Below are 72,089 nucleotides of genomic sequence, written 5' to 3'. Positions count from 1 at the left end.
CTTTATGAAAACATTTGATCTTTTGAAAATTAAATCTAGTTTTTACCCTAGATAAGTTTTTCGGAATAACCCTTTACCGGTGTTTGCAAAATATTTTTGTGGGTTTGGTGGGTTTCAGATTTGAAAATTTTAGCTCAAAACTTGCGGTTTTGTGTCACCCACTTGCTAACCTTGTATTTGGGAAGCAACACGTCCAGTTTACTTGCTCCGTATATTACCTTTCGGTAAATTACCGTCCGGTTGTAAAGGAAAGCGTTGAACAAGCAACTGTTAAGGCAATGTCCCCTGACATGCTTTTAATTATGGTCTATAACGTGTCGGACGCAATTACTATCCTTGGTAGGAGCAATAGTAAAGCTCACCCTTATGATTTTTCGGTCTGGCACAAGGTCCTGTCTTTGACCACTATGCAACCACCGTTCTTACGGTTGACACCCGATTTAGTTCAGGTGACCTAATGAATTCCAGGTGAATTCCTAGGATTTTACGTTCAAAGGTAATGAACGCATTGAAAATAGGGTTTTCAGAAAACAAATAGGTTTGTAATTTTTGATCAAAATATTTTCTCGTTCAAGCTCGAGTTTAGATATCATTGAATTCCATGAGTTTGAATTCTCAATCTTTAAGGTCAATCTCTAGGATTGAGTAATATCAGGCTTAAAAGCTGATTTTTAATCTTTAAGAAGATTATCCTTTCTGGGGATCTGATTCATTAGTCTTATCCAGCTAATTTGCATGGTGCCCCCCAATTTTACGAGATAAATCCTTCTCATGGTTAGGATAAATCTGACCACTTGGCGACCCTGTTTAATGCTGAGGTCCGTGGATTTCCTGCTGATTTTAGTGATGACTTTTCTAGATTTTTCGTCAACCTACAGCTGGTCTGGACGACAACTTCATGACCTAAATCAAGAAGCGCGTGTCTTTTTCGGAAGACTTTACTTCCTTTTAATGATGGAATTGATTCATCGTGTAGATCCATCTCTTCTTTTCTTTCATCGGGTAAAACAGTTTAGTTTAGTCCAAAGCAAAAGTATTTTCAGTTATTTGTTACAGATATATGTGACATATGTTTAAAATAACTTGGTAAATTTTCCCACACGTGGCTTTTATTTTCCTTTTTATCGTCCTCTATTCCATTTTAAATGAATTTTAACATTTTGGTTTGTTTCTCAATTTATGTCCTTTCCGAGGTAACAATAATTTCGGTGTTAACACCTAGTTTTATCGTTCATAAATATGTATAAACATGATTTTGAGTTCATTTAATTGAAAATTTTTTTTAAAAATTTTACTAGAATTGGGTAGTCAGTATATAAGACTAGGGCTGTTCTTTATTATCAGAGAGCACTAGATTCTAATACAACTACTGCTTTACTAGTATTTTTAATGGTAACCAAGTGTATAAAGTAAAAAATTTTAAAATCCGAAAGAATTTAACCCCTTCCCACACTTAAGATCTTGCAATGCCCTCATTTGCAAGAAATTAGTAATAATTTAAATTATTGAGGGCGATTTGTGGAAAATGATTAAATTTTTACCAAAGTTTCCAAATATATTGGCGTTTGTTTGCTGAATGATAAATGGTGCACATCATTTGTTCATTCCGTCTTGTTGTTATTTCACATATATTTTGCATCTTGTCGTCAAAATTAGTTGCTTTTGCTGAACTTAATGTCAGTCTTTGAAAATGCGTTGTTTTACCCTGTTGTGTACATAAGATAAACTGCAAACATATATACATATTTTTGAAGTTTGGTATATTACCCCACATTCAAAAATTATTAAAATCTAGGAATAAAAGTTAGAAAATTATAAAAACTATTACAATATTAACATAAGTATTAAATGTATCAATATTACAAATTACAAAATAAATAAAATAAAAAAAAAAACTAAGTGGACTAGGGATGATACTGGTACCAATAGGGGTTCCAGGCATAACCATAGGTGCTATAGAATGCTTCGGCAGGGTTATACGTAGGATACGGTGGTTGCATCTCTATAGACCAGGGAGGGAAGATGGGTTTTGGTGTAGGAATATAGTTTCGACCTATATGTTGGCAATGAGCTATGATTTGGTTCTGATGAACTAGCCAATCTTCAAATGCTCTCTGTCTAGCATTTTCGTACTCCTGTGAAGCTATAAACCTTTGCATTTCTTGCATCTCATTTCCCCCTCCTACATTACCTTGCTGTTGGTTTCTCTCAACCTGTGGATGTCTACCATGGTATGGTACTGCGGCGTTATTTCGCCTCTTCAAAACTTTCGCACCATGGTATACATTTAAACCTATAGTATCGCGGGGTTCTGGTTCTTCTACTAATAATCCCCCCCGACTTATATCCACACCGAGATATTCAGCAATCAAAGTAATAAAAATACCACCTCCAATTATGCTATGCGGTCTCATCCCCCGAACCATAGCTGATAAATAATAACCCACACAATACGGTATACTTACAGCGCTTTGTGGGTCTCGAATACACATATGGTAAAACAAATCCTGTTCATTTACTTTTTCCTTGTTCTTACCCCTTTGTGTAATCGAATTAGCTAAAAACCTATGAATTAATCTTAATTCAGCTCTATCTATATCCAAATAAGAGTAATTTCCCCCTTTGAAACGGTGATGGCTTGTCATTTGACTCCACACACCGTGTGTATCAAAATTTTCATCTATCTTTCTACCATTTAGTATCAACCCTCTACAATCGGCAGATGCTAATTCCTCAGGCGTATATATACGTAAAGCCTGAGCCATGTCTAGTAAAGACATGTGGCGCATCGAACCGCCTAACAAAAATCTAATAAAAGAACGATCGGTTAAACTAGCTACCCGATCATTCAACTCTATACTACACAACAATTCTTCACACCATACTTTATATACAGGTCTACGCATGGTGAATAAACGTACCCAGTCATTAAAAGTAGAATTACCATACCTCTGTACAAGTAATTCCCTAATTGGCCCGGCCAATTCTACAGCTTCTAAGGGTCCCCATTCTATGACCCTTGGTACCTCAACAACCTTAGAATGAAGAGTATGCAAACCCCTTTGGTATTTTGGATAATCTATCCAAAGTCTGTTAAATCTCAGGTTCGGGTGTAACTCTTTCAAGTGCATATCAGAAAAGGTCATGACTGGATGAGGTATATCCTGCTTGTAGTAGTTATCCACCTCCTGTTGTTCCGCATTCTCAGCAGGAGCATTGCGAGCTTGGGATGAAGATTCACACCTTTCAGTCTGCAAAACACATCAAACACAATTTTTGTGCATCCAAATATGCATTAGTGTCAGCAAAATCAACAATCAAAATAATTACAATGACATGATCAATTTATATCAAACTTAAGCTTATTTTCATATTTTCATCAAATCTACACTTTTTCAAATAAGCATATACGAAAATGTTCGCCAAGTTCATAAGCATTCAACTCAAATAACATGTCAAAATAATCATTACTAGCAATTAAACAAGTTTCAAATGGCATTATCTTTCAAAAATCAAGTTCATGAATTTTAGACTTGAAAAAGTCCACTTTAATTCTCAAAATCATGTTTAGGCTCAAAGTTTGGATCATTTAACTACCTAGACATGTTACACTACTTAATTTAGCAACAATTTATGACAAAAATCGCCCATAACCTGTTTATATCAAAAAGCCCCAAATTTGCTCAAGAACACAAACCCTAGATTACTCAAAATTTGAAGTTTAAGGCTTCTAATCATGTTAAATAGCATCAATCTAGGGTATACAAGCATAATACATAAACAATTTAAGCCTAATTACACTAAAAAGCATCAAAATCAAATTGGGGAAAAAAATTGCTCAAGAACACTAATTTCGGATTAAATGGTGTTTAGGTGTAGAAATTTACCGTTTTTCTTGAGTAATTCCTAGATAGCATCCTTCTCAACATGATTTTAGTAAAAGATTTGGTGATTAACGGTTAAAAATTGTGATTTTGGGGGTGTTTTTGGGTGTTTTTTCGGAGTATTTCGCAGGTATTTCGCTGTGTTTTCTGTTGTGGGGAGTGAACTGATCAGTTTCAGCTCTTTATTTTTTTTCTTCTGATTTTCGGTCCTCCCGCGACTCGCGGTGTTTGGACACTTCAAACTCCGCGAGTCGCGGAGTTTGCTAATTTTTTTTTTTTTTTTTTTTTTTGATGTTTTTGGCATACTTTAATTCAATAAGATTAAAAATAATGATAATAAAAGTTCTCGTCCCTCCTTTGGGTAAAGTAATTTCGGTTCAAAGACCTAGTCTTCAACTTACGACGAATTTTAAAAATCATATTTTTAACTTAATGAGATAAAGTAAATTTTTTTTAAATTCACACAACTTAAATATAAAATTCAAAATTAATATTAAAAATTCACACCAAACTTAAAATTTGAAATGCATAAAATTAAAATTTCATATTTTAAAAATTCACACCAAACTTAATTTAAAAATTCATATTATAAATTCACACCAAACTTATATTATGGTTCAAATATTTACAATTTTAAATATATTGTTTTTATAAAGTTTACAATATTAATTTAAGATTTAAATATTAATTTTAAAAACATGGTAAAAATAAAATTAAAAATCTTTTTGGCTTTTTATCCCACTTTAATCAATCAAATATTATCAAAAATATGCGCCCCTCTTTTCGGTAAAGTAATTTCGGTTCGAAGACCTAATTTAACTCATGACGAATTTTTGAAATATTTTGGGTTGATTGTTTAAAGATATTTATACCTTAAGAATAAACGTTAAATTTCGCAGTGATGTAATAAATTTTTGAATGATATCAATAATTTCGGTCGCCAAACCTAATTTTATTCAATACCAATTTAATACTTTTTAGCGAACAAATTAGCGTTTATTATCAAAAGGTTAAAAATAAAAAAAATAAAATAAAAACTGTACAGACATACCTGTGAAATAGATTTCTTAGTTATATGATCTATTCCATTCATAAGATAGTCGGTTTAATTGGTTTTCCATAGCTACATAGGCGTAACCTCGAGCATTCAGTGTCTTTTCTTCTAAACATATGAATGGTCCGTCTCTGCATAAAGTAACAAATTCGGTATTTGAATAGGTTTGATTATTTGAACATTTACCTCCATGTGACCATTTTCCGCATTTGTGACATCTTTCTAGGTGTCGTGCTCTTCTTTTCGCTGCGGATTTTGATTTTCCTTTACCAAATTGTAACTTATTATCTTCGTATCTGGATTCTTTTCTAACTCCGTCCATTCTTTCTCTGATTACTGATACTAATTCACTCGGGAGTATGTCATTATTACGTTTAGTGATCAAAGCGTGTAGCATTAGACCATGGTTTAGTTCACAGGCAGTCTTCATTTCCTAAAAAAATAAAAATTTAGAATGGGGGGAGAAGACTAGTTCTTTAGGGTCTGCTAGGGAAAGACCATTCGGGTTCCATTTTCGAGAACTACACGAAAACAGATAATCTAACTCTAACAGAAATACATATTATCCTTTAAAGACTTGATTCTCCCCACACTTAGTTAGCTGTGGTGTCGAAATTGTGATTAACTTTGTTGTCAACTTCCATCGGACCATGTATGTAATGTTTAACTCTGTGACCATTAACTTTAAATTCAATCCCTTTTGAATTTATTAATTCTATCGTTCCGTATGGAAAAACTCTTTTGACTATGAATGGTCCAGACCATCTTGATTTCAATTTTCCAGGAAATAGCTTGAATCGTGAATTGAAAAGAAGAACTATGTCTCCTTTTTTAAATTCTTTTGAACTTCTGATTCTTTTATCATGCCATTTCTTCGTTCTTTCCTTATAGATTAATGAATTTTCGTATGCTTCATGTCTTAATTCTTCTAATTCGTTTAGTTGACTTAATCGTAGACGTCCAGCTTCATGTAAATCAAGATTACATGTCTTCAAAGCCCAAAATGCTTTGTGTTCAATTTCTACTGGAAGATGACATGCTTTTCCATAAACAAGTCTAAAAGGTGTGGTTCCAATTGGAGTTTTGTAGGCTGTTCTAAAAGCCCAGAGTGCATCCTCCAATTTAATGGACCATTCCTTCGGATTTGATCCTACGGTTTTCTCTAGAATACGTTTTAAAGCTCTGTTAGTATTTTCAACTTGTCCACTTGTTTGTGGATGATATGCGGTGGAGATTTTATGAGTTACTCCATATCTTTTAAGAACTTTCTCAAGTTGATTATTACAGAAATGAGTACCCCGATCACTTATTAAAGCTTTTGGTGTTCCAAACCTTGCAAAAAGACGTTTTAAAAAGTTGACTACAACTCGTGCATCGTTAGTTGGGAGAGCTTGTGCTTCCGCCCATTTAGATACATAATCAATGGATACGAGTATATATAGATTATTATGAGATTTTGGAAATGGACCCATAAAGTCAATACCCCAAATGTCAAATACTTCACATACTTGGATGACATTTTGTGGCATTTCATCACGTTGACTTATTTTTCCGGCTCTTTGACATGCATCACAGGATTTGCAAAGAAGGTGTGCGTCTTTGTAAATTGTAGGCCAATAGAATCCAGCTTCATAAACTTTTCTTGCTGTTAGTTGAGGCCCATAATGCCCTCCTGTTGGTCCTGTGTGACAATGGTTTAATATTTTACTAGCTTCATCTCCAAATACACATCGGCGTATTATTCCATCGGGACAACTTTTAAACAGATATGGATCTTCCCAGAAATAGTGTTTTATATCACTGAAGAATTTCTTTCGTCTTTGGTACGATAATCCTTTTTCAAGGAATCCACATACTAAATAGTTTGCATAGTCTGCAAACCATGGAATTTCTTTATAATCTATCTTCAATAGATATTCATCAGGAAAGTTGTCTTGTATGGCCGATTCATTTAGAACTTCTAATTCGGGATTTTCAAGACGAGAAAGATGATCAGCGGCGAGATTTTCTGCTCCTCTTTTATCTCGGATTTCAATATCAAACTCTTGTAAGAGTAAGATCCAACGGATTAATCTTGGTTTAGCATCTTGTTTTGAAAATAGGTATCTAAGAGTAGAATGGTCGGTATAGACCACCGTTTTTGCTAGAACGAGATATGATCGAAATTTGTCAAAAGCAAAGACAATAGCAAGGAGTTCTTTTTCAGTAGTTGTATAGTTCGTTTGTGCTCCTTGTAACGTCTTACTAGCATAATATATAGGCTGAAATCGTTTTTCAATCCTTTGTCCTAAAACGGCTCCCATTGCAAAATCACTTGCATCGCACATTAGTTCAAATGGTAGATTCCAATTTGGTGTTATCATGATCGGCGCATTAGTTAGTTTTTCTTTAAGAATATTAAAAGATTTGATACACTCATCTGAAAAGATGAATGGAGCATCTTTTTCTAGGAGTTTATTCATAGGAGTGGCAATTTTAGAAAAATCTTTTATGAAACGTCGGTAAAAACCGGCATGCCCTAGAAAACTCCTAACTCCTCTAACATTGGTGGGATGTGGAAGTTTAGAAATTACATCTACTTTAGCTCTATCCACTTCAATTCCTTCTTTTGAAATTTTATGACTAAGAACGATGCCTTCTTTAACCATGAAATGGCATTTCTCCCAATTAAGTACTAGATTTGATTTTTCGCATCTAATTAGCATTCGTTCAAGATTAACTAGACATGATTCAAATGTATCACCGAAGACTGAAAAGTCATCCATGAAAACTTCCATGCATTCTTCTATCATGTCATGAAAAATCGCCATCATACACCTTTGAAAGGTTGCAGGGGCGTTGCAAAGTCCAAATGGCATGCGTTTGTAAGCAAAAGTACCATAAGGGCACGTGAATGTGGTTTTCTCTTGATCTTCGGGTGCTATTGGAATTCGAAAATATCCGGAAAATCCATCTAGAAAACAATAGTAACTATTTCCGGCTAATCTTTCCAACATTTGATCAATGAAAGGTAAGGGAAAGTGATCTTTTCTGGTGGCGTCATTTAATTTTCTATAATCAATACATACACGCCATCCTGTTACAGTCCTAGTAGGAATAAGCTCATTTTTCTCATTTGTAATGACAGTCATGCCACCCTTCTTAGGCACGCATTGAACTGGGCTTACCCATGGACTATCAGGAATTGGATAAATTAAACCTGCATCTAGCAGTTTAATAATCTATTTTTTTACTACATCTTGCATATTAGGATTTAGTCTTCATTGGCGTTGCACATACGTTTTATGACCTTCTTCCATAAGGATTTTATGTGTGCAATACGAAGGACTTATTCCTTTAATATCATGAATCTTCCATGCAATGGCTGGTTTATGAGCTTTCAACACAGAAATGAGTTGTGATTTCTCATTTTCAGTAAGAGAAGACGATATTATTACAGGTAATTCAGATTCACCATGTAAATAAGCGTATTCCAAATGGTTTGGAAGTGGCTTTAACTCTAATTTCGGAGGTTCTTCTATCGATGATTTATATCGATATCTGTCTTCTTGTTTTAGCATTTGAATTTCTTCTGTTGTTGGTTCATATCCATTAGCTATAAGTGTAGCTAACATTTCAGCTTCATCAATTGGTTCATTACCTTCTCCTAAAGAACATTCTCCTGTTCCTTGTAATTCTAGAAATTCTTCTAATAATTCTGCATGTGCATCTATAGTTTGAATATAATAACATGTATCATCTGCAAATTGTGGTTGTTGCATTGCTCTATCAACTGAAAAGGTAACACTCTCATCCTCTATACTTAGGGTCAGTTTCTTACCGAACACGTCTATCATTGCTTTAGCCGTGTTTAAGAATGGTCTTCCTAATATGAGAGGAACTTGAGAATCTTCTTCCATGTCCAGAACAACAAAATCTACTGGAAATACTAAAGTACCAACTTTAACTAGCATGTTCTCCATTATCCCTCTAGGATATTTTATTGATCTATCGGCTAGTTGTATGCTTATTCTGGTTGGTTTTAATTCTCCAAGGTCTAGTTTAGCGTATAGTGAATACGGCATTAGATTTATACTAGCACCTAAATCTGCTAATGCTTCTATTGAACTAAGACTACCCAGAAAACATGGAATTGTGAAACTTCCTAGATCAGATAATTTTTCTGGTATCTTATTCAACAGCACTGCTGAACAATTAGCATTCATAGTAACAGCCGAGAGTTCTTCCATTTTCTTTCTATTTGAAATTAGATCTTTCAAGAATTTAGCATATCTAGGCATTCCTGAAATTACATCAATGAAAGGAAGATTTACATTTATCTGTTTAAACATATCCAAGAATTTGGATTGCTCGGCTTCAAGTTTCTCTTTCTTCATTTTACTCGGATAAGGAAGTGGTGGTTGGTATGGTTTAACATAAGGTTTATCCTTAGCTGTGTTATCTTCATTAACCTTTTTAACTACCGGTTCTTTTTCCTTATCTTGATCAGGTTGTGGTTCTTGTGGAGTAGGAATAGCTTCATCAGAAGTTACAGGTATTTCCGGTGGTTTAAGTGTTGTACCACTTCTTGTGGTAATAGCTTTAGCTGTTTCATTCCGGGGGTTAGCATTTGTATCACTAGGTAGACTTCCCGGTTTTCTTTCACCTATTAACCTTGCTAGGTTACTTACTTCTTGTTCCAGATTTTGAATAGAAGCTTGTTGATTTCTAAATGCTTGAGCATTTTGTTCATTGGTTTGTTTCTGAGATGTGAAAAACTGCGTTTGAGTTTCAACTAGCTTCGTCATCATATCTTCTAAATTCGGCTTTTTATCATCGGTTTGTTGTGGTGGTTTGGTTTGAAAATTAGGTCTTTGCTGATTGTAAGTATTATTGGATACTTGTTGATTGCTAGGACCTTGTTGGTTGTTGTATGGAATATTTCTGTTATAACTCTGGTTTTGATTGTAAATCGGTCTTGGCGGTTGATAATTATTCTGATAATTATTTCCAGGCCTTTGGTTTATGTATGAAATATTCTCTCTTTGTTCCATTGTTAATTCAATATTGAGACAATCTTTTGTCAAATGTGGTCCTCCACACTGCTCACAACTAATTCGTATTGAGTGAATATCTTTAGTCATCTTTTCCATTCGTCTCTCCACAGCATCTATCTTTGCGGAAATGGAATCTAAGTCATGGCTAGAATCGGCTCTAGCTGCTTTAGATGATCTAACGATATCTTTTTCTTGGTGCCACTCATGTGAGTGGGAAGCAGTGTTATCAATAATTTTGTAAGCATCAGTTTTGGTTTTCTTCATAATAGAACCACCAGCTGCTATATCTATGTCTTTTCTTGTAGTGATGTCGCATCCTTGGTAGAATATTTGTACTATTTGACAGGTATCTAAACCATGTTGCGGACATCCTCTTAACAACTTTCCATATCTTGTCCACGCCTCATATAGAGTTTCATTTGGTTTCTGTGTGAACGTAACAATTTCTGCTTGAAGTCTTACGGCTTTAGATGCCGGAAAGAATTGTTTAAGAAATTTGTCAACTAAAACGTCCCAGGTATCGATCGCCCCTTCAGGTAACGATTCCAACCAATCTTTGGCTTCTCCCTTTAAAGTCCAGGGAAATAACATGAGATATATCTGTTCATCCTCCACTTCTCGGATTTTAAATAGTGTGCAGATCCTATTAAAGGTACGTAGATGTTCATTTGGATCTTCCTTCGGTGCACCACTAAATTGGCATTGATTAGTCACCATGTGTAGAATTTGTCCTTTGATTTCATAATCTGGCGCATTAATGTCTGGATGAGTAATTGCGTGACCTTGGCCAGTGCGTTTAGCTCTCATTCGGTCTTCCATACTTAAAGGTTCCAGATTCTCCATAATTGAATTTGTTGAATCGGAATCACTAGAGGATTCTGATTTAATGGTTCGTTCCTCAACAATCTCTGTTTGAATGATTGGTGGTTCCGGGGGAAAGTTTAGTGGTTCAGGATCTACGAATCGTTCCTGAATATTCTCCGGATTCTCAATTGTGAGGTCGGGTTCAAAAAATGGATTATTGGAAATTTGAACTGAAGTACTTGGTCGACTGGATGACGTTTCTAAAGAAAAATCAACGGTGGTAATATTTGCTAAATGTCTTGATCTAGTTACAGGTGGTGAACGTACAAAAGGTGGTGAACGTCTTGCTCGGTGCATTCACTGAATATCCTATTAGTTTTTAAAAGGAAAGAAAAATTATAATAAGTTATCCAATCAATAGACTTTTTTGATTTTGCCCACGTTTCGAATAGCCAAAAGATGCAGCAGAGGGGCAGGATTCGTTTGGTCTCAATATAATTGAGGACTGTTTGGCTCCAATAACCCGGTCCACGTACAAATCCAACTATTACTACGAACCAGAAAATTTTGATGTCTATCAATTTAACCACTTAAAATAAATTTTCGTAATTTTAAGAAATTTAGATAAGAAGTAGAATAAAAATCTATGTCCTAAAACTAGAATAGCGAGAAATATGAAAGAAAAAGAGCTCGTCGAAAAAAAACTAGAAAAAGAAAAATAAGAAAGAAAGATAAAAGGTGACGGAAAAATAAAAGAAACTTATAAAACTTAAAAACACTTGACTAACCTAACCTTATTACTACAACTAACTTAAAATTATAATCGCAAATTGAGATTACTAATTGGAATGATAATTGATACATAGGTAAAAGTCGTCTAAAAATATTAAAGCTTATAAGTAAAACTATATCCCAAATGGAAATAACTTAAAAAGAAACTAAAACTTAAAAAGGCGTCACAAAATTCTAAAGCACCTAAATCTTATTCTAAAGAAAAAGCACTTAAGGAATTCTACGGCAAAGCCTAAAAATCTAGAAGTAAAAATAACTATGGCAAAAACTAAGTTTAAAACTAAATATGCTCTAAAGATACAAATATTACGCTAAAACGATTGAAAAGGAACAAAATATAAAAATATACAAAAAGTTGTAAAAAGTACAATTTTTATAAAAATATTATTTTTTATATTATTTATTTATTAAAACTACTAATTTTACAAATTAATTAAACTAATTAATACTAAATAATACAAATTAATTAAAACTTAAATTAAAACTAATAATAATAATAATAATAATAATTAGGGTTAATAATAATAATAATAATTAATTACCCGTAATTAATTTCAGTTTAGGGTTTCTGTCGGTGTCAGAGAAACTCCGCGAGTTGCGGTATTCAAGGCATCAAACCCCGCGAGTCGCGGGGTTCCAGTTTTCAACTGACAGGTTATTTAAATTCAACGCATTTTTCTTTATTTTTTTTATGTTTTCTAATTTTCTGTTTTTAAATAAATAAAAGATATTTAAATAAAACTTTATATCTTTATAAACTAAAATAAAAATAAAGAAACTTATAAAACTTTTAACAAACTCTTAAAAATATATAAATTTTTGTTTTTCTTTTTATATTTTCGAATATTTAAAACGTATTTTTATAAAAACGAATTTTAATAAAAGTAAAATAAAATTTTTTTTTTATTTTATATATTAGCGTTGCGCTTCCGGCGTTTAAGAGAGTTCCCCGGCAGCGGCGCCAAAAATACTTGATGTTAAAGCGAGGTGTATATAAAATAGCTTATATTTTTACAGGAAAATACTATTAAATACGATACATTTTTACACAAGATATTTATTTATTTAGAGAATGGATATACTTAAACCTTGCTACAACACTTATAGGCAGTGTACCTAATCGTAAAGTAGTGTAGTTTTTAGTAAGTCCGGTTCGTTCCACAGGGAAATCTTTAAACAAAGCTTAACGCTATATTAGTTTACTTTTATAGAAATACAAATATATATATAAGTAATATTATTATTATAAAGGGGGGTTTTTACCGTTTAATGACCGGTTTGTCGATTTTAAAACTTTAATCGCAGTTAAAACCTAATGTAAAATATTAAATAAATAAAAGACTTAATTTAAAGCGTAAAATAAATAACGATAATGAAATTGCAATAAATAAAAGTGCGATAAAATAAAATTGCGATAATTAAAAAGTACGATAATTAAAAGTGCGATTAAATAACAATAAATAAAAGTGCGATAATTAGAAGTGCAATTAAATATAAAATAAAGGAAATTAAATATGAAATAAAAGAATTATGCTTATTTAAACTTCCGTAATCATGATGTTTGACGTGTTGATTTTAGTTTTATGCCCATGGGTTAATTGTCCTTTGTCCTGGATTATTTAATATGTCCGTCTGGTTTTTGTCCATAACAGTCCATCAGTCATAAATATAAAGTACGAGTGTCCTAGTCAAATTATCCTTATACCCAAAGTTAAATATTCCAACTAATTGGGGACTTAAACTGTAACAAGATTTTAATACTTTGTTTAATAATTACACCAGGATGTCGACTGAGTGTAACCCAAGGTTTTAATATTTTGTTATCAATTATACCAAGTGTCCTTGTACATAATTTCACCCCTGTTTTAATTATTCCAGTGACTATTAATCCATTCCCGTGTCCGGTTAAATGAACGATTATTTGTACATATAAATACCCCGCCCATCGTGTCCGATCGAGTGTATATGGTAATTTATAGGGACGCCCAATTGTAAATCTTTATATTAACATTAACAAACTATCATTTAGTTAAACAAATATAAAGCCCATTAATAGTCTATAGTCTAATTTCCACAAGTGTCGTTCTTTTGTCCAAACCCCAATTATGGTACAAAGTCCAATTACCCAATTTTAGTAATTAGCCCAACATCATGATTACTTCGGATTAAATAAGCATAATAATTACTTAGCTACGAGACATTAATATAAAAAGGTTGAACATAACTTACAATGATTAAAAATAGCGTAGCGTTACACGGACAGAATTTCGACTTACACCCTTACAACATTCGCTAACATACCCTTATTATTAGAATTATAATTAAAATTAAAATATAAATTAAAAATATATATATATATATATATATTTTACGTATGAATGAGGAGAAGAAGAAAAAGATGATTTTTTTACGATCAGAATGCGCGAGCTTTATAGGTAGTTTCTGAAATTGGGGTTCCGCGACTCGCGGCCTTTTTGGCCTTCAAACTCCGCGAGTCGCGGAGTTTACTTTTACAGCTCACACAAGCTTGGCTCTTTGTTTACCGACGGTTTTAAATATAAATATAATATATTAAATAATTATAAGAATTATTTAAATATTATATTATATTTATGTGCATAGTTGACTTGTAATTTTTAGTCCGTTGCGTCGAGCGTTGAGAGTTGACTCTGGTCCCGGTTCCGGATTTTAGAACGTCCTTGCGTACAATTTAATATCTTGTACTTTGCGTTTTGAATCTTGTACTCTTGTAATTTCGAGACGTTTCTTGTCAATAATTGGAACCTCTTTGATTGCCTTTTGTACTTTTTAGCTTTTTGGTCGTTTGCGTCTTCAATTCGTCGAATCTGTCTTTTGTCTTCACCTTTTATTATTTAAACGAATATCACTTATAAATAGAACAATTGCAACTAAAAGCTTGTCTTCCTTGAGGAATAATGCTATGAAATATATGTTCGTTTTTAGCATTATCAGGTTGATTTAACAAAAGAATTTTTGTCATCAAAATTCTCCATGAAAGATATGGGGGAGGCTGACGTTATCCTTGGCATTAGGATCAAACGTGAAAGTAAAGGAATTTCGATTTGTCAATCTCATTATGTTGAGAAGGTGTTGAAAAAGTTCAAGGACTTTGAATGTACTCCTGTGAGTACCCCTGTTGATCCAAGTGAGAAGCTTATGCCTAATCAAGGTGAAGCTGTATCACAACTTGAGTATTCTCAGGTGATTGGCTGTTTGATGTACGCCATGACTTGTACAAGGCCGTCCTAATCCATCCGAACGAATACATTACATTTGGTTACATCGCTAGGTACTTGACCTCTATATGATACATTTTACAAACATTGCATTCGTTTTTAAAAGACAAACTTTCATTACATCGAAAGTTGACGGCATGCATACCATGTGACGACTCGGAAATTTTTGACCAAATTTAAACTTAATTCGTATTTGATTTCGACACGATGAGCAAAGTCTGTAATATTGTGTAACAAAGTTTTTAGACTATATTCATAATATCATTTGACCTTTGACTATTCCCGACGATTCACGAACAATTGTGTGCAATAAAAACGTATATATATATGTATATATATATATATATATATATATATATATATATATATATATATATATATATATGAAATTTGATATGTAAGAATTGGTACACCATTTTTATTAATAATATTATTATTACTTATTATAAATAGTATTATTATTAGTACTATTAATAATATTATAATTAACAGTTTTATTATTATTGGATACTATAAAAATTTATTGAAATTATTATTGTATAATTAATATCATCATATTATTATCATTAGGTATTATTAGTATTATCTTATAAATAACATTATGATTATTATTATTAATATAATTATGATTATTATTATTATTATTATTATTATTATTATTATTATTATTATTATTATTATTATTATTATTATTATTATTATTATTATTATTATTATTATTATTATTATTATACACAAGAAAAGTAGAATATATGAAAAATATATTGTGAAAATATTGTAAGTATTTCTTATTAATAGGTTATAATTATAAGTGTTATGAATATTAATAATCATAAAACCATTTATTTATTTATTATTTATTTTAAATTTATATAAGCTCAAATATATATTAGTAAGTGTTTAACATACTTAATTAACTTTTAACAATTAAAATATTAAAGAATTATTGATTAAAATATTCTAATAAGAAATTAACACTAATAAATTAGGGGGATGATTCTCACACACTGTTTTTTGATCCTCACACACCCTTTTACCCTATTATTAGAGAGGAGTTCAAGTAAATTGGTGTGTGAGGATCAAAAAACAGTGTGTGAGAATCATCCCCCAATAAATTACTATGATGAAAAATATGATGATCTAAAATTGATAAACCTATTTAATTACTAACAGAATATATAAATTAATAAAACATTAAAGCGGATATGAAAGTATAACTATAAACATATAAATAGCAGACGAAATATATATATAGCATACTAATCAGTAAGTATATTATATAATTAAAAGTTGTTTTATTGCTATTACAGATTCATTATATTATTTAATATATATGCATGATATAGGTTCGTGAATCCAAGGCCAACCCTGCAATTGTTCAATATAGTCATATGTATTTTTACTACAAAATACATTAGGTGAGTTTCATTACTCCCTTTTTAAATGCTTTTGCAATATATATTTTTGGGACTGAGAATACATGCGCAACTTTTATAACTGTTTTACGAAATAGACACAAGTACTTAAAATTACATTCTATGACTGGATTATTAAACCGAATATGCCCCCTTTTAGTCTGGTAATCTAAGAATTAGGGAACAGACACCCTAATTGACGCGAATCCTAAAGATAGATCTATCGGGCCCAACAAGCCCCATTCAAAGTACCGGATGCTTTAGTACTTTGAAATTTATATCATGTCCGAAGGAGGATCCCGAAATGATGGGGATATTCTTATATGCATATTGTGAATGTCGGTTACCAGGTGTTCAATCTATATGAATGATTTTTGTCTCTATGCATGGGACGTATGTTTATGAGAATTGGAAATATGGAAATCTTGTGGTCTATTAAAAATTATGAAATGATTCCTTATGATAAACTAATGAACTCACCAACCTTTTGGTTGACACTTTAAAGCATGTTTATTCTCAGGTATTAAAGAAATCTTCCGCTGTGCATTTGCTCATCTTAGAGATATTACTTGGAGTCATTTATGACATATTTCAAAAGACGTTGCATTCAAGTCGTTAGGTTCATCAAGATTATTATTAAGTCAATTATAGTTAGATATATTATGAAATGGTATGCCTGCCGTCAACTTTTGATGTAATGAAAGATTGTCTTTTCAAAAACGAATGCAATGTTTGTAAAATGTATCATATAGAGGTCAAGTACCTCGCGATGTAATCAACTGTTGTGAATCATTTATAATCAATATGGACTTCGTCCGGATGGATTAGGACGGGTCCTTTCAGTTGGTATCAGAGCGGTGGTCTTAGCGAACCAGGTCTTACATTAGTGTGTCTAACTGATAGTTGTTTAGATGTATTAGTGAGTCTGGACTTCGACCGTGTCTGCATGTCAAAAGTTTTGCTTATCATTTAAGTGTCGAAAATTATTTGCTTATCATGCTTAAAGTCTAGACACGTCTTGCTGCCTCTATTGCATAGACAGTGTATAGATAAATTCATATCTTAGCGTATCTGTTATTGTTACCTTTACCTGACAGCTTCTGTAGATTCCTCCGTAACTTATGGGATTTTAGCATTATATATGCATATGTAAATTATGTATTGCAGGGTACTAATCTACATCCTACAATCTATTTCTTATCGAAAATCCTTCATCTGATCGTACGAGATGAATCCCTCAACTAGTTCGAGTCCCTCATATTTCGATAACTATTCCGATAGTTATTCCGACAGCTATTCCGACATGGATATTCACCTAAGCTCCGAAAGCGGTGTCACCAGAATGAATCAATCAATCAGCCATCCCCAATTCATCTGATGGGTTCGTAGTCGATTTAATCAATGGAGACGCGAAGAAGGCGATCCTTTTCACCAACCAAATTACCCTCTTGACGATGAACCTGAAGCACTTACCGGCGAACCAGTCCGAAACACCATTTTCACCCTCATTTCCCGAATATCTCAACACGATTATATTTTATCCACAATTCTAAAACTTATTCAGTCGCTCGTTCTGGCCGACAATCATCCCAGAATAATAGAAAAAGTTAACGAACTTCGCGCTCGAGTAATCAATTTGCAGAATATGGTGCAAAATTTACCAATTTGAGCAACATCACCGGCACCAACAGTACCATCAGTAACAGCATCAGTACCATCAACAATCCATGCCTCAACATCTCATTCTATACCTCGAAGTATAATCCTCGTTCTACGTATCATTCTGCATCATTTATCTTCGTTCGATATGGCGATTATGTAATCTCTAATGTTTTAGAGATTATATATTCTTGTTCTAATGGTAAATCAAATGATTTTAATATCATATTCACTCATTAAATCCATGATTATATCTAAAGAAAATATATATGTATATATATTCTCATAAGATTGTAATTAAAAATTCTTTCGTACAAACTGTTAATGGTGAAAATATTTTAACGGGTAGGTAATACCCGAGGAATATTTAGATTTCACATTAATAAGTTACACTGTACATTCTTCGAATCTGATTCAACGATCATTTACTATCCTACTTACAACCACCGATATACGTATCCGTTCACCGCAAAATAACCATTTTCATTCAATTTCATATTTGAATTTTGATTTATCAGAATCCAACAAGTGGCATAATGAAGAAATAATGGACACAATAAAAATTGATTAGAAACAGACTAATTAACAATATGTAATTTTATTAAGAAATCACGCTAACAAGATCCTAGCTAACTGTTCCTAGCTAACTGTTAATTCCGTATTACATTTTAAATATCTCAATTTATTTTATCGCAATTTTAATTCTCGCAATTTTATTTATCGTCATTTAATTTCTGTTATTTACTTTAAGCACTTTATTTATCGTCATTTAATTTCTGTTATTTATCTTACGCATTTAAATATCGGGACACGTATACAAGGTTTTAACATATCATATCGACGCATCTATATATATTATTTGGAATGATCATAGACACTCTATATGCTGTAATGATCGAGTTCACTATACAGGGTTGAGGTTGATTCTCAAATAATATATATAGTTTGAGTTGTGATTGAGTCTGAGACATGTACACGGGTCACGATATGTATTAATTAATTCGAATATTATATATTAAACTATATATGAATTATTGGACTGTCAACTGTGGACTATCGAATGAGGACTAATAACATTGGACAATTAAAATGAATTAAAATATTGATTATAACATATGAAACTAAACAATTCTTCAAGTTTGCCACTTAATTTCATCTTAAACCTCATTTGAATCTTGACGATTCCAATCCATGTTCAAACCTTTCATGATTCTTGAAAACACCTCAATCGAGAGGATGAACCAACCACACTTCATCTACGGAAGAAAAGATTGATGCATATAGTTATGCATCTAAAAACCCTCAGAAACTAAGTAAACGTTTAACACATAGCTGTGTTAATTCCTTTAGTGTTATTATTACCCAAAATAACTTTGCAATCCCTTTCCAAATTAGCCAATTTTGTCACAGCTCCAACAAGTCAACTTCGACTTTTCACTTGGATTAACTTATTATAACTCTGATATATAAGTTGTCTTTCGTCATCAATACCGGGAAACCGATTATATCTCACCACATTAGCAGTAAATTTACCAACAACTCCATTGATCTTTGACTTTCTGAAAAATCACTATACTCAATGAAACCCTATTATTTACTCATTGATGTTATGCGAGGTGTATATAAAATAGTTATTAATTTTAGCAGAAAACACTATTAAATACGATACAATTTTACACAAGATATTTATTTATTTATAGAATGGATATACTTAAACCTTGCTACAACACTTATAGGCAGTGTACCTAATCGTACAGTAGTGTAGTTTTTAGTAAGTCCGGTTCGTTCCACAGGGAAATCTTTAAACAAAGCTCAACGCTATATTAGTTTACTTTTATAAAAATACAAATATATATATAAGTAATATTATTATTATAAAGGGGGGTTTTTACCGTTTAATGACCGGTTTGTCGATTTTAAGACTTTAGTCGCAGTTAAAACCTATTGTAAAATATAAAATAAATACAAGACTTAAATTAAAGCGTAAAGTAAATAACGATAATGAAATTGCGAATAATAAAAGTGCGATAAAATAAAATTGCGATAATTAAAAAGTACGATAATTAAAAGTGCGATTAAATAACAATAAATAAAAGTGCGATAATTAGAAGTGCAATATAAAATAAAGGAAATTAAATACGAAATAAAAGAATTATGCTTATTTAAACTTCCGTAATCATGATGTTTGACGTGTTGATTTTAGTTTTATGCCCCATGGGTTAATTGTCCTTTGTCCTGGATTATTTAATATGTCCGTCTGGTTTTTGTCCATAACAGTCCATCAGTCATAAATATAAAGTGCGAGTGTCCTCGTCAAATTATTATTATACCCGAAGTTAAATATTCCAACTAATTGGGGATTCGAATTGTAACAAGGTTTTAATACTTTGTTTAATGAATACACCAGGTTATCGACTGCGTGTAAACCAAGGTTTTACTACTTTGTTAACAATTATACCAATTACCCTTGAATGTAATTTCACCCCTGTTTTAATTATTCTAGTGGCTATTAATCCATTCCCGTGTCCGGTTAAATGAACGATTATTCGTACATATAAATACCCCGCTCATCGTGTCCGATCGAGTGTATATGGTAATTTATAGGGACGCCCAATTGTAAATCTTTATATTAACATTAACAAACTTTCATTTAGTTAAACAAATATAAAGCCCATTAATAGCCCATAGTCTAATTTCCACAAGTGTCGTTCTTTTGTCCAAACCCCAATTATGGTACAAAGCCCAATTACCCAATTTTAGTAATTAGCCCAACATCATGATTACTTCGTTTTAAATAAGCATAATAATAACTTAGCTACGAGACATTAATATAAAAAGGTTGAACATAACTTACAATGATTAAAAATAGCGTAGCGTTACACGGACAGAATTTCGACTTACACCCTTACAACATTCGCTAACATACCCTTATTATTAGAATTATAATTAAAATTAAAATTAAAATATAAATTATATATATATATATATATATATATATATATCGTATATATGAGAGAAGAGAGAAAAAAATTGTTATTTGCGATCAGAATTCGGTTGGCTTTATAGGGATTTTCGTTTTTTGGGGCTCCGCGACTCGCGGTGAATTTTGCCTTCAAACTCCGCGAGTCGCGGAGGTTACTTTTACAGCTCAGAGGAGTTTGGCTCTTTGTTTACCGACGGTTTATAATATATATATAATATATATATAATTAATATAATTAATTATATATTATATTATATTTATATACATAGTTAACTTGTAATTTTTAGTCCGTTGCGTCGAGCGTTAAGAGTTGACTCTGGTCCCGGTTCCGGATTTTCGAACGTCCTTGCGTACAATTTTATATTTTGTACTTTGCGTTTTGAATCTTGTACTCTTGTAATTTCGAGACGTTTCTTATCAATAATTGGAACCTTTTTGATTGTCTTTTGTACTTTTGAGCTTTTTGGTCGTTTGCGTCTTCAATTCGTCGAATCTGTCTTTTGTCTTCACCTTTTATTATTTAAACGAATATCACTTGTAAATAGAACAATTGCAACTAAAAGCTTGTCTTTCTTGAGGAATAATGCTATGAAATATATGTTCGTTTTTAGCATTATCAAATATTCCCACACTTGAGCGTTGCTTGTCCTCAAGCAATATCGTCTTGAAATACTAGAATCACTTCTTTATTCTTCACACTTTATACATCAGTGATTTCTATACGGCGGTATAAACAATGGTAGTAACGATATGGTTTACAGTCCCACATGACTATAAAAAATTTAGAACCATTAAGGAAATTGGATCTTTATGAAAACATTTGATCTTTTGAAAATTAAATCTAGTTTTTTTACCCTAGATAAGTTTTCTGGGATAACCCTTTACCGGTGTTTGCAAAATATTTTTTGTGGGTTTCAGATTTGAAAATTTTAGCTCAAAACTTGCGGTTTTGTGTCACCCACTTGCTAACCTTGTATTTGGAAAGCAACACGTCCAGTTTACTTGTCCCGTATATTACCTTTCGGTAAACTACCGTCCGGTTGAAAGGAATTGAACAAGTAACTGTTAAGGCAATGTCCCCTGACATGCTTTTAATTATGGTCTATAACGTGTCGGACGCAATTACTATCCTTGGTAGGAGCAATAGTAAAGCTCACCCTTATAATTTTTCGGTATGGCACAAGGTCCTGTCTTTGACCACTATGCAACCACCGTTCTTACGGTTGACACCCGATTTAGTTCAGGTGACCTAATGAATTCCAGGTGAATTCCTAGGATTTTACGTTCAATGGTAATGAACGCATTGAAAATAGGGTTTTCAGAAAACAAATCGGTTTATAATTTTGATCAAAATATTTTCTCGTTCAAACTCGAGTTTAGATATCATTGAATTCCATGAGTTTGAATTCTCAATCTTTAAGGTCAATCTCTAGGATTGAGTAATATCAGTCTTAAAAGCTGATTTTTAATCTTTAAGGAGATTATCCTTTCTGGGGATCTGATTCATTAGTCTTGTCCAGCTAATTTGCATGGTGCCCCCCCATTGTACGAGATAAATCCTTCTCATGGTTAGGATAAATCTGACCACTTGGCGACCCTGTTTAATGCTGAGGTCCGTGGATTTCCAACCGATTTTAGTGATGACTTTTCTAGATTTTTCGTCAACCTACAGCTGGTCTGGACGACAACTTCATGACCTAAATCAAGAAGCGCGTGTCTTTTTCGGAAGACTTTACTTCCCTTTAATGATGGAATTGATTCATCGTGTAGATCCATCTCTTCTTTTCTTTCATCGGGTAAAACAGTTTAGTTTAGTCCAAAGCAAAAGTATTTTCAGTTATTTGTTACAGATATATGTGACATATGTTTAAAATAACTTGGTAAATTTTCCCACACTTGGCTTTTTATTTTTCTTTTTATCGTCCTCTATTCCATTTTAAATGAATTTTGACATTTTAGTTTGTTTCTTAATTTATGTCCTTTCCGAGGTAACAATAATTTCGGTGTTAAAACCTAGTTTTATCGTTCATAAATATGTATAAACATGATTTTGAATTCATTTAATTGAAAATTTTGAAAAATTTTACTAGAATTGGGTAGTCAGTATATAAGACTAGGGCTGTTCTTTTTTATTAGAGAGCACTAGATTCTAATACAACTACTGCTTTACTAGTATTTTTAATGGTAACCAAGTGTATAAAGTAAAAAAAATTTTAAAATCCGAAAGAATTTAACCCCTTCCCACACTTAAGATCTTGCAATGCCCTCATTTGCAAGAAATTAGTAACAATTTAAATTATTGAGGGTGATTTGTGTGAAAATGATTAAATTTTTACCAAAGTTTCCAAATATATTGGCGTTTGTTTGCTAAATGATAAATGGTGCACATCATTTGTTCATTCCGTCTTGTTGTTATTTCACATATATTTTGCATCTTGTCGTCAAAATTAGTTGCTTTTGCTGAACTTAATGCCAGTCTTTGAAAATGCGTTGTTTTACCCTGTTGTGTACATAAGATAAACTGCAAACATATATACATATTTTTGAAGTTTGGTATATTACCCCACATTCAAAAATTATTAAAATCTAAGAATAAAAGTTAGATAATTATAAAAATGATTACAATATTAACAAAAGTATTAAACGTATCAATAATTACAAATTACAAAATAAAAAAAATAATAAGTAAACTAAGGATGATATTGGTACCAATAGGGGTTCCAGGCATAACCATAGGTGCTATAGAATGCTTCGGCAGGGTCATACGTAGGATATGGTGGCTGCATCTCTATAGACCAAGGAGGGAAGATGGGTTTCGGTGTAGGAATATAGTTTCTACCTATATGTTGGCAATGAGCTATGATTTGGTTCTGATGAACTTGCCAATCTTCAAATGCTCTCTGTCTAGCATTTTCATATTCCTGAGAAGCTATAAACCTATGCATTTCTTGCATCTCATTCCCCCCTCCTACATTACCTTGCTGCTGGTTTCTCTCCACCTGTGGATGTCTACCATGGTATCGTACTGCGGCGTTATTTCGCCTCTTCAAAACTTTCGCACCATGGTATACATTTAAACCTATAGTATCGCGGGGTTCTGGTTCTTCTACTAATAATCCCCCCCGAATTATATCCACACCGAGATATTCACCAATCAAAGTAATAAAAATACCACCTCCTATTATGCTATGCGGTCGCATCCCCCGAACCATAGCTGATAAATAATAACCCACACAATATGGTATACTTACAGCGCTTTGTGGGTCTCGAATACACATATGGTAAAACAAATCCTGTTCATTTACTTTTTCTTTGTTCTTACCCCTTTGTGTAATCGAATTAGCTAAAAACCTATGTATCACTCTTAATTCGGCTCTATCTATATCCAAATAAGAGTAATTTCCCCCTTTGAAACGGTGATGGCTTGTCATTTGACTCCACACACCGTGTGTATCAAAATTCTCATCTATCTTTCTACCGTTTAGTATCAATCCTCTACAATCGGCAGACGCTAACTCCTCAGGCGTATATATACGTAAAGCCTGAGCCATGTCCAGTAAAGACATGTGGCGCATCGAACCGCCTAACAAAAATCTAATAAAAGAACGATCGGTTAAACTAGCTACCCGATCATTCAACTCTATACTACATAACAATTCTTCACACCATACTTTATATACAGGTCTACGTATGGTGAATAAATGTACCCAGTCATTAAAAGAAGAATTACCATACCTCTGTACAAGTAATTCCCTAATTGGCCCGGCCAATTCTACAGCTTCTAAGGGTCCCCATTCTATGACCCTCGGTACCTCAACAACCTTGGAATGAAGAGTATGCAAACCCCGTTGATATTTTGGATAATCTATCCAAAGTCTGTCAAATCTCAGGTTCGGGTGCAACTCTTCCAAGTGCATATCAGAAAAGGTCATGACTGGATGAGGTATATCCTGCTTGTAGTAGTTATCCACCTCCTGTTGTTCCAAATTCTCAGCAGGAGCATTGCGGGCTTGTGATGAAGATTCACCCCTTTCATTCTGCAAAACACATCAAACACAATTTTTGTGCATCCAAATATGCATTAGTGTCAGCAAAATCATCAATCAAAATAATTACAATGACATTATCAATTTATATCAAACTTAAGCTCATTTTCATATTTTCATCAAATCTACACTTTTTCAAATAAGCATATACGAAAATGTTCGCCAAGTTCATAAGCATTCAACTCAAATAACATGTCAAAATAATCATTACTAGCAATTAAACAAGTCTCAAATGGCATTATCTTTCAAAAATCAAGTTCATGAATTTTAGACTTGAAAAAGTCCACTTTAATTCTCAAAATCATGTTTAGGCTCAAAGTTTGGATCATTTAACTACCTAGACATGTTACACTACTCAATTTAGCAACAATTCATGACAAAAATCGGCCATAACCTGTTTATATCAAAAAGCCCCAAATTGCTCAAGAACACAAACCCTAGATTACTCAAAATTTGAAGTTTAAGGCTTTTAATCATGTTAAACAGCATCAATCTAGGTTATACAAGCATAATACATAAACAATTTAAGCTTAATTACACTAAAAAGCATCAAAATCAAATTGGGGAAAAATTTGCTCAAGAACACCAAATTTCGGATTAAATGGTGTTTAGGTGTAGAAATTTACCGTTTTTCTTGAGTAATTCTTAGATAGCATCCTTCTCAACATGATTTTAGCAAAAAATTTGGTGATTAACCGTTAAAAATTGGGATTTTTGTGGTGTTTTTGGGTGGTTTTTCGGAGTTTTTTCGCAGCAGTTTTTGAGTTTGTGGAGTGTGAAACTGAGCTATTGCAGCTCTTATTTTTTTTCTGTAATCCGACTCCTCCGCGAGTCGCGGGGATTTACCCTCCAAACTCCGCGAGTCGCGGAGTTTGGTATATTTTTTTTTTTTTTTTTATAATCATTAACTTATTAAAACAATTAAGTAATTAATTTTAAAATTTTGTTTCCCTTGTTATTTAGGACGAGGTCGTTTCGGATCGATGTCCTAGTCCGTCCTTCGACAAAATTTTAAAATTTGTCTTTTTGTAGCGATTGTTTTAAAAGCTAAGATTTTTGGGGTTTTTTAATATTTTTGGCATACTTTAAATCAAAAAGATTAAAAATAATGATAATAAAAGTTCTCGTCCCTCCCTTGGGTAAAGCAATTTCGGTTCAAAGACCTAGTCTTCAACTTACGACGAATTTTAAAAATCATATTCTTAACTTAATGAGATAAAGTAAATTTTTGTTTTTAAATTCACACAACTTAAATATGAAATTCAAAATTAATATTAAAAATTCACACCAAACTTAAAATTTGAAATGCATAAAATTAAAAATTTATATTTTAAAAATTAAAAATTCACACCAAACTTAATTTAAAAATTTATAAATTCATATCAAACTTATATTAATTTTTCAAATATTTACAATTTTAAATATATTGTTTTTACAAAGTTTACAATATTAATTTAAGATTTAAATATTAATTTTAAAAATATGGTAAAAATAAAATTAAAAATCTTTTTGTCTTTTTATCCCACTTTAATCAATCAAATATTATCAAAAATATGCGCCCCTCTTTTCGGTAAAGTAATTTCGGTTCCAAGACCTAATTTAACTCATGACGAATTTTTGAAATATTTTGGGTTGATTGATTAAAGATATTTATACCTTAAGAATAAACGTTAAATTTCGCAGTGATGTAATAAATTTTTGAATGATATCAATAATTTCGGTCGCCAAACCTAATTTTATTTAATACCAATTTAATACTTTTTAGCGAACAAATTAGCGTTTATTATCAAAAGGTTAAAAATAAAAATAAAAATAAAAACTGTACAGACATACCTGTGAAATAGATTTCTTAGTTATATGATCTATCCCATTCATAAGATAGTCGGTTTAATTGGTTTTCCATGGCTACATAGGCGTAACCTCGAGCATTCAGTATCTTTTCTTCTAAACATATGAACGGTCCGTCTCTGCATAAAGTAACAAATTCGGTATTTGAATAGGTTTGATTATTTGAACATTTACCTCCATGTGACCATTTTCCGCATTTGTGACATCTTTCTAGGTGTCGTGCTCTTCTTTTCGCTGCGGATTTTGATTTTCCTTTACCAAATTGTAACTTATTATCTTCGCATCTGGATTCTTTTCTAACTCCGTCCATTCTTTCTCTGATTACTGATACTATTTCACTCGGTAGTATGTCATTATTACATTTAGTGATCAAAGCGTGTAGCATTAGACCATGGTTTAGCTCACAGGCAGTCTTCATTTTGTAAAAACCTAAAAAAAATAAAAATTCAGAATGGGGGAAGAAGACTAGTTCTTTAGGGTCTGCTAGGGAAAGACCATTCGGGTTCCATTTTCGAGATTTACACGAAAACAGACAATCTAACTCTAACAGAAATATATATTATCCTTTAAAGACTTGATTCTCCCCACACTTAGTTAGCTGTGGTGTCGAAATTGTGATTAACTTCGTTGTCGACTTCCATCGGACCATGTATGTAATGTTTAACTCTGTGACCATTAACTTTAAATTCAATCCCATTTGAATTTATTAATTCTATCGTTCCGTATGGGAAAACTCTTTTGACTATGAATGGTCCAGACCATCTTGATTTCAATTTTCCAAGAAATAGCTTGAATCGTGAATTGAAAAGAAGAACTCTGTCTCCTTCTTTAAATTCTTTTGAACTTCTGATTCTTTTATCATGCCATTTCTTCGTTCTTTCTTTATAGATTAACGAATTTTCGTATGCTTCATGTCTTAATTCTTCTAATTCGTTTAGTTTACTTAATCGTAGACGTCCGGCTTCATGTAAATCAAGATTACATGTCTTCAAAGCCCAAAATGCTTTGTGTTCAATTTCTACTGGAAGATGACATGCTTTTCCATAAACAAGTCTAAAAGGTGTGGTTCCAATTGGAGTTTTGTAGGCTGTTCTAAAAGCCCAGAGTGCATCCTCCAATTTAATGGACCATTCCTTCGGATTTGATCCTACGGTTTTCTCTAAAATACGTTTTAAAGCTCGGTTGGTATTTTCAACTTGTCCACTTGTTTGTGGATGATATGCGGTGGAGATTTTATGAGTTACTCCATATCTTTTAAGAACTTTCTCAAGTTGATTATTACAGAAATGAGTACCCCGATCACTTATTAAAGCTTTCGGTGTTCCAAACCTTGCAAAAAGACGTTTTAAAAAGTTGACTACAACTCGTGCATCATTAGTTGGGAGAGCTTGTGCTTCCGCCCATTTAGATACATAATCAATGGCTACGAGTATATATAGATTATTATGAGATTTTGGAAATGGACCCATAAAGTCAATACCCCAAATGTCAAATACTTCACATACTTGGATGACATTTTGTGGCATTTCATCACGTTGACTTATTTTTCCGGCCCTTTGACATACATCACAGGATTTGCAAAGAAGGTGTGCGTCTTTGTAAATTGTAGGCCAATAGAATCCAGCTTCATAAACTTTTCTTGCTGTTAGTTGAGGCCCATAATGCCCTCCTGTTGGTCCTGTGTGACAATGGTTTAAAATTTTACTAGCTTCATCTCCAAATACACATCGGCGTATTATTCCATCGGGACAACTTTTAAACAGGTGTGGATCTTCCCAGAAATAGTGTTTTATATCACTGAAGAATTTCTTTCGTCTTTGGTACGATAATCCTTTTTCAAGGAATCCACAAACTAAGTAGTTTGCATAGTCTGCAAACCATGGGATTTCTTTATAATCTATCTTCAATAGATATTCATCAGGAAAGTTGTCTTGTATGGCTGATTCATTTAGAACTTCTAATTCGGGATTTTCAAGACGAGAAAGATGATCAGCGGCGAGATTTTCTGCTCCTCTTTTATCTCGGATTTCAATATCAAACTCTTGTAAGAGTAAGATCCAACGGATTAATCTTGGTTTAGCATCTTGTTTTGAAAATAGGTATCTAAGAGCAGAATGGTCGGTATAGACCACCGTTTTTGCTAGAACGAGATATGATTGAAATTTGTCAAAAGCAAAGACAATAGCAAGGAGTTCTTTTTCAGTAGTTGTATAGTTTGTTTGTGCTCCTTGTAACGTCTTACTAGCATAATATATAGGTTGAAATCGTTTTTCAATCCTTTGTCCTAAAACGGCTCCCATTGCAAAATCACTTGCATCGCACATTAGTTCAAATGGCAGATTCCAATTTGGTGTTATCATGATCGGTGCATTAGTGAGTTTTTCTTTAAGAATATTAAAAGATTTGATACATTCATCTGAAAAGATGAATGGCGCATCCTTTTCTAGGAGTTTATTCATAGGAGTGGCAATTTTAGAAAAATCTTTTATGAAACGTCGGTAAAAACCGGCATGCCCTAGAAAACTCCTAACTCCTCTAACATTTGTGGGATGTGGAAGTTTAGCAATTACATCTACTTTAGCTCTATCCACTTCAATTCCTTCTTTTAAAATTTTATGTCCAAGAACGATGCCTTCTTTGACCATGAAATGGCATTTCTCCCAATTAAGTACTAGATTTGATTGTTCGCATCTAATTAGCATTCGTTCCAGATTAACTAGACATGATTTAAATGTATCACCGAAGACTGAAAAGTCATCCATGAATACTTCCATGCATTCTTCTATCATGTCGTGAAAAATCGCCATCATACACCTTTGAAAGGTTGCAGGGGCGTTACAAAGTCCAAATGGCATGCGTTTATAAGCAAAAGTACCATAAGGGCACGTGAATGTGGTTTTCTCTTGATCTTCGGGTGCTATTGGAATTTGAAAATATCCGGAAAATCCATCTAGAAAACAATAGTAACTATTTCCGGCTAATCTTTCCAACATTTGATCTATGAAAGGTAAGGGAAAGTGATCTTTTCTGGTGGCGTCATTTAATTTTCTATAATCAATACATAAACGCCATCCTGTTACAGTCCTAGTAGGAATAAGCTCATTTTTCTCATTTGTAATGACAGTCATGCCACCCTTCTTAGGTATGCATTGAACTGGGCTTACCCATGGACTATCAGAAATTGGATATATCGAACCTGCATCTAGCAGTTTAATAATCTCTTTCTTAACTACATATTGCATATTAGGATTTAGTCTTCGTTGGCGTTGCACATACGTTTTATGACCTTCTTCCATAAGGATTTTATGTGTGCAATACGAAGGACTTATTCCTTTAATATCATGAATCTTCCATGCAATGGCTGGTTTATGAGCTTTCAACACAGAAATGAGTTGTGATTTCTCATTTTCAGTAAGAGAAGACGATATTATTACAGGTAATTCAGATTCACCATGTAAATAAGCGTATTCCAAATGGTTTGGAAGTGGCTTTAACTCTAATTTCGGAGGTTCTTCTATCGATGATTTATATCGATATCTGTCTTCTTCTTTTAGCATTTGAATTTCTTCTGTTGTTGGTTCATATCCATTAGCTATAAGTGTAGCTAACATTTCAGCTTCATCAATTGGTTCATTACCTTCTCCTAAAGAACATTCTCCTGTTCCTTGTAATTCTGGAAATTCTTCTAATAATTCTGCATGTGCATCTATAGTTTGAATATAATAACATGTATCATCTGCAGATTGTGGTTGTTGCATTGCTCTATCAACTGAAAAGGTAACACTCTCATCCTCTATACTTAGGGTCAGTTTCTTACCGAACACGTCTATCATTGCTTTAGCCGTGTTTAAGAATGGTCTTCCTAATATGAGAGGAACTTGAGAATCTTCTTCCATGTCCAGAACAACAAAATCTACTGGAAATACTAAAGTACCAACTTTAACTAGCATGTTCTCCATTATCCCTCTAGGATATTTTATTGATCTATCGGCTAGTTGTATGCTTATTCTGGTTGGTTTCAATTCTCCAAGGTCTAGTTTAGCGTATAGTGAATACGGCATTAGATTTATACTAGCACCTAAGTCTGCCAATGCTTCTATTGAACTAAGACTACCCAGAAAACATGGAATTGTGAAACTTCCTGGATCAGATAGTTTTTCTGGTATCTTATTTAACAGCACTGCTGAACAATTAGCATTCATAGTAACAGCCGAGAGTTCTTCCATTTTCTTTCTATTTGAGATTAGATCTTTCAAGAATTTAGCATATCTTGGCATTCCTGAAATCACATCAATGAAAGGAAGATTTACATTTATCTGTTTAAACATATCCAAGAATTTGGATTGCTCGGCTTCAAGTTTCTCTTTCTTCATTTTACTCGGGTAAGGAAGTGGTGGTTGGTATGGTTTAACATAAGGTTTATCCTTAACTGTGTTATCTTCATTAACTTTTTCAACTACCGGTTCTTTTTCCTTATCTTGATCAGGTTGTGGTTCTTGTGGAGTAGGAATAGTTTCATCAGAAGTTACAAGTATTTCAGGTGGTTTAAGTGTTGTACCACTTCTTGTGGTAATAGCTTTAGCTGTTTCATTCCGGGGGTTAGCATTTGTATCGCTCGGTAAACTTCCCGGTTTTCTTTCACCTATTAACCTTGCTAGGTTACTTACTTCTTGTTCCAGATTTTGAATAGAAGCTTGTTGATTTCTAAATGCTTGAGCATTTTGTTCATTAGTTTGTTTTTGAGATGTGAAAAACTGCGTTTGAGTTTCAACTAGCTTCGTCATCATATCTTCTAAATTCGGCTTTTTATCATCGGTTTGTTGTGGTGGTTTGTTTTGAAAATTAGGTCTTTACTGATTGTAAGTATTATTGGATACTTGTTAATTGCTAGGACCTTGTTGGTTGTTGTATGGAATATTTCGGTTATAATTCTGGTTTTGATTGTAAATCGGTCTTGGCGGTTGATAATTATTCTGATAATTATTTCCAGGCCTTTGGTTTATGTATGAAATATTCTCTCTTTGTTCCATTGTTAATTCAATACTGAGACAATCTTTTGTCAAATGTGGTCCTCCACACTGCTCACAACTAATTCGTATTGAGTGAATATCCTTAGTCATCTTTTCCATTCGTCTCTCCACAGCATCTATCTTTGCGGAAATGGAATCTAAGTCATGACTAGAATCGGCTCTAGCTGCTTTAGATGATCTAATGATATCTTTTTCTTGGTGCCACTCATGTGAGTGGGAAGCAGTGTTATCAATAATTTTGTAAGCATCAGTTTCGGTTTTTTTCATAATAGAACCACCAGCTGCTATATCTATGTCTTTCCTTGTAGTGATGTCGCATCCTTGGTAGAATATTTGTACTATTTGACAGGTGTCTAAACCATGTTGCGGACATCCTCTTAACAACTTTCCATATCTTGTCCACGCCTCATATAGAGTTTCATTTGGTTTCTGTGTGAACGTAACAATTTCTGCTTGAAGTCTTACGGCTTTAGATGCAGGAAAGAATTGTTTAAGAAATTTGTCAACTAAAACGTCCCATGTATCGATCGCCCCTTCAGGTAACGATTCCAACCAATCTTTGGCTTCTCCCTTTAAAGTCCAGGGAAATAACATGAGATATATCTGTTCATCCTCCACTTCTCGGATTTTAAATAGTGTGCAGATCCTATTAAAGGTACGTAGATGTTCATTTGGATCTTCCTTCGGCGCACCACTAAATTGGCATTGATTAGTCACCATGTGTAGAATTTGTCCTTTGATTTCATAATCTGGCGCATTAATGTCTGGATGAGTAATTGCGTGACCTTGGCCAGTGCGTTTAGCTCTCATTCGGTCTTCCATACTTAAAGGTTCCAGATTCTCCATAATTGAATTTGTTGAATCGGTATCACTAGATGATTCTGATTTAATGGTTCGTTCCTCAACAATCTCTGTTTGAATGATTGGTGGCTCCGGAGGAAAGTTTAATGGTTCAGGATCTATGAACCGTTCCTGAATATTCTCCGGATTCTCAATTGTGATGTTGGGTTCAAAAAATGGATTATCGGAAATTTGAACTGAAGTACTTGGTTGACTGGATGACGATTCTAAAGAAAAATCAACGGCGGTTATATTTGCTAAATGTCTTGATCTAGTTACAGGTGGTGAACGTACAAAAGGTGATGAACGTCTTGCTCGGTGCATTCACTGAATATCCTATTAGTTTTTAAAAGGAAAGAAAAATTATAATAAGTTATCCAATCAATAGACTTTTCTGATTTTGCCCACGTTTTGAATAGCCAAAAGATGCAGCAGAGGGGCAGGATTCGTTTGGTCTCAATATAATTGAGGACTGTTTGGCTCCAATAACCCGGTTCACGTACAAATCCAACTATTACTACGAACCAGAAAATTTTGATGTCTATTAATTTAACCACTTAAAATAAATTTTCGTAATTTTAAGAAATTTAGATAAGAAGTAGAAAAAATTCTAAGTCCTAAAAACTAGAATGGCGAGAAATAAGAGAGAAAAAGAGTTCGTCGCAAAAGGTCGAAAAAGAAAAAAAAATGGTTGAAAAATAAAAGGTGACGGAAAAATATAAGAAACTTATAAAAACTTAAAAATACTTAACTAACCTAATCTTATTACTACAACTAACTTAAAATTATAATCGCAAATTGAAATTACTAATTGGAATGATAATTGGTGCATAGTAAAAGTCGTCTAAAAATATTAAAGCTTACAGGAAAAACTAAATCCCAAATGGAAATAACTTAAAAAGAAACTAAAACTTAAAAAGGCGTCGCAAAATTTTAAAGTACATAAATCTTAGTCTAAAGAAAAAGCACTTAAGGAATTATACGGCAAAGCCTAAAAATCTAGGAGTAAAAATCACTATAGCAAAACTAAGTTTAAAATTAAATATGAGCTAAAAATACAAATATTACGCTAAAAAGTACAATTTTTATAAAAATATTATTTTTATATTTTTTATTTAATAAAACTACTAATTTTACAATTTAATAAAACTAATTTAACTAAAGTATATAAATTAAATAAAACTTAAATAAAGTTAATTATAATAATAATAATAATTAGGGCTAATAATAATAATAATTAATAATAATCCGTAATTAATGCTGAATTAGGGCTTCCTGTTCGCGTGTCAGAAAGTCTCCGCGAGTCGCGGTATTTAATGCTTCAAACCCTGCGAGTCGCGGGGTTTAGAATTTCAGATCTGGAGCAGTTTGAATCGACGCGTTTTTTCTTTATTTATTTTTTTTTATTTTCTGTTTTCTGTTTTTTCTATATATAAAAGATATTTAATAAAACTTATATTTTTATAAATTAAAATAAGAATAAAGAAACTTATAAAACTTAAATATTTAAAAAAAAATACTTATATTTTTGTTTTTGTTTTTTATATTTTTGAATAATTAACACGTATTTTTACAAAAACGAATTTTTAATAGAAGTAAGCTAAAAATCCTTTTTTTTATATTAGCGTTCCGCTTCCGGCTTTTAAGAGATTTCCCCGGCGGCGGTGCCAAAAATACTTGATGTTATGCGAGGTGTATATAAAATAGTTATTAATTTTAGCAGAAAACACTATTAAATACGATACAATTTTACACAAGATATTTATTTATTTATAGAATGGATATACTTAAACCTTGCTACAACACTTATAGGCAGTGTACTTAATCGTACAGTAGTGTAGTTTTTAGTAAGTCCGGTTCGTTCCACAGGGAAATCTTTAAACAAAGCTCAACGCTATATTAGTTTACTTTTATAAAAATACAAATATATATATAAGTAATATTATTATTATAAAGGGGGGTTTTTACCGTTTAATGACCGGTTTGTCGATTTTAAGACTTTAGTCGCAGTTAAAACCTATTGTAAAATATAAAATAAATACAAGACTTAAATTAAAGCGTAAAGTAAATAACGATAATGAAATTGCGAATAATAAAAGTGCGATAAAATAAAATTGCGATAATTAAAAAGTACGATAATTAAAAGTGCGATTAAATAACAATAAATAAAAGTGCGATAATTAGAAGTGCAATATAAAATAAAGGAAATTAAATATGAAATAAAAGAATTATGCTTATTTAAACTTCCGTAATCATGATGTTTGACGTGTTGATTTTAGTTTTATGCCCCATGGGTTAATTGTCCTTTGTCCTGGATTATTTAATATGTCCGTCTGGTTTTTGTCCATAACAGTCCATCAGTCATAAATATAAAGTGCGAGTGTCCTCGTCAAATTATTATTATACCCGAAGTTAAATATTCCAACTAATTGGGGATTCGAATTGTAACAAGGTTTTAATACTTTGTTTAATGAATACACCAGGTTATCGACTGCGTGTAAACCAAGGTTTTACTACTTTGTTAACAATTACACCAATTACCCTTGAATGTAATTTCACCCCTGTTTTAATTATTCTAATGGCTATTAATCCATTCCCGTGTCCGGTTAAATGAACGATTATTCGTACATATAAATACCCCGCTCATCGTGTCCGATCGAGTGTATATGGTAATTTATAGGGACGCCCAATTGTAAATCTTTATATTAACATTAACAAACTTTCATTTAGTTAAACAAATATAAAGCCCATTAATAGCCCATAGTCTAATTTCCACAAGTGTCGTTCTTTTGTCCAAACCCCAATTATGGTACAAAGCCCAATTACCCAATTTTAGTAATTAGCCCAACATCATGATTACTTCGTTTTAAATAAGCATAATAATAACTTAGCTACGAGACATTAATATAAAAAGGTTGAACATAACTTACAATGATTAAAAATAGCGTAGCGTTACACGGACAGAATTTCGACTTACACCCTTACAACATTCGCTAACATACCCTTATTATTAGAATTATAATTAAAATTAAAATTAAAATATAAATTATATATATATATATATCGTATATATGAGAGAAGAGAGAAAAAGATTGTTATTTGCGATCAGAATTCGGTTGGCTTTATAGGGATTTTCGTTTTTTGGGGCTCCGCGACTCGCGGTGAATTTTGCCTTCAAACTCCGCGAGTCGCGGAGGTTACTTTTACAGCTCAGAGGAGTTTGGCTCTTTGTTTACCGACGGTTTATAATATATATATAATATATATATATAATTAATATAATTAATTATATATTATATTATATTTATATACATAGTTAACTTGTAATTTTTAGTCCGTTGCGTCGAGCGTTAAGAGTTGACTCTGGTCCCGGTTCCGGATTTTCGAACGTCCTTGCGTACAATTTTATATTTTGTACTTTGCGTTTTGAATCTTGTACTCTTGTAATTTCGAGACGTTTCTTATCAATAATTGGAATCTTTTTGATTGTCTTTTGTACTTTTGAGCTTTTTGGTCGTTTGCGTCTTCAATTCGTCGAATCTGTCTTTTGTCTTCACCTTTTATTATTTAAACGAATATCACTTATAAATAGAACAATTGCAACTAAAAGCTTGTCTTTCTTGAGGAATAATGCTATGAAATATATGTTCGTTTTTAGCATTATCACTCATTTACATCTTATAACGAGAATTACTATACCAACTACCGGGAATTAGCAATCAGTATTTTGAAATCTCGCAGCATGTCTATATCAACAGTTATAGGTATACATATAATCTTTATCTCTTAGAATTATAATCTTCCATTTTGAAATTCTAAAAAGCACCCAGCCTACGAATCAATACATTGAACTTTGAAAAAGCTGAATGAAGCAGCAGAAACTGTAGACAACTTAAACAGTCAAAAGTTGAAGATAAAGGATAGTACGTTGGAAAAGCTCAGAAAAGTTGGAACTGAAAAACTGATTGAGCAAACTACGAAGGAGTCTCTGAACAAATCACAAGGACTAAACTTGTACATTAAGAATCCTGATGATTCTGTTTCTGATGAAATCTTTAGCGAATACCTTACTTCTGACTCCAAACTCTTGCGAACAAATTTTCTTCACCATCCTTCGATAGTAGAAATTCCAAGATATCATCGTATCTTTCATTATAAATATCCTCCATATTTCTGAAGATATTTTTATAACTATTCTTATCTGAAATCATTAATCTCATAGTGCTATTAGTGTTACATCATATAGAAACTGTTGGTTTCTATATTCTGTAAACTTTCGAGCTTAAATATGAATGTTATTGAAGTAATGTGGGGAACTGATGCATGAGTTAGTATAATATAATGACACTTGATCAACGTGATTATATTACAGTAGGTCATGTTGAGTTTCTAATGGAACGTGATGATTCATAGATCATAACGTCATCATGTGCCATGTTACATAACTCTTTCATTCTGCTTAACTTCTGAACATATCAAGAAAGTATATTCTTGATAGTTCTATTCTCAGTGATTCTGTTAATTTGACAAATCAAATCGTACGATTACGTTCTTTCTTGGTTAGAACATTAAGTTCATTCGAAAACTCCGTACTTACGAATTCTGGACCGTTACTCGCTTTACTAGAGGACGAGAGGATAATAAAAAGGCAAAGAGATCCAAAATATAAGAGAAAATATAAAGCCCAATAAAAATACGAAGGTTACAAACCATGGATATTAATATGAATAGTAATATAAGGACACGGTAGAATTAAGAATAGTATCACCCCAAGGTAATAGTAGAAGTAAACAGATTTTTCTGGTGGAAAGATTGAAAAGATGGATGACAGAAATGATAATTAGAAAAATATCAAGGATTAGAAATGGATTGATCATTTTCACAATCTTTTGGATGTATAAACTAAGAAAGAAAGTAAAGGAATGGTGAGTATAATGAAATGGAAAAAGTTTAATTTATAATGGAAATATCAGATAGAGTAATCGAGGCAGATCACCGTATTTAATTATAGAGATCTTAATTTCCTTACTCACCGAAGAATCAAATCTTTTACATTTCGAAGATTTTCTTTAAATCCCTTGAATTTCGGAATTCAATCAAGATAATGTCAGAAGTTAAGACACACCTTATTTTCTAAATTCAACCCTGACTCTGTCAAAAGCTAAGATAAATCTTTATCCTTTCATTTCACTATTTTGTGATAACTTCACTCATACGCTTCGAATAATCGAATTGTTTTATCTGTATTACTCAATAATGATAAAACTCTATTTATCAACTTATATTCGTCATGAAAACATTTTTATTGTTAGCCATGACCACCTTACTCAAATTTCGGGACGAAATTTCTTTAACGGGTAGGTACTGTGATGACCCGGAAATTTTCGACCAAATTTAAACTTAATTCGTATTTGATTTCGACACGATGAGCAAAGTCTGTAATATTGTGTAACAAAGTTTTTAGACTATATTCATAATATCATTTGACCTTTGACTATTCCCGACGATTCACGAACAATTGTGTGCAAATAAAAATGTGTATATATATATATATATATATATATATATATATATATATATATATATATATGAAATTTGATATGTAAGAATTGGTACACCATTTTTATTAATAATATTATTATTACTTATTATAAATAGTATTATTAATAATATTATAATTAACAGTTTTATTATTATTGGATACTATAAAAATTTATTGAAATTATTATTGTATAATTAATATCATCATATTATTATCATTAGGTATTATTAGTATTATCTTATAAATAACATTATGATTATTATTATTAATATAATAATAATGATAATAATAATAATAATAATAATAATAATAATAATAATAATAATAATAATAATAATAATAATAATAATAATAATAATAATAATAATTATTATTATTATTATTATTATTATTATTATTATGATTATTATTATTATTATTATTATTATTATTATACACAAGAAAAGTAGAATATATGAAAAATATATTATGAAAATATTGTAAGTATTTCTTATTAATAGGTTATAATTATAAGTGTTATGAATATTAATAATCATAAAACCATTTATTTATTTATTATTTATCTTAAATTTATATAAGCTCAAATATATATTAGTAAGTATTTAACATACTTAATTAACTTTTAACAATTAAAATATTAAAGAATTATTGATTAAAATATTCTAATAAGAAATTAACACTAATAAATTACTATGATGAAAAATATGATGATCTAAAATTGATAAACCTATTTAATTACTAACAGAATATATAAATTAATAAAACATTAAAGCGGATATGAAAGTATAACTATAAACATATATATAGCAGACGAAATATATATATATATATAGCGTACTAATCAGTAAGTATATTATATAATTAAAAGTTGTTTTATTACTATTACAGATTAATTATATTATTTAATATATATGCATGATATAGGTTCGTGAATCCAAGGCCAACCCTGCAATTGTTCAATATAGTCATATGTATTTTTACTACAAAATACATTAGGTGAGTTTCATTACTCCCTTTTTAAATGCTTTTGCAATATATATTTTTGGGACTGAGAATACATGCGCAACTTTTATAACCGTTTTACGAAATAGACACAAGTACTTAAAATTACATTCTATGGCTGGATTATTAAACCGACTATGCCCCTTTTTAGTCTGGTAATCTAAGAATTAGGGAACAGACGCCCTAATTAACACGAATCCTAAAGATAGATCTATCGGGCCCAACAAGCCCCATCCAAAGTACCGGATGCTTTAGTACTTCGGAATTTATATCATGTCCGAAGGAGGATCCCGGAATGATGGGAATATTCTTATATGCATATTGTGAATGTCGGTTACCAGGTGTTCAATCCATATGAATGATTTTTGTCTCTATGCATGGGACGTATGTTTATGAGAATTGGAAATATGGAAAGCTTGTGGTCTATTAAAAATTATGAAATGATTCCTTATGATAAACTAATGAACTCACCAACCTTTTGGTTGACACTTTAAAGCATGTTTATTCTCAGGTATTAAAGAAATCTTCCGCTGTGCATTTGCTCATCTTAGAGATATTACTTGGAGTCATTTATGACATATTTCAAAAGATGTTGCATTCGAGTCGTTACGTTCATCAAGATTATTATTAAGTCAATTATAGTTAGATATATTATGAAATGGTATGCCTGCCGTCAACTTTTGATGTAATGAAATATTGTCTTTTCAAAAACGAATGCAATGTTTGTAAAATGTATCATATAGAGGTGAAGTACCTCGCGATGTAATCAACTGTTGTGAATCGTTTATAATCAATATGGACTTCGTCTGGATGGATTAGGACGGGTCCTTTCATACCAATTCATAATATATCCTACTATAATCGACTTAATAATACTCTTGATGAACTCGATGACTCAAATACAACGTCTTTTTAAATATGTCATGAATGACTCCAAGTAATATCTCTAATATGAGCAAATGCACAGCGGAAGATTGCTTTCATACCTGAGAATAAACATGCTTTCAAGTATCAACCAAAAGGTTGGTGAGTTCATTACTTAATCATAAACATTCATTTCCATCATTTTAATAGACCACAAGATTTTCATTTCTCATAAATATACGTCCCATGCATAGAGACAAAAATAATCATTCATATGGTGAACACCTGGTAACCGACCTTAACAAGATGCATATAGAATATCCCCATCATTCCGGAACTCCCTTCGAACATGATAAATTCGAAGTACTAAAGCATCCAGTACTTTGGATGGGGCTTGTTGGGCCCAATAGATCTATCTTTAGGATTCGCGTCAATTAGGGTGTATGTTCCCTAATTCTTAGATTACCAGACTAAAAAGGGGCATATTCAGTTTAATAATTCAGCCATAGAATGTTGTTTTAATGATAAGAATAATAATAATGATGATAAGTAAATAAATAAATAACTACCTCAAAGAAGTAGTCATAAAAAAATGCCCAAGTCCGGGTTTGAACCCGTGACGTCCCGCTAACCCGATAACATTCATAACCACTCCTCTGATCTCGCTTTTCCTGTTGTATAATCATCCCCATACATCTTCACGTTATCATCATAAGTCAACACTATCCTCATGATATCTTGATTATTACTCACGTATTATTAAACTTCTATCTTGACCCAATAATGATCCTAAAGCCATTTAATCAACCCAATATCATTAATTAACCAAAAGGGTATTCGGTGTATATTTACGAAATAGCAGAAGTCCACTGTAACAACCTAAACCAACCCGCGAACAAACCACGTGAAAATACAAAATAAAAAAAAATTTGCTGCACAGTGAACTGGCGCGGCGCGCCAGGATGGCCGCGCGGCGCGCCATTCGGGTCTGTCCGGAAAGTCTCAAAATGCGAGAAAGATTGACTAGTTCCCGACACTTTTAGACGAAACGCTTTTTACCATACCTCCAAATATGTAAAACTAACCTGTTTCAAATATAAAATCAATGTTTTACAAGCGGGGCCCACATCGGCCGTTTTACGAGTTTAATACAATTTACGAGTTTCGACCACAAAAAAGTTTAAGTTCCAAACTACACAATGAGCATGGCGTTTGGGATTAAACTACCCAACTATCGGTCAAACTCCAAGAGCTACTAAAGCCAAAAGCGTCCCCTAGCATCAAGCGGGATCTCTAGTCCAAAACAATGCCCTTACCCTTGTCCAAAACCGAACCTATAAAAATAGTAAACAACGAGAGGGTAAGCAAAGCTTAGTGAATGCAATAATTATACGAATACATATATAATTATACCTACTTGCATACACTTACACACCAAACCGCAAACACGCTAGCATACACATTTAGCTTATCGTCACAATAACAAGCTATAAATCTCCAATACCACAAGCTAGCATAACAACCGCATATGAATATAACTCGAATAATATAATACGCTTACAACACAAATAACCATGGTTAACCAATAGTACAAGGGAACGGCGCTCGCGAAAACGCCATCGGTGTTCATAACATCCGTTAGGGCACTTAACACCTCGCACCACTAACCCCTAGGGTGGCACCTTAACACCTCGGCACATCACCCTGAGTGGCATCTTAACACCTCGATGCATCACTCATTATTTTTATGGAGTGGTGTCTTAACACCTCGACACTACACTCCTAGGTGGCATCTAAACACCTCGATGCTACACCCGAGTGGCATCTTCACACCTCGATGCTACACTCTTCACGTGAAACGTGGTGTCTTAACACCTCGACACTACACATTTCACGCTACAACAAATAGATACATTATATACCTACACATATAATTATTCCACTCACCTTGTCGCCTTGAAGAATGCTACCGAATAATCTGCAACTCGTCAATGGAAAGTACCTATTCCATTATCACAAATTCAACAACACACTTAGATTGGATTTACAAACCAACCCAATTTGACACTTAGTGCAAATTTGACCCAAATGCACTTCCAAGTACAAACCGCGCCCAAAATTAACCAATAATCACTAACACAAATGAGAATGGTCTTAATACGCCAATTAAACCCAATCATAGGTGTTAAACACCTATCTTTCCCATAAAGACACTTAAACCCTAATTTGACCCATAAGAAGTCAATAACACGCCATTAGCAAGTTTTGACACCAAAACATATTTAACTCGGTTTTATACTTCAACTTAATCCATTTTAAGTTTATAAACCTTACTAAATCGACAATTGGGTCACAACCGTCACCAAACCCTAATTTTGACCCATAGTCAAAATTAGTCAACCAAATAACCCTAAATGGGTTCCAATACTTCCATAATCACTAAACCTAGTGATTAAACCCAAATTCAAGTTCTAAACATAACCAATTTGTTCACCAACCCAAAATCCACCAACACTAACAATAAACCCGATTACTAGCATCACTAAACCCACTTCATGAGTCTAAATGGGTTTATCAACAAATCAAGTTCAAACCCTAACTTTGAATAGCAAAATCAACAATGAAATTCGGAGTTAGAACTTACCAATACTGCCAAAATGATGCCGTTGACGAGTAGAACAACTTTAATGCTTGAGGTTTGACCCGAAACAACCTCCTTCTTCTCCAAATGGAGTTCTCTCTCACTAGAACTCAATCTCTCTCTAGGGTTTGAGGATGGGAGTGTTTGTGTGGGTGAGAAATGAGCTCCAATGGAGTTCTAGGTCAATCTTGATGACCCCAAACCGACCCTAATTGAAAAGACCAAAGTACCCCTCATTTAAACCTTTTAAAAAGACTGAAAATTGCCTCTGCAGCAATCGGCGCGCCGCGCCAGAAGGTGGAGCGCCGCTCCAAATAACTGGAAATTGTGGTCGAGCCCAAAACAGGTTTCAGCAACTTGTTTTGGCCATAACTTTTCGACCGTAACTCCGTTTTCGATGAATCAAATATCGTTGGAAACGTAATAAGATATTCTATCCAATGGTAAGGCTTTGAAACATCAACTCAAACTTTATTTAGGGTTGAAAAGATACGTACACACCTTGTCACTTCGGACAACGTCCAGTTTCCTTCGACGTTCGAGCAAGCAACACGTACACTTCATACACGCATCGTACACCATAAATACATTATGTACAATAAATATTTGGGTCTTACAACTCTCCCCCACTTAAACTCGATCACGTCCTCGTGATCTTCTCCATTTAACCAATTCGGAACTACACAACGGTCCTCAATTATAAGTCCCAATCCGACTTTTCTAAGCAATTCTTCCCAGTGAATCGCCTTTAACAACTAAAATCGTCACCCGCGATTTTACCGAAACTAAAATCCGAGCACTAAAACCTGCTCAATCCCCCATACATCAAGAAAACTCAACCGATCTCGTACCGAGATATCAACCCTATAGTGTACCCTTTCCAAGTACAATGCTAAAAACAACCAAATATCGACCTAAGGTCAACAACCCAAACGATGAAGACCAAGTAAAGACGAATCCTTACGGATAACACTTACCATCTAACACCCTTAGTAGTGCGTAAACATAGCTAATACGCAACTACCCAATTACGTGAGCAAAATACGGCTATTACATCACTAATCACACAACATGGTCCTTACGACCGAACCATCAAAGCTTAAAACAACCAGTGGTTCTCAAGTCCAACAACGCGAAGGTTAGTTCACACGAAACCCATGGTGTACAAAAACGGCTATCGTGATATATCCGTAGTGTGCAAAAACGGCTATTGCAACACTACCAACCATATGTGAGCGAAACACGGCTATCGCATCACTATTTATCAACGTGTGAGTAAAAAAATCGGCTATCACTCACAACGATGTGCACAAAACGGCTATGTGCACAATTTATACGGGCAATTAGCATCATAATCCTACAAGTAACGGCTCCTTCCAAAAACCGCTCACCATCAGTCACAACCACGAGTGGTTAACGAAGAGCTAATCCTTCCGGATATCCCTCGTCACCTATCATAAGTCAAACACGGTCAACATAGAGATAACCCCAAATAAACACCACATAATCACCTTGTAGTTCACAAAATGGCTATTGTGTAACTACCACCCAAAGTATATGATAATGAGGCATCGTAACCTTTCTCAAAGTCCCATTACTCTATTCCCAAAGGTAACCACACGGCTATCACAATCGAGCCAAGAACCACCCACATTACTCATAGACACAACAATAATTCCCTAGAAGAGAATCCGGCATACACATCCCTTTACCGAGGGATCTTACCTTGCTCGTCGAACACGTAAATTATCTCCCAATGAGATTTACCACCTTACCACCGCGGTGATAATTTAAACCCAAAAACCATTAGTACAATTTATTCCAAATCGTACTTTTACCACAATCGACCAATGTAGGTCTCAACATTAGCTTCGAATCCCTACGAGCATCATCCAAATATCACTGCAATAGAACACCTTCGTGCAAGAGTACAAACTCCCCCACTTAGAACTCCGCTTCGTAACCACATCATCGAACAATAGCATCCCGTGGAATGACCACTAACCTAACAACTAATGCGCCAAATCGCATTACCGTAACTCCTATGAGAGAGACGAGGTTCACCCGTCTTGCATCTCTTAATACGCACGTTACCATAATCTTGCTCCAACCTTGAGCATACGAAGGAATTTAACCTATCCTTAAACTCTTTGAACGAAGAGTCTACCACAATTTACACAAACCTTACACTTGCAATAATCCAATTGCTATAGTTTGTCAAATTTCCACCTAGTCACTCATGTACCTAAGGGTTTCTATCCGGTACCCTAAGTACAATGTAGCCGCAACACCATCGGAGTCGAATACCACGCTAGTAGGTATGAAAGAGGCACCTAACGTTACGTCCCGTAGACTCCATTTCCAACATACATCGAGACCCAAAACACTCAATCTCGAGGGTTCTATCCACCCGTCGAACCTCATGGTTCAACAACTTCAACACGAAAGCAAAATGCTCTAATAATCGAACACTAATGCACATACCTATGGCTTGGTAGAAACATTTCCTAACACTAAAGAATGCTTGGTTGCACCAAGTCTTACGCCCTTCGCCCGACAACCAAACGTCATCATAGGGTGTTTCCATTAGGAATGCCACCCATACTAATACTACGTATTACCGCCATGCATTCGTCCCCAGGGCGCATTTCCACGAGTCAACGACTCAAAAGCTACCCCGGTGCACTATCATCAAAATCGCTAACAAACCGAATCTTCACCGAGTTCACTAATCCCGCACCCTTATGGGTACCTTTTAAACATACACTCACTTGAGACTAATTAGACCACGAAACAAAGTTTAAGTCTCTAATACATACATGAATCCATCGGCACACAATAAACAATAATAAGGCATATTTGTACCAAAGACGAAAATACCTGAAACATCATCGTTGGACTTCTGTGCTTCACTATCCATCGAATACTCGCGCTCTAACCTCTTAACTCGATCGGCGAACGATTCGGAACACTCCGACCTTTTGTGTCCCTCCTTCCGAAAATTAAAGCACATGATCGTACTTGAAGGCATATTTGCACAATCGCGTGTCATATAACCTCGTTGTAGATGATCATAACCCGTAGGCGCGAAATCCCCCAACTTACAATCTCTTTTAGCAATCAATTTAGGACACTTTGGCTTTTGGTGCCCTTCCTTCCAACAGTAAAAACATAACTTCTTGCCCGACGGGCACTCGCGAGCCTTATGTCCCCTTTGCCCACATTTGTAACACTTCAACCCACAGGGGCCCGACGCTCCCTTCTTCATGCTACTAGCCGCCTCAATTACACCTCTACTTTGATTATTAAACAACTCGGGACACTCCAACTTCCGGTGTCCCTTTCTTCGACACTTGAAGCATATGTCGTCTTTAGGAGGCACAAGCGTGAAATCACGCGACAGGTGACCCTTTTCAGCACAATTATAACACGTAGGTACATGACCTCCCTTACTCCTCTTCTTCACGTTTCCGACGCCTTCAGGCGCACTTCTTGTCCTCTTACCAGTAGCACTTGGCTCCAATCTTGCAAGTACATCCTCATTACTACTACCTCGAGGTTTAGAAAACCTCTTCTCAAACTCTTCCCTTACAACCTTAGTCACTTGGTCTCGGACCATTTCGGTTACTCGTCCTTCGATTGACTCTTTGACTACTTGACCAACTCCGTTGGCGAAACCCAAGACGTATTGCTCAATCGCGGCGTCAACCATTACCGCTAACTCGCCCTTCCTTTCATGAGTAGGCCCTTCCGTTCCGTATTCATCTTCCGTCTTCATTCTTAAGAAATGAAATAGATTAACCAATGGAACGAAAAGATATAACACGTATGTATATATATATATATATATATATATATATATATATATATATATATATATATACATATACCACACTACCCCATCATGCTCAACAATAGTTGTACATTGCTTGTTTGACATGATTTGCACCCGTAACAACGGTAGCTAGTCGTTGTTACGCGAGCACGTCGCGTTAACTCGCTAGTACAACGTCTATCTCGCTTGATGATTGCTAAACACAACACAAACAATTAGTACATGATTAGTTCACATAAACCTATGCACTAACCAATCCCGTTCCGACTCAAAGTCCTACAAGTCCCGCATAACGCGCACACAAAAAGTCTAAGTCTAGGCGCCTATCTCAAGTCACTTAAATCTCTTAGACCATGCTCTGATACCACTTGTAACAACCTAAACCAACCCGCGAAAAAACCACGTGAAAATACAAAATAAAAAAAATTTGCTGCACAGTGAACTGGCGCGGCGCGCCAGGATGGGCGCGCGGCACGCCATTCGGGTCTGTCTGGAAAGTCTCAAAATGCGAGAAAGATTGACTAGTTCCCGACACTTTTAGACGAAACGCTTTTTACCATAGCTCCAAATATGTAAAACTAACCTGTTTCAAATATAAAATCAATGTTTTACAAGCGGGGCCCACATCGGCCTTTTTACGAGTTTAATACAATTTACGAGTTTCGACCACCAAAAAGTTTAAGTTCCAAACTACACAATGAGCATGGCGTTTGGGATTAAACTACCCAACTATCGGTCAAACTCCAAGAGCTACTAAAGCCAAAAGCGTCCCCTAGCATCAAGCGGGATCTCTAGTCCAAAACAATGCCCTTACCCTTGTCCAAAACCGAACCTATAAAAATAGTAAACAACGAGAGGGTAAGCAAAGCTTAGTGAATGCAATAATTATACGAATACATATATAATTATACCTACTTGCATACACTTATACACCAAACCGCAAACACGCTAGCATACACATTTAGCTTATCGTCACAATAACAAGCTATAAATCTCCAATACCACAAGCTAGCATAACAACCGCATATGAATATAACTCGAATAATATAATACGCTTACAACACAAATAACCATGGTTAACCAGTAGTACAAGGGAACGGCGCTCTCGAAAACGCCATCGGTGTTCATAACATCCGTTAGGGCACTTAACACCTCGCACCACTAACCCCTAGGGTGGCACCTTAACACCTCGGCACATCACCCTGAGTGGCATCTTAACACCTCGATGCATCACTCATTATTTTTATGGAGTGGTGTCTTAACACCTCGACACTACACTCCTAGGTGGCATCTTAACACCTCGATGCTACACCCGAGTGGCATCTTAACACCTTGATGCTACACTCTTCACGTGAAACGTGGTGTCTTAACACCTCGACACTACACATTTCACGCTACAACAAATAGATACATTATATACCTACACATATAATTATTCCACTCACCTTGTCGCCTTGAAGAATGCTACCGAATAATCTGCAACTCGTCAATGGAAAGTACCTATTCCATTATCACAAATTCAACAACACACTTAGATTGGATTTACAAACCAACCCAATTTGACACTTAGTGCAAATTTGACCCAAATGCACTTCCAAGTACAAACCGCGCCCAAAATTAACCAATAATCACTAACACAAGTGAGAATGGTCTTAATACGCCAATTAAACCCAATCATAGGTGTTAAACACCTATCTTTCCCATAAAGACACTTAAACCCTAATTTGACCCATAAGAAGTCAATAACACGCCATTAGCAAGTTTTGACACCAAAACATATTTAACTCGGTTTTATACTTCAACTTAATCCATTTTAAGTTTATAAACCTTACTAAATCGACAATTGGGTCATAACCGTCACCAAACCCTAATTTTGACCCATAGTCAAAATTAGTCAACCAAATAACCCTAAATGGGTTCCAATACTTCCATAATCACTAAACCTAGTGATTAAACCCAAATTCAAGTTCTAAACATAACCAATTTGTTCACCAACCCAAAATCCACCAACACTAACAATAAACCCGATTACTAGCATCACTAAACCCACTTCATGAGTCTAAATGGGTTTATCAACAAATCAAGTTCAAACCCTAACTTTGAATAGCAAAATCAACAATGAAATTCGGAGTTAGAACTTACCAATACCGTCAAAATGATGCCGTTGACGAGTAGAACAACTTTAATGCTTGAGGTTTGACCCGAAACAACCTCCTTCTTCTTCAAATGGAGTTCTCTCTCACTAGAACTCAATCTCTCTCTAGGGTTTGAGGATGGGAGTGTTTGTGTGGGTGAGAAATGAGCTCCAATGGAGTTCTAGGTCAGTCTTGATGACCCCAAACCGACCCTAATTGAAAAGACCAAAGTACCCCTCATTTAAACCTTTTAAAAAGGCTGAAAATTGCCTCTACAGCAATCGGCGCGCCGCGCCAGAAGTTGGAGCGCCACTCCAAATAACTGGAAATTGTGGTCGAGCCCAAAACAGGTTTCAGCAACTTGTTTTGGACATAACTTTTCGACCGTAACTCTGTTTTCGATGAATCAAATATCGTTGGAAACGTAATAAGATACTCTATCCAATGGTACGGCTTTGAAACATCAACTCAAACTTTATTTGGGGTTGAAAAGATACGTACACACCTTGTCACTTCGGACAACGTCCAGTTTCCTTCGACGTTCGAGCAAGCAACACGTACACTTCATACACGCATCGTACACCATAAATACATTATGTACAATAAATATTTGGGTCTTACATCCACAAACATTCACCATCATCATTCCATCATCGTGACATAATGTGATTACCATCATATTCACATCATCCTCTTATCATGAACGTATCAATTATCATAATCATTATCGATCAATATCATTTATCACTATCATCTTCATTTATAAAGCTCATTATATCATCATCATTATATCCTAATTATCTAATTATCATCATCACTATATCCTAATTATCTAATTATCATCATCACCTAATCATTTAAACACTACCATAACATCTCCTCTTCATGATCACGATTATCTTTGCATTATAATCATAATCATAATCATAATCTTCGTTCAATATTTCTAAATATTTACCATCATAATTGTATCATCTTTGACATCATTATCATCATACGCTATCCATCATCATCATCCGTATCATCATTATCATGTATCATCATAACATAATCACTTCGTCATCATCACCATAATCATGCACTTACATCATCATCATCCACACTGCACGTCATCATCATATCATACAACATCATCATCGTTCATCATCATCACTTATACATCGTAACATATAACCCCATCAATTATACGATTATTATTAATGGCCTAATATCTAATTTGGGCTTTGACTCAAATGGAAGCTTGGATCATAATGGCCCAACAAAATAGACAACCACGGCCCAATAAATATGAACATAGCGGCCCAAAATTTAGATTAAATTCAAGGCCCAAGTTTTAAATAAACTATCTACATTAACGGGAATTTTGTTTACTTGCAAGTGGGTTTGAGAAGATAGTGGCCTATCACTTTCATCATCATACAGCATCATTCTTGCATCATCACCTTTTTCATTTGCTTGACCAAACCATAACAGATAGGTAACAGCGAACAGTAGTGGGACAGAAAACATAAGGAGTATCGAGTGAACTGAGAGATAAATAGCAAAACTGAAATATTAATATCTAATTACACGGATCACGTGGATACTCACAAGGTACGTGTATTCTTCATTGTCACTGTAGAAATAATATGAAATGGGTTTCATTGATTCGAGCAGGAACCAGAATAAAAACGTAGCAGCAATCAATAATAATAACGAGTGATGGTGTCTTCGATGGGGACAGTTGAGATGGTGACCGGGGTGGTGGTGACTCACGGTGGTGGGTTATGGGAGGTGTATGGTTATGGTGGCGATGGATTGTGATGGTGGGTGCACGATGAGATGGGGTGACGGTTTGTAGTGACGGTGACGATTGTAAAGTGAAGGTGGTGGTATAACTCGATGGTGTTTGGATGATGGTTTCATGGTGGAGGTTTTTGATGGTTATTCACAGCTCGTAATAGAAACATATATAGTAGCAGCAGTAGTTGGGTTACAATATTCAAATTAGAGAAACAAAAGAGGAGAGGGAGAGAGAAGAGAAAAGAAGGTTGTTTAGGGTAGTTGCCGGCGATTGTAGTGGAGGAAGGTAGTGGCGGTGAGCTGCGGTGGTCGATGATCAAGGATAGAAGAGGAGAGTGAGGATGGAATATAGTTTTTATCATTATGCAAGTATATGTGTATGCATATGTTATGATATATATATGTCATAAATATATATATATATATATATATATATATATATATATATATATATATATATATATATATATATATATATATTAAGGAAAGTTATAAACACAGTAATCTAATCACGAGTTAAATAGTATATATAATTAGTAAAAGAACGTGCACAAACACTTACAGTTGTCATACAACATATTTTTCTACCGACAGTTTATGGACTGTGTGTTGTGTACTATTTGAAATTAGTGGCAGATAAAAGTCTTCGAAAAAATCTCATATTTTTAAATTAACTATATTTATTTATTTTGGTCACTATGGTATAAAATTAGGTCATTAATTATTAAATAAAAATTTACATTAATTATTCACTCCCAATCCCAAGTAAAATATAAAAAGTTTTAAAATTTAATAAATAGTTCCTAAATACATTTTTACTAAGCCTATAATTTATAAAACCCATTTTCGGATCACCGTTTATTTTAAAATCACATAAATTCATTTTTAACTCGTTTACTATCTATCGAATGACAATTGAGCGTTACCATCGTTTATTAAATAACTTCGAAATCACAATATATATATATATATATATATATATATATATATATATACTCTTTAAATTATATATTATTATTATTTTTCAACATTGATTATAACAATTACAATATATAATATTTCATTTTATAATATATATATATATATATATATATATATATATAAAATTATATGCCTATCTATTTATTATATATTAAATTGATAATATTAAATATACTGATATTATTTTATATATTTATTTCTAACAATTAAATCATATATTATTTCAACTAAAATTATATATATATCTATTTACAAATTAGTTGTTCGTGAATCGTTCGGGAGTAGTAAAAGGTCAAATGATATTATGAATATAGTTTACAACTTTGTTACTCAACATTACTGACTTTGCTCATCGTGTCGAAATCAAATGCGAATTAAGTTTAAATTTGGTCGGAAATTTCCGGGTCGTCACACCCGTCTCCTACAAGTCCCCCATAAAGCGCATACATAATAGAAGTCTAAGTCTAGGCACTTATCTCAAGTCGCCTAAATCCCTTAGACCATGCTCCGATACCACTTGTAACAACCCAACCCAATATCCAACCGAACACCCGAAATATATTTTTTTTAACAGAGGAGTGCGCGGCGCGCAACCCCTCTATGTGCGCTGCGCACACAAGCCAATTCAGCTTCTGTCCGGATTTGCAATTTTTCAAATAAAGATCACCCACTTCCCGACATATTTAGACGAAACGCTTTTCACAACATGTTATAATATGAAAAACTCACACGATTCAATAATCAAATAAGTTTTACGAAGCGGAGCCCACATCGACCCGAATTACGAGTTTCATATAAAACATGAGTTTCGACCACATTAGTTTAAATTCCAAACGACAATATGAGCATGGTGTTTGGGGGTTAAACTACCCAAATCTCGGTCAAACTCCAAAAGCTATATGTTCAAATGCGTCCCCTATCAAAATAAAGCGGGATCACTAATCCAAACGAACGCCCTTACCCTCGTCCACGCCGGAGTCTATAAAAAGATAAACAACGAGAAGGTAAGCAAAACGCTTAGTGAATGCAATAATTATACATATACATATATAATATACCTACTTGCATACACTTACACACACCGTATAATCACTAGTAATAACAATTAGTATACCAACTCCGAGTATAAGCTAATAACCTCCAAATACCGCAACTAGCATAATCAATAGCATATTCATCGAAATAATATATTATGCTATACAACAACACATACACAAACTATATGGTAACCATTCTCGCGTCATGGTGCTACCGGCTCCGTGGTTCACACCATACGCAATGCTATGACGCTACCGGCTCAGTGGTTTACGTCACTACGCATTTGAGTCATACTCTTTTATAGTGCTACCGGCTCCGTGGTTCACACTTTGGTGTTACCGGATCCATGGTTCACACCTCATTTTATAGTGCTACTGGCTCCGTGGTTCACACTTTGATGCTACCGGCTTCGTGGTTCACATCACAACTCGAGTCATACTCTTTTAAAGTGCTACCGGCTCCGTGGTTCACTCTTTAACGACTCGTGCTATAGTGCTACCGGCTCCGTGGTTCACACTACAACACACGTACCATGATGCTACCGGCTCCGTGGTTCACATCATAGCACACTCGCACATACTATGGCACTACCGGCTCCGTGGTTCATACCATAGCACACAAATAAATACACTATATACATACATGCATAATTATTCCACTCACCTTAACGCCTCCGGTGAATGTTTTATACTTTCGCAAGCATCAAGGCAAAGTACCTAATACAATAAGTATTCAATCAACACACAAACTAGTTGGACTAAACACCAACCATTCACTCATGTGCATTTAATGACTTAAATGCATTAAATGCCCCATTTTCACCAAAATCATCCATTTAAGGTCAAGACCATCACATATCACTAAAAGCTAGTGACTAAGGTCCAACAACACTAACTAATACACAATTAGGGTATTTCATACCCATCTTTCCCAACTAGGTCAATTATTACCCATTTGACCATTTTAAAGTCAATACACCCATTTCGGGTCATCCACTAACCCAATCAACACCCATTTGCTTGATAACTATGTGTGCTAGTAATTAACTAACCAATTATGACTCATAAGTCCATTTATCATTTCAAAACCCTAGGTTAGTCATCTTTGAGTCCTCATGACCCAATTTTACCCAAGAACACCCAAAATCACCAAATATGGGTTTTATGTTCATCACTAACCCAAACCCTAACCCTTAAACAAATTAAAAAAATGAAATCAAAGTTAGAGCTTACCACCATAATCACAACGTAGCTAGTGATTAGATGAACAACTTAACACATGCGATTTGGCCCGAAATCAACTTCTTCCTCCTTGATTCGAGCTTTCTCTCTCTCAAATGGATTTCTCTCTCTAAACTTGAAGTAGAAAGATGAAGGTGGTTGAAAGTGGAGTTATGACACTCCATCCACTGATCTTGTGGACCTTAACTCGGCCCTAAGTGAATTTACCAAAAAGCCCTTCCAAAATATCAATTAAAAGAAACAGAATCCGGCTACAGTAGCAGTGCGCCATGCGCACCCTTAAGTGTGCGCTGAGCGCACCCTGGTCTGGACAGGTTCTGACCTCTGTTTAACTTCACAATATTCCCTACACTTCAAGTACCCTATTTACACCACTGTACAATAATTATTCGGGTCTTACATTTGTCTTGGCCTCAGCTTGTTTATTTGCCGCATCTCTCTTAGCCATCATGAGGTTTTGAGCCATCAGTATCACTGCATCTAAAGTCTCCTTACTAGCAGCAATGACATTTCCCTGAATCTCTTCAGGAAGGCCTTCTATGTACCTTTTTATCTTTTTTTGCTCAGTTGGTACCATCTCTGGGCACAAAGTAACTAACTCTATAAACCTGTTGGTATAAGCTTCAATGTCAGTTCCTTTTACCTTCAATTCCCAGAACTCAACTTCCAGCTTTTGAATTTGGTTTCGCGGATAGAACTTTTCTATCATCATTCATTTCAGAACAGGCCATGGAATAGCGTTTGTAGCATCTAGCACCACAGTTTGGGCATAGCCGTTTCACCATGTTAGCTAGGCCCCTTAGCATATGAGTGGCATACTTTACTCGGTCGACATCGCACAGTTACAGATGCAAAAAATGGATTCGAGCTTTTCGAACCAACGAGTCAGTTCGACAGCTTCCTCACTCCCCTTAAAAGACGGAGGCTTGCAATTCATAAACTCCTTGTAGCTGCAAGAAGTGGGAGGATTTCCTTGTTTGTTCCCATGATTATTATGATTGCCTTGTGCGGCGGCCAACAGCTATTGGAATTATGCAGGAGTCAAAGAGACATATGGAATATTGGTAGCACCTCGAGTTGATTAAGCCATCGTTCTTCAATACATAAATACAGTATTAGTTGAAGAGTTCGTGATGCTAACGAATGATAAGTTTTAAAAATACACAAGGTTCACACAAAAAATACAACCAAACAGATATATCAGACACGAATTGAGGTATGATAAATGGTAGGAATAACAAGATGTAATCAAAATACTTGAATTAAACCATAAAAACCACTAGTTTTACATGAATCAAAGAAAACAATGTAACTTAGGCATATGCCTTTTCATAAACAACAGAAATGGAGATAAATGAGAATCCTAAGATCTAATCTTTCTTAGGCGACGGAGGCTTGAAATGATCCTTAATGTACCCCTTGAAGTACATTACAAACTTTTATAATTCCACCAGTGCAATATGCTGGCAGTCGAGCTCTCTCTCTTGCCTAGCAAACATCATGGAGAACTTGTCATAGACCATTTTCACATCGCTGCTTGTATAGTCCATGCCTTCTCCATCTTAGCTAAACGATCGCGGAACGTATCTCTCAAAGTTACAGTGTGACTCTGTAGGTTTATGATGTCACACCAAACTAGAGCATGATCATACTCGGAGTAGACAAACTCGGAAGCCTTTGGCTTCTTAGATGAACTAGCATCATCAGTAGCGAGAGTCTCCAGCTCCTTCCTCTTAGGTGAGGGAGTCTTAGTAACAGGAGGTTCAACTTCCTCCTCGGAATCATCTTCTAAATTGCAGATAACTCCAAGACCATCATAAGCCGGATTAGCCTCCTCATTAGCTGATTCCCAAACCACTTCCTCTTCTTCAGGTTCGGACTATTCCTCGGGTTCCTCCTCGTAATTATCCTCACCATCAATATGTTCTTCAATCTCTTCATCATCACCCTCATCATCCCCATCATAATCATTTTGAGGTTCTTCTTTCACCGCTGAGTGTGGTGGAGTGGCAGGTGTGTAGACCAGAGATGCGGGTGGAGTAGCCGGTCGATAAATTGGAGATGTTGGTGGAGAAATGGGTCCATAAGCTGGAGTGTGAACGGACCTCTCCGTATCAGATTCTTCGGGGTCAGAAATAACGATCGGGTTGTGGTTCGACATCCTAAAAGAAAGCAAAGAAGGAGATCAGAATGTTTCTAAGGTAGACATAAAAGCTCAAAAAGGAAATAATAAGGAAAGGCACTAAAATCTTAAGTCATGAAAGGTTATAGTCCTATAGATCGCTAAGGCACCCTAACTAACACATAAGGCACACATAAATGCAATCCTGGTTCTCTATAACAACTGTGCTCTAATACCAATCTGTCATACCCCCTAATAGGGTCGGGGGCAAATATGACTTTTCTAATATCATCTTACAGTTATATAAACGAAAACGACTCTAAATGAGATGTTTAATAAAATCAGTAGTTTAATTGCAGCGGAAAATGAATTGTTTTACATGGTAAACCCAAATGTAATAAATGTTTAACAAATGCTAAAATATAAGTAATGTGGACTCCAATGCAACAGCAAGCAAGCAACATAGGGTAGCACATAAGCTATTCATCACCTGAGACAAACATGCTTAAAATGTCAACACAATGGTTGAGTGAACATCATAGGTTTAATAATTAATAAGTTTAGACCACAAGATTTATTTCAAAACATCAAAATATTCAATATGCCATGAGTTATAATATCGAGCTAAACATTAACCCCTGACACTGTACGGGTGTCGGTAATCATTATTATGTACCCCCTTAACAATCAGTCAATGGGTAGAGACGTCGCCCTCAATAGGCCTACTCACAATAATTAAGCTTGCAACATTTCAATTCCAGAAATTAGCGATATTATGGCGGGGATTTGCATGTAAGAATACAAGTTAAGAAAGTCTCACGAAGTTGCATATCAAAAATTTAGGCACTTGTGTCTAAATTGTAAATCATTTAAAAGCAAGCATGTGTCTCACCCCAAGATTTATAAAATACATTAAAACATGTAAAAGCGGGACTATGAGTTCACCTAAGTAGCACTAAAGAGTTATTCCACAAGAGAAATGAATTGAACAGAAGAATGTGATCAGAATCTCAACCTAGAGTTAGAATGTACGATCAAATATATCCTAATAGACATAAGTATAATAATTATACTAATGATGATGGTTTTCTCAAATAATTTCCATTTTCGGAAAGTTACCATTTATGGAAAGTTTCCACTTATAGTAACTTTCTAATTATAGAAAGTTCGGGTTATAATAAATAACAAGACGTTGTACACCTTTACCCACATCTTGTTGCTATCATACAAGTCACTTGAATGATCAGTTGTTACCGGGCACCCAGGATTCTTGACCAGAATCTATGTCATGGCATTCAAAATCCACAAGCGGTTCCCATAAGGCAACAAGGACCACCCTAGGCCATATGTAGCGGTGAGGTTCGTATATAATGCACGTTATCTTGATTATAACCTTCACATATGATAGGTGTATAGACTTTTATTATATAACTAAGTTAATTATATATATATATATATATATATATATATATATATATATATATATATATATATATATATATATATATATATATATATATATATATATATATATATAAAATTACTATTTGTATTATATAACTATTAATAGTTTAATAATTATATATGTATTATTATTCAAGCTAATATTACTAACTTATGACATAGATTAATTAATACTTATAATATACTAATTACTAACACATACAATATATAACATAATTGGTTATACTATTTGTTATTTAATTTACAAGATACTTAATAATATAGTACCTTATTAACCCAATATTATCCATAAATACCTAAATAATTAATTAAATACCTAATAATCATATAAATAATTTTTATAGTCTTAGTTAATTATAAAAATTAGTAGAAAAATTTAAGAAAGTATTTTTATTACAATTTTGTATTTGTATTTATATTTGTTTTTATTCTTAATTTAATCACAAAACAAGTTTAATTCTACATAAAAGATCAAATAAACATAAATAATTATTTTTAAAATTTTTATATGTTTCTTACAGTTAAATAACCTGTAGAAAAATATTTATAAAAAGATTTCTTTATTTTTACAATTATTTCCTTATTTACCTCCTATTTACATAATAATAGTGTTTAATTATGTAATAATTATTAATTCGACCCATAAATAAATTTTTATAATTTTCTCAGTTCTAGAAAAAGTTTATGAACCCAGAAAATTTATTTATTTATTTTTATTTTCTATATATATTTTTATTACGAATTTCACCCTGTTTCTATAATTAAATAACACATAATTCAAGTTTTATTTTTATAAATTATTTTCTGACCTAAATAATTAAATTAAATATCATAATTTACTGGAAAAATATTTGAATAGCTTAAATATCCTTTTTCCAATTTTTTTATAAATATATATGTATACCGTATATATATATATATATATATATATATATATATATATATATATATATATATATATATATATATATATATATATATAACTGTTTTAATTATTAAAATATAAAAACATATTAAATATCAGAAAAATCATTTTTCCTATATCTCATATTACTTATTAATAATTAACATGCATAATTTATAATTTATTAAACTCAATACATAATTAATATATATATATATATATATATATATATATATATATATATATATATATATATATATATATATATATATATATATATATATATATATATATATATATGTGTGTGTGTGTGTGTGTGTGTGTGTGTGTGTATTCGGCCGATTGAAAATACAAACAAATTAATAAAAATTGTTAAATCAACTCATAAATCTAAAAAATTAATTTTTATAAAACTTATTAATCATGTAGCTAATTACCATGAATTTAGAAAAATTTTATAAAGTGCAAAAGTATTTTTTTTTTGTTTGTTGGGGTTTTCAGCAAAAAAAAATTAGAAAAAGAAGAAAAGAAACTCATAATTTTTTTTAGGGTTTGAGAGCTCCCAAGAATTTGATGAAAAATAATGAAGGGTTAAGGCCCTATTTATAGATTTTTAATTACTTGGGCTCCAAGACAAATATACATTCCTTTTTAAAACAAAAATCAATTTAATTTCTTTTTTTTATTCGGCTGACTTAGGCTTTCTTTATTTTTTATTTTTTTATTAAATGGAACAATCTAGAATTGTTTTGTATTTTATTCTCTTTTATATAATTAACATAATTTATTATATATTTATATATATATTTCGGCTTATATACATATACATATACATACATATATATATATATATATATATATATATATATATATATATATATATATATATATATATATATATTTATTTATTTATTTTACAAATTTACATTTGTAATCCATTACTTAATCATTTACTATATTTACTCATATTTATATTTTATTTACATTTTATTTATATTAATATAGATTATGTACATTTTAATACGTAATATATACATCTCTCTATATATTAAAGTAAACACACAATTGAGTAACAAATCCCTTTAAATATAAATCCTAGCCATCCAATTTATTAATCTCCATCAATCTTAACCATACAATAAGGATAATACACTTAATCACGTGATTAGACCCTTCCTTAGCATCTAATCAGACAAAAATGCCCTCATCAAAATTAAACAAGCGGGTTGGGCATCAGTTTTAGGGTTCAAGCAAAGAAATCTCATTTGCATTTACACGCTCCATTCTTCATCATTCTTCCTTCTTACGCTACACTCCTGCATTTAATTAGGGTTGCGATTCAAAAATCATTTTCCATTCTCTCAATTAAACCATCATCATCGTGCTTCTTCATCTTCTTCATCCCTGAAACTCTCTATATTCAATTTTAATACATCCCGTCATTTTCTTGAAACACGATCACAACAAAACCCTCGAAACCTTTCACGTTTACTAAATCAAATTCAAGACATCTTGATTCTCTGAATTACACGATCATTACGTTTACAATTCCTGGGAACGATTTGATATCCCAGAAAACCTAAATTCATTAATTGCCCTAATTTCAAGACTTATGACTGCGATGTATAATACTTCCAACGTAAGTTTTTTTTAATTAGGGTATTTATTTATTTTTTTAATTAATTCTTCATATCAGATTTTTTCTTCAATTCTTGATTGTTGGAACTACCTTGAAGCTAAAAGTTATGAAATTTATGTATACTTGTGATGAATATACTGTATGTTATAAATGTTTGATATTCATACACAATATACACAATTTGAATGATACTCAGAATTACTTGTATGTATGAAAGTTTAATCTGGTACATTGAAATCTATATTAAATTGTATATATCAATATTTTATCTATAACTGTATATTATATATGTTTAAATATAACTATATGAAATATGAATATATAGTTTTTTTTTTTTTTTTTTGGATAAAAAAATACAGTTGAATATATAGTTATATGATCTTCATATAGGATATATGAATGTAAACATATATACATGTCTAATATACATATGTATGCATATATGTATAACTTAATTTATTGTTCATTTTTGTTTTAAACAGGTGACATGCATATTCTGATGTTTATGTTTGATTGGATTATCATGTGTTTTTTAACTAGGTATCTGGAATGCTTGCATACGTGTTGTTTTTTTTGCCATTGTTACTAAATTTTCTCACATTCCCATTGGCATTTCGACCATACCCTCATATTAACAAGCTTCGGCATGTGTGCTCTTTTCTTCTGAGGTAAAAGTTGTTTATTATTAAACATTTTTGATGCTAAGCCTCGAATATAAATTGCTTTGACTTTACAAACTTTGTTGTTGCAGCCTTTGATAGATGTGGATAATGGAGCAATTAATTTCAAGGTTACAAAGAATGCCCATCATTTTATTAGAATTCTCATACTGCTACTACCATGCTTGGTTATATAACTTCTATATCTTTGTGTGATTATGTAGATTGAGGATGCAGTACATTAAAACCAAGGGATGTTGATATTTTGAAACATTATATAAATCTGAAATATATAAAGAATGCAATTGTTGTTACTATACTAATATATCACTCGGTATTCTTTTGTTCTCCCCACATTATATAAATCTGAAATATACAAAGCACACAATTGTTGTTTTAAAGGAATCAATATACAAGATAAAGTGACAAACCCAAAAGCTAAGAAATGATAATATTGAACAGAACATGTTTAATTTTCTTTTTTCACATTAATCATGTTTGTTCTTATATAGGCACGTGTCGAAATTCATGAGCTGCACTATTTGCCATTTAATCCTACAGATAAGAGAATATCGTTGACTTATTTGGACTCGAATGTTAAAATGCAGCGAGTCAGCATAGGTGCCCCTGAGCAGGTCTGTTTGTGTATACATATGTACTTTTAAGAGTAAGTTATTTGTTTAAATTCTATAGATATAGGGTTATTATATATAGTTATAGTTATAGTTATTATGATATTAGTTAAGTTGACCTGCGAATGTACTGTTTGATTGATATATGCCTAACTATGGTTTTTGTAACCAAATATGTGTAGAACCGTGAATAATCTCGGTTATGAATCTTGACTCTTAATATGCAGATCGATTTTGTTGAATCATATGGTTATAATTGGGTTTGAAATTCGAACTTAATAGACTGAATTTTTTTTTTGGTTTTGAAATTCTAGGTTGCTTTGGGTGGTGCAGACCGTATTCTCCACTCATGGAAATCGAAGATCGGTCAAGCAATTCAGAAGCAGGTCATCGTCTTACTTTGCAGATTGAAATAGGTTAAGCCACTGATCGATTAAGATGCAGGTAACTTCGTTTTTTGTTTAACTAATTTAGGGTTTGAATCAATTAAGATTGATTTGTAATCCATCAATTGTAAAAAAAACAAGAACTTGAAACTCGTATGAACATGGACATGAAGCTATTACTTGATCCGGATTAAACACTACCAAAATTATCAAATGCTTATTAAGGTTAAATTTTTAACCCTAACTGTATATTCAGAGTTTATACCAGTAATATGATGAATCAATTATTTATACCACTGAAATACAGATTTCACTTTATGAATTCAGAGTTTAATTTCAGGCTGTATCAGAAAATTGTGATAATGAATGTTGAATTTACAACGACATATATATCATGTTTTGTTTGATTTAAAGAGTTGATGAGTATTGGTAACAAGTATCTAACTTATAGAAAAACCAGTTTCGCAATAGGATTGTTAGGTGATGATAGAGAATGGACAATTGCTTTAGAATAAGCAAGTGCCACTGCAAAGGCAAGCGAATTGAGACATATCTTACTTTAGTGCGATGTAGCCGACCCATTAAAACTTTGGACGCAGGTATGCCTTTACTTATATTATTGTGAAATTATTTAGAACATTTGACTTTGGACTTCATTTTTTGGCAATCATTTAATCTGATATCTCTATCTCTATTATACTTAAAGTAAACACACAATTGAGTGACAATTCCCATCAACTTTCAATCCTAGCCTGATTAAAGCATTGATGCGTTTGATCGAACTAAATTATATACAAGTGTTGAGAATGCTATAATATCTCGGAGGTTGTGTGCATCGAAAGTTGTAGAATTGCAAACTGCTACAATATCAATAGAAGTATTTTTGGGTCTAGAATAGGCTTCTGAAACAAGAGGGAGAGAAACTTACTTTTGTTAAAGTTGATCAGGCCAAATGGGTCATTGTAATGGGTATACCTGGTATAAAGTTGTTATTGTTGTTTTTGTTTTTTTTTAATACGGCATTGTAATGGGTATACTTTTGTTAATCTTTGACTAAATCTCTTTTTAAATTTTAGATGTGACGAAATGGGTGTGTTTTCTCACTGGTCAATATGGGTAACTTTTGTCTAGGATGTGATATATCAGGCATGGCATATTTTTAAAAAGCTTTCTTATTCTAATATCAGAAGTACATCATATCTTGCATGGTACTATGAACTTTGTATGTCTTCATACTGTTATACCAAGTTTACAACCATTATCCATGGCTATGTCAATTGTGTCCATTCACATCTTGATGTGCCATCCTCTCCACTTGTGGGGATTCTGCACGTTTCCCTATCTGATCCATATGTAAATATTATAGGGTATAATGGCCAGGTTGGTTAAGGGGTCAAATTATGACTTATTGTGTAGATTTCTTTATCGAAGTTACGAATTCACGGGTCATAGTAAATCCATTTTCTTATGTTAAAATTTGTTTTCTTGTCATTTGGGGCATGATTATTTATATTGGGTGTCTCTATAGATAGTGTGATAATTGTTTCATAAACAGTTATATAAGCTTTCTATATAACAAAATACTTCATTGTATCACAAGATTAGTCCGTTCTACTTACTTTAAATGCAATTGACTATAATTGTTTTTTTTTTTTTTTTTTGACATTTTGCAGTTTTCTCAATTTGCATGGTTCAAATATATAGAAAGTGGTGGTCATGGTCAACTTAACTATTCACTTGTCTATGATGTGACAAAATCGATCACGAAGGTTCTCAATCTATTGACTGATGACCAGGTACGTATATGTTTTATAGGTCAAAGTGGTGGTTTTCAAGTTTTGTGTACAAAATGTGAACCCACTAGCCGTTTTAGAGGATTGCATTGATAGGGCTCTTTATAATCGACAAAGTAGGTGGTATCTAACACTCCATGTGGGAAGAGGCCGGTTTTATAATTCACAAAAACTCATAAACATAAAAAATAGGAAACAAACGTTCCAATGGGTTTTGCTCAGGTAATTTCAAATCAAATTTTCTTATTTGTATAGTTTTAATAGATGATAACCAAGTGGGCAATGAGTTAAAGCTGTAAAGTTTGAGTCTTTATGGATAAGTGGTGTTAAATGATGCTATATGCTACTACATGATTCAAATTTTAAAAACTAAGTAACTCATCTTTGAAGTTTAGTAGGAAAAAGCTGTGGTATCGATTTGATTATTATATTTACATAAACACATGATACTTAACTTTATTAATTTTTAAACTATTATTTATTAATAAAATTATTTCAACTTCGGTCGATAAGATATTAAATGTTTGTCAAGTATGTATTTTAATCAGAGATTTTCATGTCTTTATGTTTAATTTTGTTGGTTTATCTGATTATTTATTATAACATATAATTAATAAGTAATATATTAGTCAGTTCTAATTGAAGGGGTATTAGATTTTTTTATTTCAAAGTTACTATTAGATGATTTAATGGTGTGACTTTGTCATTTTCTTTGGTTAAAGTTGTTAACAAGTAATCATTAGTTGATAATGATTTTCTAAATACAAACTGAAAATCCCTCTCAAGTAATCATTTGTTACACTTTAATCACCTTAAAAAATGCATTTCGAAACACCCTGTGATGTAAATGATTATCCTATTTAGCGATTTTACAGGTACAATTAGTTACGGTACTTTATAGACTGCCAGAGTATGGTTGGACCCGGAAGGTATTTCATTTCGTAAATTTCTTAGTTAAGTAGCGTTTGCATAGTTGTATTATTCTTTTATATTTATACATATAGGATAATTGTTACTGATAAAGTCTCATGTTTGATATCTACCTTGCAACGTTATATCCAACTATTGACTCTTGAGTGTGAAATGTCCCGTTCTTATTGATTAAAAACGTTCCATATTAAGTGATTTCGTTGCGAGATTTTGACCTCTATATGAGACGTTTTTCAAAGACTGCATTCATTTTAAAACAAACCATAACCTTTATTTCATCAATAAAGGTTTAAAAAGCTTTACGTAGATTATCAAATAATGATAATCTAAAATATCCTATTTACACACGACCATTACATAATGGTTTACAATACAAATATGTTACAACAAAATAAGTTTCTTGAATGCAGTTTTTACACAATATCATACAAGCATGGACTCCAAATCTCGTCCTTATTTAAGTATGCGACAGCGGAAGCTCTTAATAATCACCTGAGAATAAACATGCTTAAAACGTCAACAAAAATGTTGGAGAGTTATAGGTTTAACCTATATATATCAAATCATAATAATAGACCACAAGATTTCGTATTTCAATACACATCCCATACATAGAGATAAAAATCATTCATATGGTGAACACCTGGTAACCGACATTAACAAGATGCATATATAAGAATATCCCCATCATTCCGGGACACCCTTCGGATATGATATAAATTTCGAAGTACTAAAGCATCCGGTACTTTGGATGGGGTTTGTTAGGCCCAATAGATCTATCTTTAGGATTCGCGTCAATTAGGGTGTCTAATCCCTAATTCTTAGATTACCAGACTTAATAAAAAGGGGCATATTCAATTTCGATAATTCAACCATAGAATGTAGTTTCACGTACTTGTGTCTATTTTGTAAATCATTTATAAAATCTTCATGTATTCTCATCCCAAAAATATTAGATTTTAAAAGTGGGACTATAACTCACTTTCACAGATTTTTACTTCGTCGGGAAGTAAGACTTGGCCACTGGTTGATTCACGAACCTATAACAATATATACATATATATCAAAGTATGTTCAAAATATATTTACAACACTTTTAATATATTTTGATGTTTTAAGTTTATTAAGTCAGCTGTCCTCGTTAGTAACCTACAACTAGTTGTCCACGGTTAGATGTACAGAAATAAATCGATAAATAGTATATTGAATCAATCCACGACCCAGTGTATACGTATCTCAGTATTGATCACAACTCAAACTATATATATTTTGGAATCAACCTCAACCCTGTATAGCTAACTCCAACATTCACATATAGAGTGTCTATGGTTGTTCCGAAATATATATAGATGTGTCGACATGATAGGTCGAAACATTGTATACGTGTCTATGGTATCTCAAGATTACATAATATACAATACAAGTTGATTAAGTTATGGTTGGAATAGATTTGTTACCAATTTTCACGTAGCTAAAATGAGAAAAATTATCCAATCTTGTTTTACCCATAACTTCTTCATTTTAAATCCGTTTTGAGTGAATCAAATTGCTATGGTTTCATATTGAACTATATTTTATGAATATAAACAGAAAAAGTATAGGTTTATAGTCAGAAAAATAAGTTACAAGTCTTTTTTGTAAAGGTAGTCATTTCAGTCGAAAGAACGACGTCTAGATGACCATTTTAGAAAACATACTTCCACTTTGAGTTTAACCATAATTTTTGGATATAGTTTCATGTTCATAATAAAAATCATTTTCTCAGAATAACAACTTTTAAATCAAAGTTTATCATAGTTTTTAATTAACTAACCCAAAACAGCCCGCGTTGTTACTACGACGGTGTTTTTCGTGTTTCCAGGTTTTAAATCATTAAGTTAGCATATCATATAGATATAGAACATGTGTTTAATTGATTTTAAAAGTCAAGTTAGAAGGATTAACTTTTGTTTGCGAACAAGTTTAGAGTTAACTAAACTATGTTCTAGTGATTACAAGTTTAAACCTTCGAATAAGATAGCTTTATATGTATGAATCGAATGATGTTATGAACATCATTACTACCTTAAGTTCCTTGGATAAACCTACTGGAAAAGAAAAAAATAGATCTAGCTTCAACGGATCCTTGGATGGCTCGAAGTTCTTGAAGCAGAATCATGACACGAAAACAAGTTCAAGTAAGATCATCACTTGAAATAAGATTGTTATAGTTATAGAAATTGAACCAAAGTTTGAATATGATTATTACCTTGTATTAGAATGATAACCTACTGTAAGAAACAAAGATTTCTTGAGGTTGGATGATCACCTTACAAGATTGGAAGTGAGCTAGCAAACTTGAAAGTATTCTTGATTTTATGTAACTAGAACTTGTAGAATTTATGAAGAACACTTAGAACTTGAAGATAGAACTTGAGAGAGATTAATTAGATGAAGAAAATTGAAGAATGAAAGTGTTTGTAGGTGTTTTTGGTCGTTGGTGTATGGATTAGATATAAAGGATATGTAATTTTGTTTTCATGTAAATAAGTCATGAATGATTACTCATATTTTTGTAATTTTATGAGATATTTCATGCTAGTTGCCAAATTATGGTTCCCACATGTGTTAGGTGACTCACATGGGCTGCTAAGAGCTGATCATTGGAGTGTATATACCAATAGTACATACATCTAAAAGTTGTGTATTGTACGAGTACGAATACGGGTGCATACGAGTAGAATTGTTGATGAAACTGAACGAGGATGTAATTGTAAGCATTTTTGTTAAGTAGAAGTATTTTGATAAGTGTATTGAAGTCTTTCAAAAGTGTATAAATACATATTAAAACAATACATGTATATACATTTTAACTGAGTCGTTAAGTCATCGTTAGTCGTTACATGTAAATGTTGTTTTGAAACCTTTAGGTTAACGATCTTGTTAAATGTTGTTAACCCAATGTTTATAATATCAAATGAGATTTTAAATTATTATATTATCATGATATTATCATGTATGAATATCTCTTAATATGATATATATACATTAAATGTCTTTACAACGATAATCGTTACATATACGTCTCGTTTAAAAATCATTAAGTTAGTAGTCTTGTTTTTACATATGTAGTTCATTGTTAATATACTTAATGATATGTTTACTTATCATAGTATCATGTTAACTATATATATATCCATATATATGTCATCATATAGTTTTTACAAGTTTTAACGTTCGTGAATCACCGGTCAACTTGGGTGGTCAATTGTCTATATGAAACATATTTTAATTAATCAAGTCTTAACAAGTTTGATTGCTTAACATGTTGGAAACATTTAATCATGTAAATATCAATCTCAATTAATATATATAAACATGGAAAAGTTTGGGTCACTACAGTACCTACCCGTTAAATAAATTTCGTCCCGAAATTTTAAGCTGTTGAAGGTGTTGATGAATCTTCTGGAAATAGATGCGGGTATTTCTTCTTCATCTGATCTTCACGCTCCCAGGTGAACTCGGGTCCTCTACGAGCATTCCATCGAACCTTAACAATTGGTATCTTGTTTTGCTTAAGTCTTTTAACCTCACGATCCATTATTTCGACGGGTTCTTCGATGAATTGGAGTTTTTCGTTGATTTGGATTTCATCTAACGGAATAGTGAGATCTTCTTTAGCAAAACATTTCTTCAAATTCGAGATGTGGAAAGTGTTATGTACAGCCGCGAGTTGTTGAGGTAACTCAAGTTGGTAAGCTACTGGTCCGACACGATCAATAATCTTGAATGGTCCAATATACCTTGGATTTAATTTCCCTCATTTACCAAATCGAACAACGCCTTTCCAAGGTGCAACTTTAAGCATGACCATCTTTCCAATTTCAAATTCTATATCTTTTCTTTTAATGTCAGCGTAGCTCTTTTGTCGACTTTGGGCGGTTTTCAGCCGTTGTTGAATTTGGATGATCTTCTAGGTAGTTTCTTGTATAATCTCCGGACCCGTAATCTGTCTATCAACCACTTCACTCCAACAAATCGGAGACCTGCACTTTCTACCATAAAGTGCTTCAAACGGCGCCATCTCAATGCTTGAATGGTAGCTGTTGTTGTAGGAAAATTCTGCTAACGGTAGATGTCGATCCCAACTGTTTCCGAAATCAATAACACATGCTCGTAGCATGTCTTCAAGCATTTGTATCGTCCTTTCACTCTGCCCATCAGTTTGTGGATGATAGGCAGTACTCATGTCTAGACGAGTTCCTAATGTTTGCTGTAATGTCTGCCAGAATCTTGAAATAAATCTGCCATCCCTATCAGAGATAATAGAGATTGGTGTTCCATGTCTGGAGACGACTTCCTTCAAATACAGTCGTGCTAACTTCTCCATCTTGTCATCTTCTCTTATTGGCAGGAAGTGTGCTGATTTGGTGAGACGATCAACTATTACCCAAATAGTATCAAAACCACTTGCAGTCCTTGGCAATTTAGTGATGAAATCCATGGTAATGTTTTCCCATTTCCATTCTGGGATTTCGGGTTGTTGAAGTAGACCTGATGGTTACTGATGCTCAGCTTTGACCTTAGAACATGTCAAACATTCTCCTACGTATTTAGCAACATCGGCTTTCATACTCGGCCACCAAAAATATTTCTTGAGATCCTTGTACATCTTTCCCGTTCCAGGATGTATTGAGTATCTGGTTTTATGAGCTTCTCTAAGTACCATTTCTCTCATATCTCAAAATTTTGGTACCCAAATCCTTTCAGCCCTATACCGGGTTCCGTCTTCCCGAATATTAAGATGCTTCTCCGATCCTTTGGGTATTTCATCCTTTAAATTTCCCTCTTTTAAAACTCCTTGTTGCGCCTCCTTTATTTGAGTAGTAAGGTTATTATGAATCATTATATTCACAGATTTTACTCGAATGGGTTCTCTGTCCTTCCTACTCAAGGCATCGGCTACAAAATTTGCCTTCCCCGGGTGGTAACGAATCTCAAAGTCGTAATCATTCAACAATTCAATCCACCTACGCTGCCTCATATTCAGTTATTTCTGATTAAATATGTGTTGAAGACTTTTGTGGTCGGTATATATAATACTTTTGACCCCATATAAGTAGTGCCTCCAAGTCTTTAATGCAAAAACAACCGCGCCTAATTCCAAATCATGCGTCGTATAATTTTGTTCGTGAATCTTCAATTGTCTAGACGCATAAGCAATCACCTTCGTTTGTTGCATTAATACACAACCGAGACCTTGCTTTGATGCGTCACAATAAATCACAAAATCAGCATTCCCTTTAGGCAATGACAATATAGGTGCCGTAGTTAGCTTTTTCTTCAATAACTGAAACGCTTTCTCTTGTTCATCATTCCATTCAAATTTCTTCCCTTTATGCGTTAATGCAGTCAAGGGTTTTGCTATTCTGGAAAAGTCTTGGATGAACCTTCTGTAGTAACCAGCTAGTCCTAAAAATTGGCGTATGTGTTTCGGAGTTTTTGGGGTTTCCCACTTTTCAACAGTTTCTATCTTTGCCGGATCCACCTTAATACCTTCTTTGTTCACTATGTGACCGAGGAATTGAACTTCTTCCAACTAAAATGCACACTTTGAAAACTTAGCGTACAATTCTTCCTTCCTCAATACTTCTAACACCTTTCTCAAATGTTCACCGTGTTCTTGATCATTCTTTGAGTAAATAAGTATGTCATCAATGAAAACAATGACAAACTTGTCAAGGTAACGTCCATACACTCGGTTCATAAGGTCCATGAACACAGCTGGTGCATTAGTTAAACCAAACGGCATGACCATAAACTCGTAATGACCCTAACGTGTTCTGAAAGCAGTCTTTGGAATATCATCTTCTTTCACCCGCATTTGATGATACCCGGAATGTAAGTCAATCTTTGAATAAACTGACGAGCCTTGTAGTTGATCAAATAAGTCGTCGATTCTCGGTAGTGGGTAGCGGTTCTTGATGGTAAGTTTGTTCAACTCTCGGTAGTCGATACACAACCTGAATGTACCATCTTTCTTCTTGACAAACAAAACAGGAGCTCCCCACGGTGATGTGCTTGGTCGAATGAAACCACGCTCTAAAAGTTCTTGTAATTGGCTTTGCCGTTCTTTCATCTCGCTGGGTGCGAGTCTGTAAGGAGCACGAGCTATTGGTGCAGCTCCTTGTTCAAGATCTATTTGAAATTCAACGGGTCGATGTGGGGGTAATCCCGGTAATTCTTTCGGAAATACATCGGGAAATTCTTTTGCAATGGGAACATCATTGATGCTCTTTTCTTCAGTTTGTACTTTCTCGACGTGTGCTAGAACTGCATAGCAACCTTTTCTTATTAGTTTTTGTGCCTTCAAATTACTAATAAGATGTAGCTTCGTGTTGCCCTTTTCTCCGTACACCATTAAGGGTTTTCCTTTTTCTCGTATAATGCGAATTGCATTTTTGTAACAAACGATCTCTGCTTTCACTTCTTTCAACCAGTCCATACCGATTATCACATCAAAACTCCCTAACTCTACTGGTATCAAATCAATCTTAAATGTTTCGCTAACCAGTTTAATTTCTCGATTCCGACATATATTATCTGCTGAAATTAATTTACCATTTGCTAATTCGAGTAAAAATTTACTATCCAATGGCGTCAATGGACAACTTAATTTAGCACAAAAATCTCTACTCATATAGCTTCTATCCGCACCCGAATCAAATAAAACGTAAGCAGATTCATTGTCAATAAGAAACGTACCCGTAACAAGCTCCGGGTCTTCCTGTGCCTCTGCCGCATTAATATTGAAAACTCTTCCGCGGCCTTGTCCATTCGTGTTCTCCTGGTTTGGGCAATTTCTAATAATGTGGCCCGGTTTTCCACATTTATATCAAACTACATTGGCATAACTTTCTCCGACACTACTTGCTCCGCCATTACTTGTTCCGACACCATTTGTTCCTTTCGTTCTATTAACCCCTGGTCCGTAGACCTCACACTTCTTCGCGCTATGACCATTTCTTTTACACTTGTTGCAAAATTTGGTGCAGAACCCCGAGTGATACTTTTCACACCTTTGACATAGCTGCTTCTGATTGTTGTTGTTGTTGCGGTTATTATTGTTGTTAGGATGATTGTTGTAGTTGCTGTTGTTGTTGTTGTTGTTGTTGTTGTTGGGCCGTTTGTTGTAGTTGCGATTGATGTTGCGATTGTTGGGATAATTGTTGCGATTATTGTTGTAATTGCTGTTGTTGTTGTATTGGTGATTCTTATCACCATTTTCCTCCCACTTTCTTTTAACTTGCTTCACATTGGCCTCTTCAGCAGTCTGTTCTTTAATTCTTTCTTCAATCTGGTTCACTAGTTTGTGAGCCATTCTACATGCCTGTTGTATGGAGGCGGGCTCATGTGAACTTATATCTTCTTGGATTCTTTCTGGTAATCCTTTCACAAACGCGTCGATCTTCTCTTCCTCATCTTCGAATGCTCCCGGACACAATAGGCACAATTCTGTGAATCGTCTTTCGTACGTGGTAATATCAAATCCTTGGGTTCGTAACCCTCTAAGTTCTGTCTTGAGCTTATTGACCTCGGTTCTGGGACGGTACTTCTCGTTCATCAAGTGCTTGAATGCTGACCACGGTAGTGCGTACGCATCGTCTTGTCCCACTTGCTCTAGATAGGTATTCCACCATGTTAACGCAGAACCTGTGAAGGTATGCGTAGCGTACTTCACTTTGTCCTCTTCAGTACACTTACTTATGGCAAACACCGATTCGACCTTCTCGGTCCACCGTTTCAATCCGATCGGTCCTTCGGTTCCATCAAATTCCAAAGGTTTGCAGGCAGTGAATTCTTTGTAGGTGC

Source organism: Rutidosis leptorrhynchoides, chromosome 3 (assembly GCF_046630445.1).
Source record: "Rutidosis leptorrhynchoides isolate AG116_Rl617_1_P2 chromosome 3, CSIRO_AGI_Rlap_v1, whole genome shotgun sequence".
NCBI classification, from domain to species: Eukaryota; Viridiplantae; Streptophyta; class Magnoliopsida; order Asterales; family Asteraceae; genus Rutidosis; species Rutidosis leptorrhynchoides.
This window is presented reverse-complemented; position numbering follows the sequence as displayed.